At 51.5% G+C, this 70894-nt stretch overlaps 2 protein-coding genes across 4 annotated transcripts in view; one reads left to right on the top strand and one right to left on the bottom strand.

The window, feature by feature from the left end:
• Window positions 1-26624: 26624 nt before the first annotated feature.
• ACKR3 (atypical chemokine receptor 3) lies at window positions 26625-38212 on the bottom strand. 3 transcript variants are annotated; one of them, XM_059703639.1, is made up of 3 exons: window positions 38059-38175; window positions 37301-37566; window positions 26625-28510 (listed from the first exon to the last, which is right to left on the bottom strand). In XM_059703639.1, exon 3 carries the CDS (start codon window positions 28482-28484, stop codon window positions 27396-27398), a length of 1089 nt encoding a protein of 362 aa, XP_059559622.1. In that variant the 5' UTR covers window positions 28485-28510; window positions 37301-37566; window positions 38059-38175; the 3' UTR covers window positions 26625-27395. The 3 variants fall into 3 exon arrangements, with proteins under 3 accessions (XP_059559622.1, XP_059559621.1, XP_059559620.1); XM_059703638.1 differs by having other exon boundaries at window positions 37370-37566; XM_059703637.1 differs by lacking the exon at window positions 37301-37566 and having other exon boundaries at window positions 38059-38212.
• A 32652-nt stretch (window positions 38213-70864) lies between these two features.
• Window positions 70865-70894, top strand: part of IQCA1 (IQ motif containing with AAA domain 1) — a 117934-nt gene continuing 117904 nt past the window's right edge. The window contains exon 1 of the mRNA XM_059703636.1: window positions 70865-70894. This exon is cut by the window's right edge and continues 270 nt beyond it. The gene's annotated coding sequence lies outside the window, so the exon portion shown is untranslated.

The raw sequence follows: 70894 nt of genomic DNA, 5'->3' as shown, positions 1-70894 counted from the left end.
GAGCCAGGCACGGAGGACACTACAGAAGCCTGAGCTTCCTCCACCCTGGCCACCACCTTCTCCCTCCAACATCCCCGCCCTCCCAGGCTGCTGGCCACCAGGTGGTCATGATCCTCTGAACTTGATGACTTCTTTCTTCTCCCTCTTTCTCTACCTCCACTTTCCTCCCTTCCCCAAACATGTGCTGCCTTCAATATAATGTACCACCACCCCCAGTCCCTGTGACCTGAGAATTTTTTTTTTAGCAAAAGGGACTTTGCAAAGGATTAAGATAGAGAAATTGAAGGAGGGCGATCAGAGCACAGAAGAGAGAATTCGATGCCTGGGACGGAAGCAGAGGTTGGAGTGATGTGCTTTGAAGGTGGAGGAAGGGGCCACAAGCCAAGGAATGTGGGCACCTCTAGAGGCTGAAAAGGCTGGGAAACAGGTGATATAACGCTTCCAGAAAGAACCAGCTCTTCCCACCTGGACTTCAGCCAGTGAAACTGAGTTTGACCTCCGGAACTTTAAAAGAAAAATGTGTTTTAATCCATTAAATTTGTAGGAATTAAGGGATTAAAACACACTCGAGGGGAAGAGGCACGTACAGTTTGGCACTGTAGTATCCAGGCCTGGAGGGAACATCCCAGTCCATCTAATATTTCTCCAGATTTGCGATGTTCACCAATTCCCTAACTGGGCAAACATATGGAGCATGTCTGAGTCGGGCGTGGTGCCCCTGTTAGGAACGGAGAGGACACAAACAGCCGGGTGCCTCCCTGCCAGAGGCTGCTTGCACACACCCAGCGACAGGGAGCTCACTCTCTTCCGAGGATTCCCACTTTATCCTGGGACAGCTCTTGCTGTTAGACAGTTCTTTCTTTGAATAGCACAGGGTGCCTTGGAAATGATTTCTTCCCAATAGTTCTCAGAAAGTGAGCTGCCCGGAGATGAATGAGATAACCAGGTCTTTTTCTGCATCTTCGTCCCCCATTCTACACATTTGTGAGTGTAGCCTGCGGCTGAATAACTCACCTTTAAATCCATTATGTTACCTTCCAGGGTCCTGGTCTCTTATCTGCATCATTCAGACACATTTTCCTTGTACCTACGCAATGGGTATTTTTGACGCCAAGTCAATTTTGCTTATGAAATTCCGTTTTCTACATGTCACCTAGTATCCCCCGACTATGTCATCCAGCACACTCATAGACTTTCCAGCTTTATGTCAGCAGAAGAGTCTTTCTTCCATTATTTTGTGGAAGTAAAATCCTCAACCACATCTCTGTGCCGATCCCTCTGAGTGCACGTCTCCTGATGCCCATGCCTGCCCAGCTACGGGCCCCTGGACACATATTCGAACTTCTGGCAATCCAGCGCCTGCCACCACCCTCATCATCTGTGTTCTCGAGGCAGCACCAGCTCATTGCCAATCAAGAAGTGGTTAACACATCCCCTCACCCTGGTCTTCCTGCAGACCCAGACCTCAGGCCTCCGCTGTGTACATTCCATGAGCTTTACAGTACCAGGCAAAACCCTCCCAGAGGGATTCCACCGACGATGCAAGGAGGCAAAGAGCATGCTAATCGGGACGCCGGTCCGCAGCAAAGGTCGGAGAAGCCTCCCTTATCAGTCTGGGAACTGCAGCTGCCACCTAACACCCACGCTAATCCAGCGACAGAGAACAGATCTCAGTAATGAGGGCACGCCATGGCTTAGAGACAAAGAGCAGGGTAACTGGGAGCTAAGTTTGGGGGGATTGAAAGAGGACACTCAGAATGTAAGAGGGTGTGGCTTGTACTCACAAGCCCTCTGAGTATCCCTCCCAACCCCCGAGCGAGGCTCACTCTCGAGCTTTGGGCTGTGTAGCACTTTGCTCACATCCCGGCCCCGGCACAGGAATAAAGAGATGAATACAAACTTCGTGTGAAAAATAGGGGAGTTCTCCGTCATCCCCACCACAATCCTCCTGCTGCTCAGAAATAACCATCAATAATAATTTGTGGTTTATTTTTCCAGCCTTTTGCTGAGCTGGATGCACATACAGCTATTGACACATGCGAGTGCATTAGAAATCTATATTTGGGGTTTTTTTTCCTTTGCATGCGTGTATCTCTCAGATGAGGTGCTGTTTTGCAGTTTGGTTTATCCCATCAACAGCAGGGCTTGGGTTTCCTGTTGTCTCTGATGTAAACTAACTTCACTCTTTTTCATGGCAGCAGGGCACTTCGCTGTGGAGACACACCTGTTTGTGTCACTGTCCCTTTCATGGTGCATGTCGCAGTTGTTTCCACCTATTTATCATACAAATGGTTGGACCCTGAATCTTTGTTAACCAGCCACTTCTGTAATCGCTTGTGGAGGCTAGTCTCCACTCCTTTCCCTGATTCAAATCCCAACCTGCACCCATGAGCAGCTCAGGGGCCCGCGTGCCATTCCCTGAACAGAGCTGAGCCTTCCCCGCCTCGACGTGGCCCCGGTGGTCCCATGGGATACGCTCTGCACGGTCCTTCACTCACTCACCAGACCTTCCCTTCCCCCATTTTCCCAGGCAGAGTGTGCAGTTCACCATCTTGAGAGCCCTCCTCATGTTGTCACCCTCATTCTGCATCCCAGCCCCTGGCATGTGCCAGAATATAGTGCAAATCCAATAAACAGCTGTTGGCTGGGTGCAATAACAAAGGCATTCATGTAAAATGTGGCAAATGTGGGTGCCTCTTGCAGTTCACACCCACCCACAGGTAGCACCCAACTCACTGCAATAGACCTCGAGGCCGACGTGTTTGTGTTTCCTGAGTCATTATCGGCCGCCCCTGGATGCCAAGCATCCATCTGTCTATATGCCACTCAGGTGAAGCTCTCGGTGGTGGGGGAGGAAGAAAAGAGGCCGCCCTGTGCCAGGCGCCGGGCAGAGCCTTTGGGGCATTACCTCACTCACCCTCCATCAGGAATTACCTGAGGTCCTAAACTGCCATGTGCACCTGCACTGGGTTGAATAGCGCCCCTCAAAGTTTGAGGCCACCGAGAACCTGTGAATGTGGCCTTATCTGGAAACAGTCTTTGCCAATGTGATCAAGTTAAGTTTAGGTCATACTGGATCAGGGTGGGTCCTGAGTCCAATATGGTCAGTTTATGGATTGAATGATTGTGTCCCCCCAAATGCACATATTGAAACCGTAATACCAATGAGATAATGTTTGGAGGTAAACAGGTCATGAGGGTGGAGCCCTCGTGAATTTTATTAGTGCCCTTGTAAGAAGAGCTGGAGAGCCACGGAGCTCTCTTTCTGCCCCGTGAGGATAAAACGAGAAGTAGGCAGACTGCAACCTGACTTCAGAGGGACCCGATCTCAGACTCCCAGCCTCCAGACTGTGAGAAATAAATTCCTGCTGAATGTAAGCCACCCAACCTATGTGCTCTGTCACAGCAGCTCATACTAGGACAGCCGGTGACCTTACAAGAAGAGAAGAGACACACGCACGGGAGAGGCCACGTGTCCAGAGGCAGAGGTTGGAGTGCAGCCTCAGGCTAAGGACACCAGGGTTGCCAGATACCCCCTGAAGCTGGGAGAGGCCAGGAAGGATCCCTGACAGGTCTCAGAGGGCCTGTGACCTGTGACAATGTAGCAGACAGTTAGATGGGCATGAGCAGAGCAGGAAGGATGGACCAGGTACAGAAGGTCACCAGGGAGGGAAGCCCAGGTGCCTAGCAAGGGGCCAAACCATAGGCCCTTGCAGGACCACTCCCTTAAGTGTTAAGCCCTGCAGATAACATCCAGGCCTCAGCTGTGTTTCAGCTCCAGGCCCAGAAAAGCAGCAAAACCAGGTGGCTGACTGGGGGCCATCTGCGATGACTAATGACCCACCCCTGGGGCTGACCAATCAGTGGAGACCTTGACCCTGAGGAGACACAAGAAAGCTGCTGAATATTCTATTGAGACCCTCCCCTGAGGCCTCAGGTAAAAGACCTTACTTAGCCTGGAGAACCCAGCTCCGCTCTCTCTGTGGAGTTTGCCCCAGTGCTTTTCCCCACCCCCTTCTTTTCTGGGGCTCTCTTTCTCTCTCCTCCCCTCTTTCTTCTCTCAAGGCATATATACCCCTCTCTCCCTTTTCCCTCCCTCCTCCCTCCCTCCCCTAAGCTCCAAGGGCTCTTCTTTTGCTGTAACTTGTTTCCTGAGCCCATTTCTTCTACGGCTCACTTCTTCTACCTCTGTGACTTTCTAAATAAACTTTCTCTGAAAGTTTGAGTCTTGGCTCTGAATTCTCTCAGCCAGAACTCAGGGACTGGGTTGCTGCACCAAGGCTAACACCTGGCGCCTTGCTCCTCTGCTAACAGCACCTGGATTCCGGCCGTCCAGCCTCCAGAGCTGTGAGAACCTTCATTTTGTTCGAAGCCACCCAGTGTGGGGCACTTGGTCACAGCCGTCTTAGGACACGAGTCCGCCCTCCTTCCTTCCCTCCTTAGGAAGTGACGTGAGGGAGCCCAGTTACACACAATCCTCCTCTCCTGGGGCCGACATCGCACACCTCAGAGAGGCCATGGGACCAGAGCCAGCCCGAGCCGCAGGGCCCAGCGCACGGGGAGACCGGCTCCCTGGTTCAGAGGCTGTCTCTTCCCTTCCGCAGGCTCTCGCCCCACCGATCAGGCTGGCTTTTATTTGTTGTGCAGGTCACTCTCGCTTGGACACAGGGATGTTTGCAGGTGACTGCAGACCTTCCTGTGCCCAGCCCCACCCTGGGTCCACCCAGGCCTCCGCAGGGGGCGGAGGGCAGCAAAGACTGCTGAGCTGGGTGCATGGGGGAGGGGCCCACATCACAGTCCCAGCAGAGTTCACTTACAAACCCAAGTTCAGGGATAAAATGATTGAGGTTCAAGGTGGAGGCCCTTCTGAGCACAGGCCCTGTGATGACTGCCACACCCAGGAGGCCAGTCCTGGTCAGAACAACCCAAGGCCACTCAGAAAAAGAACATAAGCATCTGTTGAGTCTGCTGTGCGCCAGGCTCCGCAGCTTAAAAACCTCGCATCCCGTTTCCACAGGCCCTGGGATAGGCAAATGGTGTGATGATTTTTTTTTTAATTTAAATTCTTTATTGTTGATGATTTTTTTCCCAGGTGAGGAAACTGAAGCTCCCAGGGACGAAGGAAGGGGAGCCCACGTCTGACTCCAGGGTGCTCTTGCTGGGCAATCCGGGCCTAGTCTTTCTTCAATGTTGGACGCTCCCCCTACCCCCACCAGCCAGCCCACTCAGCTGACAGAAGAAAGTGGCCGATTTCCAGAGAAGGTTTGGGGCAATTTACACAAAGATGCAATAAATCCCAAAACTACTGAAGCATGAACAAAAACACAAGAGTCAAAAGAGTAAGGTGGGGAGGCAAATATTTTTACCAGAAACACTCCGCTGAGATAAACGGCCTCCACAAAACTCGCTCCAAGCGTTCTGGCAGCTGCCACAGAGAACGGGGTAATTGCACAGCCCTGGTTCTCAAATAAGAGGGAGAAAAAACCTTCTCCATAAGACAGAGCTGCGGAGAGGACGTGCTGTCTGCATCTTTGTGGGGTACACGCAGCACAGCATGACGGACTTTTAGAATTTGGGGATCACAGTTTTACAAACACAGATGCTCGGAATCTGGCCATTTCATGAAATGATGCTTTATATGAAAACCAGGGGTGTCCAGTGCAGGTGGCCGTTGGGTAGAGGAAGAGAAACTCAGCGGGGGTCAACTTCAACCAGCCCAGGTGCTCACACCCAAAGCCCTGGGAACCTAGGTGAGAGCTTTGGGAAGGGAGTCGCCACTGCCCCCACCCCTCATGTTCCGGGGTGTTCCCCAGGGTCAGTAGAAAGGACACCCAGACGCAGGAGCCTGCTAAAGGAGGCGGTGTGCTGGGTGACGCCACTCTGTTGACTGTAAGGGCCCCTCCTCCCCCTGCTCTGGAAGGCACTCCTGCGCACACTACCTCCCTACACAAAAACCTCTTTAAGTAAAACAAATGGTTTTAACAACATAATCAAAATAATCTTCTCTTCTGCAGAAGGATCGTGTTTTTGTTTTAGTGGAGATAAAAGTATGTTGCTAACAGCATTGCTTTTTTGCCATGCAAAACATGACCTTGGAAAGGCCTACCTTGGAGAGACTCCTGGAGAAAAACAACCCGGCAGATGGTGCACTGGTCTCAGCTCCAGGCTGGAGAGGTGGACCAGCAGCGCAGTCAGGCTGGGAGACCTGGTGAGTGTCAAGTGGCTGCTGCTGGGCTTGAAGGGCTCCCGAGGTGGGCGGGGCGGAGCTAGAGACACTGGGGCAGCACCTGCAGCCAGGCCAGCGGCTCCTCCCAGCCCACAGGGACCAGCTGCACCTGCAGGGCAGCCCACCCTCCTCATCTGCAGATGCTGATGATAACGGTGAGAAGGACTCAATGAACAAACCCTAGTTGCCAGCCCTGGGCTGGAAACAACTCCTCCAGGCATCACTCCCCTCCTCCACCCCCACATGGCCTGCCCACGCCCTGTAGGCCCACATGCCCACACCCCACAATACAGAGTCCTGGGGCCCTTGGGAGAAGACAATGTGACAATAAAGAGTTGTTTGGGGGACAGTCCAGGGTCACCAGACTCCTTTACAGGAATCTCTGTGCTCCCAGCAGGGAGGAGCCGCTGTCCTCCCGGGCCTTCATAACCTTCGCTCAAGCAGGGACCATGACTATGGGGCTTGCCGGTTTTCCTCAAGTCCCACTGTTCTGTGGGTGCTGGTAAAGACAGCACAGAGGGGCTCGCCCACTGGAGCCTCAAAGGGTGCCAGTGAGCAAGGGCTGGTGAGGCTTCCCAGGAGGGCGAGGCTGCCCTGGCCAGACCAGCATGGACAGGCAGCCCAGGTTCAATGTCCAGCATCCTTCCAGGGAGGACGGCAGCACCCAGAGGCCGCCCCTTCGGAAAGCAGAGTCCAGCTGGTGCCCTCTGCTCTGCAACACAGACTGGGGACAGCCTGGAGCTTCGGCACAGCTGTTCTGTGGCGCGGGGGTGGGAACAGCTGTGGTCACAAGGCCAGTCTCCTAAGCCAGGTGCTGGGAGCAGAGCAATCACAGAGCAGGGAGGGGGCAAGCAGAAGCCAGCCAGCCTTCTTATGTCACACTGAGGCAGTGCTGCCTGGAGGTCAGGTCGGAGATGCAGGGTGATTGACAGGGAGGCCTCAGGACACCCTAGCACCCTGGGTGTGAGCCACAGCGAGGCCCAGCACTAGCCCTCCCTCAGGGAGAAGTAGAGACAGCAATTCAGAATTCAGGTGTGTTTTCGATCTGTGTGACTGATCCCTGAGTCTGGGGACCTCAGGGGATGCCAACGAGATCAGGGTGTTCCCAGGAGTCACACAAAGCTTAGCTCCGACTTCCCTATGCTGCTCAGCCCCTGGCGGAAAGGCGGCTTCAGAAAGGTGGCAGGTGAGCAGTCCCTTAGTGTCTGTGCACTTGCCATTCATAGCAGAAACCAATCATTATTCCCAAACTATCCTTCTGGAGGCTACAAAGGGAGGCAAACTTTAGTAAATAAAGATCAATCACTTTTTTGCATGCCATGAGTAGACTGCTCACTGCATCTCCTCCGGGTGCTCAGCGTGCATGTCCTGGGAACCTGCGCCAGCGTAGTTGCTGCGGATGACGGAGGTAAGTGACGTACAGCCCTGCCCTCAGGAGCATGCGGTCTAATCCAGAAGGGGGACCACGGCAAGTGCTCACCATGGTCAGACACATGAAGGAGCAATGAGCTTCCAAGACCAGAATCTAAATGCTCAGCAGGCAATGTCTGCATTGTCTGGTCCCCAGCCCCCATCCCACATTTGACCCAACGGGAGAGCCCCAATTTTCAGCTTCTTTAGTGCTGGTCCCCTCGAGTCAAGGTGGTGAGTGAGTGTCCCCCTTGGGGCCAACCTCAGCTCACTGAGAGTGGCTTCTGTGAACACTGCGTTAAAAGGACTTTGAGCCACACCAGCCAGACTCAGTGTAGGAGAACCAGGAGGATGAGCTGTGCCTGCCCCTGACATCCAAGGGTGCCCCCAACACGCATCCCTGATATTTCTGTCCAACTGGTATTGTCCCCCCAGCCTGACCCAACTTCTTAAGAGCTCCTCTCACTCAATGTCACTGCCGGTCTGTCGTCACTTCCCAGTGCAGCCTCCACCCCTCCTGACACCCACGGGTCTGGGCGTGCAGTAGGAGGCATGCATGGCCCCGGGGCACAGCCCGCCTGAGATTGTTAGCAAAATAAATTTGGACCTAATTAGTTCACTCAAACCATCCACTAAGGAGCAAGCTCGGAGGTTGGGACTGATTAATAATTGTTACTGAAGCCAGAGGTAATTAGTTATATAATTTTGGGCACTTGACCTGTAATTCCACTGAGCTTACATCACAAGACCAGAGCACGAGCACGGATTGCTTTCAAAGGGCTAAAGGAATAACTAAACTTTCATGTTCTCTGCACTTGCATTGGAGCCAAGTCCAGGGCCAAAGGCTCATAATCAACTTGACATTGTTTTAATAAAACGTTTGTGGAGCCAAAACACATGAGGATTTCTTTATTGACACACCCCGATGCCCACTCCGGGATGGAAAACCTCCACTCTGGGTGGTACACCAGGCCCTGCTGGTCCCCTGACCTCCTCCCAGTGAGTCGTTGTTGGCAGCTGTCCCTGTCCCTCGCTGTGCAAAGCATGGCTTCCTCCTCGTCTCTACTGTCACGATGGACACGCCATGAGCTTTGTTTGCCGTGGGCTTTTGCAGCTGCTGGTAGCTTTTGTCATGGTGACCTGAGAAAGCCCCCTGACCCGTATTCCTAATTCTACCCCTTTAAGACCACAGGGGGTCAGGAGGTTCTACTTGTGTACCTTTGGGCATGTTTTGTTTGTAAGAATATGAAATCTGGGCCTGGGCACTAACTTCTAAACTAAGTGTACATATACAGTGTAAGGTTAACCCCAAAATTCCTGAACTGGCAGGCATCACTCTCCTCTCTCTTAAATGAAGCCTCATGGTGCTTGGGGTGCACTTGGAGCCATCATGGTGTGGGAGCAGCTCTCCCGTTCTTTTGTGATATCGTGCATGTTAGTATATGAAGTCAGTCTTTGTCTCCATCAGAAACACACAAACTCCCTCTTTTTAATCCATCCCAGATCACATCGAAAGGAAAGCCCATCCTGCCATGCCCTGAGGAATCAGGCCTCAGACCCAAGCAGATCCGCACTCCAGCCAGCAGCACCAGGGCATGTTACATGCGAGGTCACAGGAACACAGTCTGGAAGGTGGCCGAAAGCCTGAGAGGTGACAAGCTCTCCTCATATGTGGGAATCCGAAGAGTTAGGGCCATCATCATGGGGTCCGGGGCACAAAGGAGCCAAGAGCGCCTTCTCCCATAATTCCCAACTCCAGCCCATGGCCTGGGAGCATAGGTCTTTCCCACCTGCTTTCAGGGCTCATCTCTCATTTGGTGATGTCTCACCTGAAAACTTACAGGAGTTTTATTTTGAAAATCTAGGCCTACATGAGTAAACAGAGGCAACATTGATTTAGTTATTTATCTTTTTATTTATTTCCCCATGTCAAATCCTGTGCCGCGACAGCACGGCCAAGGGTGACCCTGAGTGGGGGCAGCTGAAAGGCTTAGAAAAGACAGACAAGAGAATGAAAGCTGGGTCTCAGTGGGATGCTACTTCTCTGAGAGACAGCGACAGCGCCCACAAGCCATGTCTTTATTTTATAGCAGATGCCACAAGGCAAAGTAGGAGCATGATCAAGGTGTTTAGAACATTCTCGTGGGTTTCAGTCCTACTCAACTACATGCACCTGAACTCTATCACTCAGGCACATGGGGCTACGTGTTCAGACCATAGGTTCAAGCTCCCAAATATAGCTGTTGGCTATAATTGTGCTGGGAGGGCTCTACCCTCCAAGCTGGGACTTGCACGTGGCAATGAGAGGACTGTGCCCTCTCATCAGTCCGAGGCTTGAACCTGTCCAAAACACTGTAGCCACTTTCCACAAAATCCAAAGTTGGTACAGGTGAACCGTGCCCACTCCCTCCACATGCGTGTGCAGAGGTCCTCACCCCCAGCACCTCAGGATGGAACCATATTTGGAGACAGTCTTTGAAGAGGTGATTCAGTTAAAATAAGGCCCATCTGAGTGGAATTCAACCTGACCAGTGTTCTTATGAGATGAGGACTGTGCACAGGCATAGGTTCACCAGGTGGGCATGGCACAGTGTGAGGACACAGAGGGAAGTCAAGGAGACTGGCCTCAGCAGAACCAGCCCTGCCAGCACCATGATTGGACTTCCAGCCTCCAGAGCTGTGAGGAGATGTCTATTGTTTAAGGCCCCAGCCTGTGGTACTGTTCTAGGGTGGCCTGAGCAGGGTAACCAAGGAGGAGAAACGAAGTGATAATCAAAGCAATGGAAAAGGACAGAGCAGAGCTACAGAGCAGAAGGCAGCCTGCAGGGATGCACTGTGTTGAGTAGACGTGCCCAGGGAGGCAGCATTCGGTGTGGCCGCTCACCAGCGAGAAGCCACAGGACAAAGCAGACTGTGTGGCTGGACAGAGCCGATGAGAGGCAGCTCACACGGCAAGAGGAAACAGCCTTTTGGGGGCTGGGGTAAGGGAAAAACAAGAGGGCCAGCCGTGTGAAGGAGACCGCGCCTCCAGGGGAGAGTTTTAGATGTCTTTCGTTTTGTTTTTGATAGAATGTGTATTGTATGAGAAGCCCAAGGCAGCGTCTGTGGACGAGGGGATGCAGTGCACAGCTGAGAGGTGGGGCCTCCTGCAAGGTCCAGCAGAAAACTCATGCTCAGTGGGGATGGTGGAAGCCACATGCAGGGAACTAACAGGGGTGCTGGGACTCTAAGGACAAAGTCATTAACATCCAGACCTGAACAGAAGAGAAAAAGAAACAGGGATGCCCACGACAGGCAACAATGGGAACCGTGGAAGGGAAGGTGCCCAACAGGCATTGTGCCTGAGGGGTCATGTGCTGCTGAGAATGTGCCATTGCAGGAGGGACGGAAAGACAGGCCTGATGTCTCTCTCCTCCCAGGGATCCAACAAGACGGCAGTGACAGGGACAGGCCTAGGGGTCATGCCCAGGGGCACAGAGCAGAGGGAATCATGAATTTGGAGGATGCTCTGGGTGAATTGTGTCTTCCCCAGAAAGGTATGTTGAGGCCCGGGTCCTGGAACCTCAGAATGTGACCTTTGAGCAGGATGGTTGCAGTAATGGGTGCAGGTGAGTCATGCTGGAGCAGAGTGAGCCCTGGTCCGGGTGACAGGAGTCCTTATAAGACAGCTGTGTGAAGCCAGGCACGGGGACAGCGCCCTGTAAGGAGGAGGACAGGGAGGCAGCTGCCGGCTGGAACGCCTGGGTTTGAGCCCAAGGATGGAAGCCAAGAGAAAGGCATGGGACCGAGTCTCCCCGGAGCTTCCAGGGAGAGTGTGGCCCTGCGGGCACCTTGATTTCAGACCTTTAGCCTCTAGAACTTTGAGGTGATAAACGTCTGTGGCTGTGCAGTACCAGTGTGTGCCGCTTTGTTGTGGCCACTAGGAAACCAACACGGGGTACACAGGCTAACCCCACATCTAGAAAGAAGAGTGACCAAGTCCCCAAGCGGCTGCAGGGCCAGGAGCAGAGGAGAGGAGTAAGGCTTCCAGGGTGTGTGGTGTGGATGCTGGAAGGAAATGGAGGTTGTGTCTTCCTTCCACCAGATTTCTCCAGGTGTGACAGGCAAAGACCCCTGCCTCGAGTCAGGGATAGGAGCTGGAGGAGGAGTTTCCAGAGCCAGACGAGAGCCGGGCACATCTGGCAGGAAAGGGAGAGGAAGGGTTTTGAAGCAGGACGTGGTTGCCAAGTGCCTGGAGGCTCGCCGAGATGGAAATCCATGTGCTTGGTGGCACCAGTCTACATGGTCCTATGTCTTCTCCAGCAGCAAGCAGCCTGGGATGGGACGGGGTGGGGCTCTCTGTCAGGTCCCGGGCTGGGGAGAGTCAGTGTGGATGCTGTGAGCAGTGCTGCCCAGTTGGACCCTCTGTGGTGAAAGACATGTTCTTTGAACCTACCCCGTCCTGTGGGAAAACCCCCAGCCCTATGTGGCTGCTGAACACTTCAAATGAGGTGCCACTGACAAACTGAATTTTTTTTCCTTTCATTTAAAGTCAAATAACCGCAGGTGCTCTTGGCTACCCTATTGATCTACCTTGCAGTACAGATGATGAGGGAGGGCGAGGCCAGAGGGAACCAAGGGTGCACCCGGAGAGCTGGCCATGAGGTCGGAAACCAAGCTGGAGGCTCACCCAGGCAAAGAAGCAGTCAGAAATCACTAGACTCTCTCTCCACTACACTACACTTCGCCGGGGACGAATTGGCCCCTGGCCAGAGGTGGATGGGCAGTGCCTGGACGTACTTATAGGTACAAGTTCTGCAAAGTTGTGACCCCTGACAGGTCCCTAACATTTGACAGAGGTTACTGTGCCCCTCGAGTACCTTGTGCTCCTGTCATGTGCATGCAGCCTGCTGGGATCTTTAAAGCTTCCCAGCGTGCTGAAGAGAAGCACAAGAGAGAAGTTGCAGGCGTGGCGTCTTCATGGCACGTTATCTCATCATCAGGCCCTGATCCCAACGTTTTAAAGAAATGCCTCCAGGGGCAGAAGATGCCTGTTGATTAATTAAACTCTGTAACCAGCCATTTGCTGTCTCCTGGGCCTTATTAAGCCACAGATATTCCATAAAGGAGCCCCTAAAGGAGTTGCTGTGTCTGGAGACAGATATTTAACCACCCTCGCTTCGTCTGCTAAATTTCTTGCTGGTTTTCTTGATGACAAATGCATTTTTGGAAACTTGGCAGTTTCCCTCCATGCCCGTGCTCACCCCCCTCTTCCCCCGCAATACATTCTTCAGATCTTTAGATGGGGTAGCTTGTTCCCTCCATGCTAATGACAGAAAATGAAGCCAGGAAGCGGTCTCCAGGCTAACAGAGGCCCAGCCCCGACCTCTGAACTCCCCATTCAACCCTCGGCCACTACGCAATGTTGTCCCCTGAACACCGCTGACCCAGAGCAAAGTAAAATCGTCCCCTTCTTCTCCAAGGTCTGGAAAATGCTCGCCATGGTGAATGTTTGGGTGCCAGAGGGAAAAGGTGCCTTGAAAAGAGGCACATGGAAATGTAAGTGTGGAAGGAACGCCGGGGTGGGAAAGGCACCCACCTGAGAGGACTGCTGGGTGGGTGGTGGTGTGACAGCAGGCAGCTCAGCCAGGGCCCGAGCATCAGGGCTCACACCCAAGGGCCTGTTTCCCAGACCATGGGGACCGGGCGTCGCCAAGCTCCAGTTATAAGGAGGAGACCGGCTGTGGGTCTTCGAATGCTCACGTCCACGGGATTAATGAAAACCTACCTGACCCAGCATGTCTCCTGGACTGAGAAGAGCGAGGTGCTCACCCGACATCCAGGCCGGCCGCGGTCTCTGCTGGTGGCAGCTCCGGCTGCCCATGTCGGGCCCATGTGGTTCCCTCTCTCCAGTCTCCATCCAGGCAGCTGTGGGCCAGGAGAGAAGGATCTTTGTGGTCTGTGCATTCTTCATACCTAGTCCCTAGTGTTCTCAGGTTTTTCCATCTATTCAAACCTAATTGGAGAAAGAGTCATTCAGGGAACCCTTATTACATACTGCCATCTCAGAAGGAGTGTTTATATTAATGGAATTGTTCGGCTGTGTCATTTGGGGACTTTGAAAAACAACGTTTTTGTTTTTCAAAATCTGTGAAGTTGGCCTTACCTCTTGAAGTTTGGGTGTTATGTTAGTAAAATGAGTGTCCCCAGGCAACATTTTCGGAGGGAACAGGCCTGTCAGGGAACACGGGTGACCGAAACAGCAATATTTCTCTCTAGCCAAACAGCCCGTGAGATTTCTCTTACTATAGCAACACCCAACGCCCACCTCTGGCTCCCGCTGGTAAAAATCAATTCTCACGCCCGCGTGGAGGGCAGGGCTGATTAATGGAGTCAGTGGAGATGGAGTGTTTGGTCGCACAGCCAAAGTCTTTCAAGAGTTGCAGAGCAAGACCAAAGTAAGTACCTCTGGGTTGTGCATTTTGTTCTCCGTAGGAAAAGGAAACCTTTCCAAATAACGCTTCATGTCGACCTCTTCTGCGAGTGAATGCCAGGTGCTGGGGCAGGGAGGTGGAGGCGGGGGCAGGGAGACCAGTCTGAGGTTGCTTGGAAGCCTCCCCATCATCTCCCTGGAGCCACGTCCCTGTCACGAGGCTGCCGGGACGTGGGAAGGCAAGGCATTGACAGCCAGCGTGTGCGTGCCGACCGGTGTTACTCCCAGGTCTGTCCAGTGCTTGGCCCCCAGCGGCTGCTGCTCCCCGCAGACACACTGCAGGTAATTACAGAGGAGTCTGCTCCCCGGGCTGTCGCTGGTGAGTCCCGGCTTGATTTCTGTTGTTTGGTTTTCATTAAGGAACCCACAGATAGTTGCTCTCCAAACCCAGCCTGCCCTGAGGGTCCATGTGGTGAGTCCTGGCCACATTGATGAGTTTCACGTAAGCACATAAATCCATCAGCTGGGGCTGAGTGAGTGAAGTCTCTGTGTTCCCTCGAGGGAGTGGATCTCGTTCATTCCCTCCCTCACTGAGCAAGTATTTATGGCTCCTCCTGTGTTCTGGGCACTGTGTGAGGACATGAATACCCTGGGATAGCAGGATGGTCTCCTGTTTAATGGTTCCACTGCCCTACTCCTTTCAGGTGAAATACAGTCATGGAGAACACAGAAGTGAAGCAAACCCAAACCCATTCTCATGGTAGGTGCTCCCAGGTGGACGTGGCTCCTATTCTTTGCTGTCCCTTCTCTGCCACACCTGAGATTACAACCCAAGCAGGGGAGTGTCGAGGGGCTGGGTGCTCAGGAACAGTGTGGACAGCTGCCCCAAAGGAGCTTATACAGTAAATTCTGATTAAGGTACCAAGAAGAATTCTGCTTCTTCCAGGAAGCCCTCCGGGCCCTTAAGACAAGCTGGAGTCCCAAACCTTTGCCACAGTGATGGTCCACAAATCCATTGACCTTAGGGAATGCTGCCTGGTCATTCCTTACTCAGGCCCTGGCTGAGACAGAGGGTTATGTGAATTGAGTCATCATAGGTGGGGCCAAATATTTGTTGTTTTTTTTGTTTTCCCCACCGTTACCAAGTTTTAGAAATATGTAAATTCCTCAAATATTATGCATGCAACCACAGGGTGGGGTTTTGGAAATTAACCACAGAGGGCTATAGACACGGAAAGGACGTTTGCATTTGCACTGTTAAGAATGAACCCCTGTAAATCTGTATAAGAAGAGTGATGACATGGAAGGAATTTTTTTAAGAGCACCAAGAAGACTGCAGAGCAATGGGTGGCAGCCAAGTGAGTTACATCTGCCAAGCTCGCCATCGGGGAAACTGAGCTAATCCGTCGATTCATCTGATAACCATCCTCAGAGCCCCTCCTGCGGGGTCTCTGTGAGCTCAGGGCTTTGCCGGCTTTGTCCAAGCCTGCTCTCGCTCGATTGTCCCTTCACTAACAGGTCAAACATTGGAGCAAGGTTGGAAAAGAAGGCAGACCAGTGACAGGGAGGGGAGCCAGCACGCACAGGCAGGTGTTCCCTGTCTGGCTGTGCGATTGGGATTGTCACAGAACTGTCGCGATGAACACTGACCACACACTTTGAGTAGGCAGTCCATGTTCTAGGGGAGAGAATCCAGGCTGAGAGGCCCAGTTGCTTGTCCAGAGGGAGAACTCGAATCTAGGTGTGCCTGATTCCTCAGCCCCGTGCCATCTCTGAACCCGAATGTGCTGGAGAAAGGAAGCGGTGAGCACGTGGCAGGCAGAGGAAGCCAGCGTTGGGGGACGGGCAGTTCCTGCTTCCTGAGCCAGACTGTGAGACACCCCAGGGAAATTCAGAATGAAGGTCTGACCCGCTGAGACCCTGCTTCACAGATCTGAGTTGGCAGGATCAGTGAGCCGGGTCCAGGCGTAGCATTTGGCACTCACTGCAGCAGGACATTCAGAGGGACAGGACCAAGGTGCTGTGGCACACACTTCATCGGGCCCGGCGCCAGACCCGACCCCAGCGGTCTTTATCTCCAGCCTCCGCCAGTTTCTTGGAGCTGAATTAAAATCGAGGTGGGTCCACCTGTCGGCATGTTCCCCATGGAAGTGTCACCAGAAAGAGCCGCCGTCCCCTGGACACCCCCAATCACTCACCACGCCGAGGAGCCTTCCAGGCCTGCTGTGGTGCCAAGCGCCGCCCGAGGCCCTAGAGCCACAGAGGTGTGGAGGCGGCTCTCTTGGAATAGGATTAAATAAGATGCCAACCACAGAGAGACATAAAAGCAAACACTCCATTTGCTGAGCACCCAAGTCTATGGGCGTTTTCCAGATCAAGTCACCAAAAGTAGGCCCCGCGCATAAGCGAATGGCCATTAGAGAGATGACCAAGGGTGAGAGCAAAACCGTGCTTTGTAATTAGACATGCTGCCGAAGCTTGGCCTCCTCTCCATAAAAGAGCCGCACGACGTAGCACGGCCTCCGATTGGCCTCCCCTAAAAGCCATATCCAATTTCAGGCCCTCACACCGAAAACAAGCCCCGTGGTGTGGGATTCCCAGCCTTCGAAGGGCACTGTCTCCTCACGGCAGCGGCCCAGCCCCTGAGAGCCCACTTTCTCTCTCTGCATGTGGCCATCAGTATTTGTACGTAGTGTCGGGAGAAAGAAAGAATTGTCCATTTCACCACCTGAAGTCAATCTTAGGAGAGCATCTGAAAGGAAGAAGGAGAAATGAACCTCGAAGTCAACATTGGTGTCCTTTGCTAGGTTTTGAAGCTACTTCTGCATCTGCTCTTCCCTTTGCATGGGACCCCACAGGCCTGATTTTCTGTTTTCAGATACTACTCCTCCCCTGCAATCTTGTTTGGCCTTTGCGTAACCTGTGAGTCTGGTAAATTCTGTAAAATAAACCTATATTCCATCAGGTGTATCTGTTCTTAAAACCAAAGACTTGAGGTCTTACGCTCAAATCCACAGCTCTAAACAGAGAGAAGAAAAGATAACATTCTTTTGTACATTGGGTTTGGATTTCTGGCAGGGCTAGGCTTGCTCTGGGCAGCTGAGTGCCTGTCTGAGCATGCCCACTGGCTCCCTGATATCGGCTGCCCAGACCGATTTCTTTCTGGAGGCATGTCCAGGGGGTGGCCTCAGGGCTAAGTGGTCTTAGATTCAAATTCAGGCCTCATCCCCTTACTTTCCATGTGCCAGTTCTTTTATGCATGAAACAGAAGTGATAAAAACACCACCCTCCAGAGCCCAGGGCAGGGACAAAGAGACGATGTTTCTGAGAGGTTCAGCCCAGCCCTGAGCACCTGGCTGGTGTTTCCCCCTCTCACTTGCTGCCAGGGTCTCAGACCTCAGGTCGCAGTTGGGCTCTGCCTGGGGACCTGGTGGCCACCCAAACCATGGTCTTCAGGGGCTGTGTGTGGCATTCACGGTTGGAGCTGCCAACACACCCACTGCAAGGACCTCCTGCTTGCGCACACCAAGAACACAGGAGCTTTCTCGCATTCTGTTTTTCATTGTGTGGCCAGCTACAGCGTTACAAGTCAAAGCACATGGAGGTCTTCCTTCTTCTTCCTTCACACACAGAAAAGAAAATCCTCAGACTATTTAGTATGCTTGTTTTCAGGTCTCTCAGCAGAAAAGCATTTGACATCATGGGAAGACCAGGTCCAAGGCCACCGCCTGCCAGATGAGCATCTGTGGACTCCAGGCGCCGATCTGTTATCATTTCTGAATGCACCTACATTCCTTCCAACTGCAGCATAATGTAGTGTGCTGAGCTTGGGCTTAGAGTTAAAAGCTCTGGCTCTTGCTCATTTATTTATTCGACAGCTGTGTACAGAGCCAGGCACCGTGCTGGGCACCGGGGTGCAGAGACATTTGGTCTCTGGCTCAGGGCTCACATCTATTTGGGGGACAGGAGGTGAAGGGAGTCAGGGCACAGCACCATGAAAACCCAGAGGGACAAATATCGTCTGCTGACTCCCCACCCTACCAGGAGTGCATCCACGTATCCAGCATTTTGCTGTACAGCTTGTACCCTTTCTGGGAGATAATTCTCAAAACAAGCCCACGAGGAAGATACCAGCAGTATTCCCACAGTGTAGTTGTGGGAACCAAAGCGTTGAGATCTTATATAACTTTCCCCAAATCACCCTGAAATCAATGGAGAGTGAAAGCCAGACTAGAACCCAAAGCATAAGGTTTTGGCACTTTGTTTGAGTGCTCTGTCTCACCTATGACCTCAGAGCTGCCAACCACACCCCGTTCTTGGTTGTCTGCTATTTAAAACCCCTGAAGCACAGTGAGGGTGGGAGGGGGCGCATAAAAATAATTTTTATTTGCGAAGTATTATTAGCAACCCCCTGAGTTTTCTCTACAAGGAAGTACTCGGTGAGCTGAGAAGGTTTGGATGCAGTTTAACAACCTGAAACTTAACTGGAAGATGAGATAAGGTCAGTCAGTTATGAAACATAATTTATTCCCCTGATTTTCGGATTCCTCTGTGCAGCCAAGCTTAACCCTGTGAGGTTCATGGCAGTCCCCGGGAGCCCTGCCTAGCCTGACTCCCACCCACAGGGCGGTCTGACGGATTTGTGCCACCTTTGGCCTCTCTCTTCCATTTGCCTTGGGGATGCTCAGACTTAAAAGGCCACTGAAAATGCCTCTGTGGGCACGTCAGTCCACCTTCAAACCCGAGGGCTAATCAGAATCACCTGAGAAGTTCTTTTTTTTTTCTTTTTTTTTTAGGTTGCTTGCCTCCATTTCATTTATTTTTATTTTTTTTAATTGCTTAAAGTATTACAAAGGGTATTACATATGTATCCATTTTATCCCCCCGCCCTAGACAGTCCCCTAGCCTCCCCTATCACCCAGTGTCTTATGTCCATTGGTTATGCTTATATGCATGCATACAAGTCCTTTAGTTGATCTCTTACCCCCCTACCTCCTGCCCCCCAACCCTCCCCGGCCTTCCCGCTGCAGTTTGACAATCTGTTTGAGGCAGCTCTGCCTCTGTATCTATTATTGTTCAAAAGTTTATAATGGTCTCTATTGTCCATGAATGAGTGAGATCATGTGGTACTTTTCCTTTATTGACTGGCTTATTTCACTTAGCATAATGCTCTCCAGTTCCATCCATGATGTTGCAAATGGTAAGAGTTCCTTCCTTTTTACAGCAGCATAGTATTCCATCGTGTAGATGTACCACAGTTTTCTAATCCATTCATCTACTGATGGGCACTTAGGCTGTTTCCAGATCTTAGCTATGGTGAATTGTGCTGCTATGAACATAGGGGTGCATATATCCTTTCTGATTGGTGTTTCTGGTTTCTTGGGATATATTCCTAGAAGTGGGATCACAGGGTCAAATGGGAGTTCCATTTTCAGTTTTTTAAGGAAACTCCATACTGTCTTCCATAGTGGCTGCACCAGTCTGCATTCCCACCAGCAGTGCACAAGTGTTCCTTTTTCTCCACATCCTCTCCAGCACTTGTCGTTTGTTGATTTGTTGATGATAGCCAGTCTGACAGGTGTGAGGTGGTACCTCATTGCTGTTTTGATTTGCATCTCTCGGATGAGAGAATCACCTGAGAAGTTCTTAAAAGTATGGGTCATGGGGTCCACCCTAGAGCTCCTAGACCAAGACATGCACAGGTGGACCCCAGGAATGTGTGTATCAACCTCCCTCCTCTCCCCCCATCCTCCCTACCCCCTGAATGCCTCCTCATGGCCAGGCTTGGAAACCCTGCCCTGTTCAGTGTCAGCCCTGCAGGCTGAGCCAGCTCAGCAGGCCAGAAATTCATGTTCCAGAAGAAAAGGGCTCCACAGACAGAAAAGCTAAAGGGCATCTGTGCCCAGCACCCTGGGGCCTCAGATACACTCCATGCCCATGAAGCTCCCAGGAGGTGAGGCAGCTGGTCTCACACCTGTGACACAGAGGCCCTTTCTCAGGAGCACACCCGGGCGATGGCGGGCGAGCCCAGAGAGATGGCCAGATGCCACCAGGATGCAGAGGGCGGGCTTCCCTCCATCCTCCATCCTCCATCCTCCATCCTCCACCCTCCATCCTCCATCCTCCATCCTCCATCCTCCAGCCTCCAGCCTCCATCCTCCATCCTCCATCCTAGTGCAGGTATTTGGGTGCCTGCAGCTCGGAGCTTAACTCGGCCCAGATCCATCCCCGGCACTCTCGGGCCAACCTCAGCCAAGACACTGCCCTGGTTGTGTCTGTTCTTCCCCAGAAAGCAAGTGCTGTGCCCGCAGCTCCAGAGTTGAACACCTCACAGCCCCGCAGAACTCTGTAACCTTTGAGCAGCCAGCGGGGGCTCCTAGGTTTGGTCATCCCCAGGGTGAGGATGAGGCAAGTCAGCTCATGGTTTTACCCAACACGGACTCGAACGATTGACAAATGTGCAGGGTCTGCACAGTGAGCTGAGCAGAAAGTCCAAAACGATGACTTAAGTCAGCCCCGAGGCAGGCGACCAGTGACCACGCCTAATTACTCACTGACCGCTGGGGCCTGCCCTGTGGATTCCTCCTCCCTGAGTCACCCACCCTCCCGGGTGTGCCTCCTTCCCCAGCGTGCTGCCAGCAGGCAGCTGGAAAGCAGGGGCCTTCTGTCTGTGCCGCTGCTTTCTGTCCCCTTTGAGCAGGACGTGAGCCCTGAGTGCTAATGAAGAGGCCTTGTGGGTCACAGGATTCTACATGGACCTTTACACACACTGGTGACAAGTACTGGAATTTATTAAAAAGAATGAAATACCGCCGAAACCGGTTTGGCTCAGTGGATAGAGCGTCGGCCTGCAGACTGAAAGGTCCCCGGTTCGATTCCGGTCAAGGGCATGTACCTGGGTTGCAGGCACATCCCCAGTGGGGGATGTGCAGGAGGCAGCTGATCGGTGTTTCTCTCTCATCGATGTTTCTGACTCTCTGTCTCTCTCCCTTCTTCTCTGTAAAAAATCAATAGAATATATTTTAAAAGGAAAAGGAAAAAAAAAAAAAGAATGAAATACCAAGCATAAAGCAGTGGAAGTGATGAGTGGGAGTCGAGAACGTCCCTATGAGATCAGGAGACTGTCAAGGTAAAGGAAAGGGCTGAGTCCAGCCAGGAACAAGGAGCCCACCAGTGGTGATGTAGAGAGAAAGCAGTGTGGGGCCTCGGTAAGAGGTGCTGAAACGCCATCGGGGACAATGAGGCGGCCGTGGGACCAGCATCAGGGAGGGAGCAGCCACCTCCATGGCCTGTGGGACTCGGAAGAGGTGGCTGACCTGAGGCCAGAGGCCAAGGCTACCTGGTGGGACAGGCTCTATGGCCAGGCACCACCAGTGGGAAGGAGGATCTTAGACCCCATAGCCCACCCCTACTTCACAGTCAGGGGCCACCCTCCCCCTCCAGATAGAAAACTAAGCGTGACTTGTGGGGAAATGGAAGCAGAGGCACACGAGTGCTGGGCTCCCTCTGCCACCCCTGGCAGGGTCTGGCTTGACTTTGCTTGTAGGAGACGATGGAAGACTCCTGCGTGTGGAGGGAGGAGAGAACATGATGGAAGCACTGGGCCATGGCCGGCCGGGTGAGACCGGAGAGCCCAGCATTTCACATGTGGTCTCTCTTGTTACCGAGCAGAACGAGCCAGTCCACCCAGCACTGCTGAGCCAAACACCTGACACTGAGAACCACCGCAGAGAAACCTAGGCCATTTTATCATGAAAGCCACCAATCAGGAGAGTGGAAGGTGATGCGCCAAAGCCCGAGCTCCGATGGCGGGTAGGGGATGGATTCTGTAGGCAAAGTCACCAGACACCAGGGTTAGGGGCCCAGGGGGTGCTGGGAGCTGACTGTGGGAGGTGAGGGGGTGATGAGTCATTTCTGCATGTCTGAGGACACTCTGAGGTCTGCTCCCAGATCCCTCTGTCTGGTTTTGTGGGAAAGTAGCCAGAGGGTCATTCCACCTGAGGGCTCAGGAGATGGAACAGAACTCAGGTGAAGATGTGGTCATTAGCCTGCGGACGGCCTGACCTGGGACATTAGTCAGGTCTGGTGCTATCTTCTGCTGCCTTAGTGGTTGCTGGTTATCCGGGGAAAGGCTAGGTCTCTGAGAGGTAGAGAGAGTTATGATTTCTAGAGCTAGAACTTAAAACTAAATCCGATCAAAGTCATAAGGTCCCTCAGTTTCTCTCTGCCGCCTCTGTGAACCGCTGCACACACCCACCAGGTAAGCCCGCAGCAGGCGTCACGGAGCAGAACAAGGAGAGGTGAGCAGAGCTGTCCAGTCCTTTTGAGAACATAGGTCCAGCAGAACCTTCTACAGCCTGTGAGAGCATAGTGCCAATGCCCCACTGTCTCCCTGTCCACCCTCACCTGCTTGTCCTCAAGCCTCATAGCTGTCCTCGGGGTAGAGGTCGCCATTATGACCTTGGATTCCCACCTAGAATTAAGCTCCCACCACACAATGATTAATGACCTCGTTATTCGTTAATGGACACCTCTCAGGTGCCTCCACGTTTCCTTAAAGCGTTTACTTATGAGAGATGGCAATCCAGAAGCTGTCCGGAGGTGTCACCCACACCCTGTCTCCTGGGCCTTCTTTGTAAGTCTCCCCTGACCCCTCCTGCCTCTCTGCTCTGGGCATTGGCAGTAAAACTCAGAGAGACGCTTCTCACCATGCTGCCCGGTAACGATTTCCCTACGTCTCACTGTCCATCTCCCCTCTAGGCTGGGAGCCATCTCTGATGTTTTAGAGCAGTGGTTCTCAACCTTCCTGATGCCGCGACCCTTTAATACAGTTCCTCATATTGTGGTGACCCCCAATTTCATTGTTACAAATTGAATATAATTAAAGCATAGTGATTAATCACAAAAACAATATGTAATTATGTATGTGTTTTCCGATGGTCTTAGGCAACCCCTGTGAAAGGGTCGTTTGATCCCCAAAGGGTCAGAACCGCTGTTTTAGAGAGACAAGTGCAGTGCCTGGCAAATAGTGGGTGCTCGACACAGCTTGTCCGCTCCATGATCGAATGAACAAAGGCCTGGATGGGTGAATAAAGGAGCGGGTACGCGTGCGGAAAAAAACGCAGAGAAAGACATTCATCAGCTGCACAGCTGGGCAACTGACGATTTTCCATTGACAGACATTTCAGGCTCCACACAAAATTCAAATGCTCTTTACTGCACCGCACAAATCACAGTCCCCACTCCTCACACCGCCCCTGAGAAATGCAGCGGTGGGGAGACCGGACGCGGCCCTCCTATTGACCGCAGCTCTGCAAAAGGAATGAAAAGCTCAGCCTCGAACTCTTGCCTGTGAAAGGCTAACAGGAAGCACATTCAGCGGGTGCAGTGCAGCCCCGGGCCCTTTCACACAGGCCCGGCCACCACCACCACCACACTCGCGGCTCACCCCGTGACATGTTGCCGTGCCAACATACATTCGGAGTCATCCAAGCAGATTTAATGCCATCGCCACCATGACGCACTCTGGCTGAAAGGGAAGATTCCGACCTACCTAGGGAATTATTTTAATCAGTTTAGTTCCAGAAATCACTATGGAAATTCAGATTTTCCCATTCTGCTGCTTCTGGGCATTACATTGTGACAAATGGCTGATGAAGCCACCGCTTCCCCCACCCCCAACCCCGAGAAATGACATGATTGGCAGCCGTTCTGAATCCCACATGGAAAGGTCTAAGGTTATAAGCATATGAAAAGCCAACAAAAAGGAAGCTTTTGAAAAATAAGAAAAACACCAAAATTACCCATCGCTCTCCACATACCATACCGATAACCAGGCCTCTTTCGTGAGAACAAGTGCTCCCTCCACGGCCAAGTATCTCAGTCCCTGGGAAGCAGGACCTGAGCATCTAGATGGAGATCATGTATGCGGTGACCCACAGCAACACACAGGTGAGCGTAACCCATTGGTGGACTTCAGACAAGCCTGAACGCACGAGGTGTGATGTATGCTGATGCTACGTCCTCCCACACGGCATGTCAGTTAAGCACTGGGCCGGATGGGCTGAAACATGCAAAAAGCTCGGGAAGTGCTCAGGGACCTCGGTGTGGCCCGCCCGCCACGGTTTCTAAGCACTCGCTCATCCTGTTTTTCGTTCACTCAGCAGTGTTTATTGGCATACACGCTCCCCTTGACCTCTGCAGCCACCTTTCCATGGAGGTGGGCAAGTCATTGTGAGGGTGAGCAAACTGAAGTTCACAGTGAAAACACTGCCCACGTCGTGGAGCTATTGAGAAGCAGAATTGAAGCGGTCACCCGGGCTTCGGGTGCCGCCCAGCCATGGACCATGATGCTCTTGCTGGGGACTTTTAAAGGGAAGATGGTAAACATTAAATCGAAAGTTCAAACCACACTTAAAGTTTGACTAACGTTTAATCTGCATGTACCTTTTTCATGAGCATGTCTTTTATGTAAACTGTTGATGAACCAAACAAATACTTGTCATTGAAATATTCAGGCACAACGAGAATATTGGTGTAGATCTCATCTATATACCCATGCAGAGGTTAGGGGCAAAAAAATGAGGCTCTAGGGACCCTGGGATGTACCCTCAGCCCTGAGATTGTCGAAGTTCCTGCTCAGAGCACATCGCAAATGTGATGAATACCACCCAGAATTCTGTCTAAATGGTTGGCTTTATCCTAGAACTGGGTCTCCCAACCTCAACTCTGGTGACCTTTGGGGTTAAGGAAGCCTTTGTCGTGGGCCTGTCCTGTGCGGCGTGTCCAGCAGCACCCCTGGCCTCTCCTCACTAGATGCCAACAGCACCCCATCCCGAGTGGAGACAATCACAAATGGCCCCAGACATTCCCAGGTGTCCCCTGGGGGACAGTCACCCCCGTTGAGAACCACTGTCTGAGGCAGATGTTTCTTACTCCTCTAGTCGCTTCCCACAGGCAGAGGGCTGTCACTTTATTTCTTTGAAATGCACTGTTTCTTGCAAAGCAAATGCATTCTGTGCTGAGAGACTGTGGACAGACTGGTGCAGCCTGAGCACGCAGTGGTGTGTCCCGGCACCCTGAGGGCGGCCTACAGGGACTGCAGGATTTGATCATCACCGTGACCCTAGGAAGCAGGTACTAGCACATCTGGCTTCATAAACAAGGAAACTGAGGTTTCACCAAGTTCCCCAGGACATTCATAGTGACGGCTCTTTGGACCACACACTCAGCTGCCCACACTCCGGCAGCGGCCCCGGATTCTAGGAGATGGACCTCAACATTGTGACCCAGTGCCTGGCTAGGACCATCCTGGATGTGACCATGGACATCATGTCCAGGACACGTGTGTTAGTCACATGGAGGGTAACGAATCCGCATGTGCGCATGTGAGAGTGCAGAAGTGTGTTAGGTAAGTAGACTCTGCTGGCACTGTGTGAAGTTGGGCCTTCATCAGCCACCCAGAAGGAGAAAGCAAAACAGCCCTGCAAATGCAAACTGCCTGCAATGAGTCCATTTTCTCTCACGCCTTCCCCAACCCGAATCACTGAGTATCAGGTTGCTGGAATGAAGATCTGGGATCCTAGCGTGCCCTGCGTGTGCGTGTGCCATCCAGGCTGTGGAGGAGCCTCCTCGGGAGTCCAGGGCTGGGGGCAGGGGGGGAAGTATTCCATAAAACTGGAGAGAGCCTTTCAATCTCTTAACCATCGCCCCAGAGAACTGAAATCTCAGCACCTGTGTCCACCCAGAGACATCGCTGAGCTAGGAGCAAAGCCCGTACCTCCAGGAGGGAGCTGTGGGGATCTCCCGCAGCCAGCAGCCATCCCCTCACCCCATTCGGTGCGCATTCACAGCTCCTGGTCCCAGGCCACCTCTGCGTGGGCAGATAGCTGCTCTCTGTGCCAATCGGTCCCGTCACCCTGGACATGATGAGGGAGCATGGGCGAGCCAGGCCTTCTCTGAGCTCCTGCCCAGACAAACCTGCGGCCGATGTCTCTGCCACTGCTGTGGCCTGTGTCCAGGGGTGAGGGCTCAGCCGAATCGGCGACTCTGTGCTCTTTCTAACTAGCAATGTAGGTTGATTTGGTAACTCAGTCATTGCATGGCCTCAAGAACAAGGTCATTGATGGGCTAGTCTTTAAATGAAGAGATTTTCCTGAACAGAGGAAGGAAATAAGGCTTTAAGTCACAGAACCCTAGCAAGGAAGATTCAAGGGCCATGATGTGTAGCCCTGGGGACCCGTGAGTGCTGCGCCCTGAACCCTTCGGGCCAAGAGCAGTCAGGAACTTTCTGGTACCAACTTTGTCTAGACAGCTGCGTCTCCCAGCCACCTCCCCTCCTTCAAACATGTTATGTGAAATTTAAATATTTTTTTAAAAAAACTCAATGCATTCAAATGTTTTTTCTATATACCATTTCACCCAAGTTGGCATCATTTGGTGTTTTGCCTTTATGGTAGAACTCTCTTTTAAAAACATATTCATTATATGTTGACCTGTATATGCTGTGTATTTGTAAGTTATTATCATACATGCCACCTAAATGCCAAACATGCTTTTAAAACAGACTCAAATGCCTTTTTTAGGAAAAACAAAATGATCTTTATTTTTAAAACAATAACTTACAGGTTGAGCGAATTCTCTTGACCTACGCCATTTGCTTTATGCACAGCGTTGAAGCCTGGAACAGTTTTGCTTTTTTTTGTTTGTTTGTTTTATTTCAATATAAGTTTACAGATACTATTAACGTCAGAAACTGCATTACAGAGCAGTTCTCGTCGCACACCTCATGCCAGTACAAAGCGCCACCCAGATAGAAAACTGTCGTAAATAAAACATTTCCGCCGAGGCTGGCATAGATGTATATATTTATATATTTATGTATAATTTCACAACAGCTAACAGTCAACGTCATCCATAGTCAAAACCGAAGTCAAGCTAATTAAAACTACAACACGATTACATGTCAGCGTTATACTTCCCATACAGCATTTAAAATATTTAAACTTTCTGATACATTTATAAGGTATGCCAAGAGTGAGAAAATAAAGTTTTAGCATTTAAATACAAATCACCATAGAAAACCTTCAGGAAACACAGAGACTCCTACTGTACAGAAGTTCAGGCAGGCCCCTCCGGCCACCGGCTTTGACAAGTGGCATCGGCTGGTGGCACAGCCCTGCGTGATGCACTGTCAGGGTCACAGTCACGTGACGGCCACGCAGGCATGAGGGAGGCGGGGAGGAAGCACAGTGGCACGCCTCCCCCTCGGCACGCTGCTCCTGTCTTAAGCCCCCAGGCAGCTGGGAGCCCTGCTGAAAGCAAGCACACGCACCCCGAGACGGGGCCTCACTTGGTGTTTTGCTCCAGAGCGGAGTACTCTGTTTCCGACACCCGGGAGGCGTCGATGAGTTTGGTGAGGCCTGTTTTGGCCGAGTACTTGAAGATGAAGGCCTTCATCAGCTCGTACCTGTAGTTGCGGTTGATGAAGCTGTAGAGCACAGGGTTGACACAGCAGTGCACCAGGGACAGGCACTGTGTGATGTGTAGAGCCGAGAAGAGGAAGTTCTCCAGCTGGCAGGTGAAGGGGATGTAGTGCAGGATGGAGCAGACGTCCAGGAGCACCACGACATGGTAGGGCAGCCAGCACACCAGGAAGACCACCACGTAGGAGAAGATGATCTTCCGGCTGCTGTGTGTCTCCTGATCGCCGGAGGCCGAGAGGGCTCGGGCCAGCAGGAAGTAGAAGATGGCGATGATGCAGAAAGGAATGACAAAGCCCAAGACCACAGACATCAGCTCCATGCTGATCAGCCACTCCTTGACGCTGTGCTCGGGGTAGAAGGACCGGCAGTAGGTCTCGTTGTTGGATGCGGACGTGACAGTCTTCAGGTAGTAGGTGTCAGGCAGGGACACGCAGAAAGCCAGCAGCCACACGAGGACACAGACGACACGACGAACCACCTTCTTCCTGTGGCTCGAGGTGTTGGTGAAGTAGGTGATGGACAGGTAGCGGTCCACACTCATGCAGGTGAGGAAGAAGATGCTGCCAAAGAGGTTGATGGAGAAGATGAGGTGAGAGATCTTACAAGTGAGCTCACCCATGGGCCACTGGTTATGCTGCACAAGGCTGACCACCCAGACCGGGATGGTGACCACCACCCACAGGTCGGCGATGGCCAGGTTTAAGATGTAGCAGTGCGTGTCATAGCCAGTGGTCTTGGCCTGGATGTTCACCCAGACCACCACGGAGTTGGCAATCATGCCGATCACGAAGATGAAGATGTAGATGAAGGACAGCGTGTAGAGCAGAACGCTCTTGTTGGCCATGTTGGGGCACGTCATGGTGTCGACCACGATGCAGTCGCTGCTGTTGCATGGCCAGCTGATGTCGGAGAAGTTCCCTGGTTCTGAATAGTCGAACAGATGCAAATCCATGGTGTCGAGGGCAGCGATCAAGTGGCCTGCACGAAAAAAATCAAACCAAAAAGATGGAAGAGAAAAATCGCTTCGTTAGGAAACATTCAAGTTTCAGTCAAAATGCTTTTTCAGCGCCAGTACACGCAACTGTTTCACTCCAGTTCTGTAGAATTTTTAAAGAAAACAACCATAGCAGAACCCTGCAAAACAAAATCAAACACACCCAGAATCTAAAGCCACATGGTGCTCAAAGACACAGTGCTTGCTTTCTCTATCTTTCCATGGCTGTGTTTGTAAGACATCGCCAGCCTGGCTGTGCCCAGGGTGTGAAATCAGCACAATCCAGGGGCCAGAGAAATGTCAGGCAGCTGATGCGGATGGCTGGCTGGCTCTCAGTGGACAGTGGAGGCGTTTCACCTACACCCAAAAAAATGGCAGAATTAATCTGTTCCTTACCAGTGCCCTGCTCTGGTATCTCATTGAAATTGATTCAGATTCTCTTCCAAATTTGCATTAAAAATGGGACTAGTGCTTTTCACCCACCTACAAAATCAGCACATAAACCCAGGTCTCCTGCCGCCCCCGTCTGCAGACGTGTAGACCCCTGGAAACGTGGTCAGCAGGCCGAGCACCCTGCAGCCTGACCGAGCTCCAGGCCCGCAGACTCTGGTGTTGCTGTGTGATTCCCAACCCAGGGCGCCCAAGCAGCTGCCTCAAGCACTGGGCCAGCGCCTGGCTTCCCATCTTCTATCTGCCCAGTTGCTTTGAGAGCAATGTGTGCCAAGACCCGAAGTACAAAAATCACCGCCGGCTGCCTTCCTGGAGGGGCCGACAAGTTTCTCAACTGTCTTTCCCACTGACCTGACATGAGGCCAACTCTGAATTGTCCCCATGTAGCACCCACGGAGGATCCAGCCCAAGATACCACTGTGCTTGGCAATGATTCCTCCACGAATTCATCAGCTATGGGAGCTGCCAGGGCCTGTCTTCTACCACTGCCCTATCCCCCCCCCCCCCCCCGAGGGCCCTGAAATCCTTCCATGGCACAGCCCTGGGTCCGCGTGACTATGAGAGGAGACGTAAAATGAAAATAAGCACGGGCCGTGGTGAGGGTTAGGTGCTGGTGCTTCCTTCTCACCTGTCCCAGGTAATAACTGACCAAGTCAAGTTTATTTGCCAAGTGGACTCCAGGTCACACATGAGAACTCCCCAGGGAGGGAAGTCAATGGTCCATCCGTGGGTCAGTGCCCTGGTGGCCACGCTAACGGTATGAAGAGATAGCTGGGAAAAGCTCCCCCTGAGAGGAGACCCCCCCTCCCTCCCCCCGCCCTACCCCCCCACTCCCCATCCGGGATGGGATTCTGGCTCCTCACTAGTTAATATTAACTTGAGACAAGTTAACCTGTTTTCCCACTACTTCTCAGGACACCAATGCCTTGGAGCTAAAGACCCTAAAGCAGAATCTAACACATAGCACATGCTCGCTAAAACTTCTCCCTGCCCTCCCCCTCCCTTTAGTGAAAAGCATACCCTTGCTTAGTTCTTGCTGCATATTTGAAGCTGACTCTTCCAGGCAGAGTAATCTGTGTCCCCGCCATGGAGACATGCAGGAGCTAACACAAAGACGTGCAGTCGGTTCACCTCCGGGATAAATGGACAGAGTCCCCGAGAAATGAGACTTTCTGCTGCCTCCCCGGACCAGCTGGCTCCTCAGCCTCAAAACCCGGGGCAGGCAACCTACCCTTGAATTCCAGTCACCAGAGGCTGCCTGCAGGCTTCTGGGAGTTCTCCCCTATTGGGCTGTGAGAGGCAGCTGGTTCCCCTCCAGGTGACCTACCCAGGTCTCAGTGTCCCACTGCTGATGGAGGAGCTCGGACAAGCCACAGCCAGGCAGCCAGACAGAGGTGGGTCTGGTCCTGGGACCGGAAAGCCACTCGGCTGGTGCCTGGCTGGAGCTCCTTCTCCGCCCGCATTGGCACAGCCTACAAGGCCTCAGCCACAGCCATAAATCCTGGGGTTTGGGCCGATCACAGGGGCCTTTGTTAACCTGAGCAGATGCCAAGTTCCCCCATGTCTTTCTTTACCTTAGGAGTCACCCAGCTCACTCAGGCATAGACAGACGGGCCTACTCACGGGCAGGGGTACAAAATCAGGGGACACCTGTCTCTTGTGTGCAGTCTCCAGGAAATCAGCAGGCAAATGCACCCTTCTGGGACCCTCCATTCCCCTGCACCTCTCGCTGCTGCCAGAGGGTTTCCTGCCTCTGCCGGCGGGCAGTGAAAGGCTGATGCAGTGACCACAGTCACTCATGACCAGGCACACTTCCCCGCAGCCGTCCTCTCCCGGGTGGCACAGTGGGGATCATCCAGCAGTGGGTGGACTGTGAAGTTCAGCTGCCCTGCTGATCGCTGATCATTGATCACTGATTACTGATCACCAATTAGCCCAGGAGGTGAAGCCAAAGGCCCATGTGCCTTCTTCTGGGAACCACAGTGCCCCCACCTCCGCCGCAGAAGGCTCTGGTGGTCAGAGCAGGAAGGGAAACACAGAGAAAGGAGGTGGGAAACAGCACAGCCATTGAATCCTCCGCAGAGTCAAATGGGAAACCGGGAGGGGAAATGCCACCCAATTGCTTAGCCTTGGCCATCTCGGTATTTTTCATGCATTAAGTGTGGGGAGTCAGGGGTGTGTCCAGAGAAAAGACTATGATTTGGCCCCGTTGTGTGGTGTGCACTCTCAGCAAGGCCCGGGTGCTGAGCCTGTGTCTGGGAGGCCTGGCGTGGGGGGGGGGGGGGGGGGGCAGGGCAGGCTCATTTCATTCCATTACACTGACAGCGTGGACCCCACCAGAGAACAGAATCTGCCTAAATCATCGGCTTAAGTTTTAACAAGGGAGGCTCTCAGAGCCTAATATGAACAAAGGCATGAAACGCAGGCGATGAACTGCCTACGCAGATGCCTATTCAAGGCCTGGCCACTAAGTGCCCAGCAAAGTCTGAGGGTGGAGGAAGGGAAGGAGCATCTACTGAACTCCTGTGGCCACGTGAGCTCCCTGACCACCTGCACGGCATCTCTGCTCCACTCCAGCCAAAGCAGGGGGCCCCTTGTCCAGGACACAGAGCTAAGAGCCCCGGTGTACACGTGTGAGCGCCTCTGCACTGGCCAGTGCAGCTGCTCTGCTTTGCTGGGAGGCAGAGGTGGGGCTGGTAACCACCAGGACCTGGAGGCGATGCCCTCACCAGCCATTCTTGGGGCTTGCCTGGGTCCAGCCCCAGGGGTCCAGGGGTTCCCAAAGGTGTGGACGGAGTCGGCGAAGAATGTTTTACACGGAGACAGTGTTCAGAACTCTCTAGCTCTCTTTAGCCTCCGTGGATCTTCCTGTGCCTGGCTGAGGCCACAGAGAAAGACCAGGAGGCAAGCTGAGCCTTTATTTTATAGTCAGAGGTAAACAAGGTAGTGGTTTCCATAGTTATACTGTTCTTGTGAGTTTCACTTGTTTTGACCATAGTTACACTGTTCTTGTGAGTTTCACTTTTTTTGTTCTTGCTGCACTTCCCTCAGCCCATTAGCTTCCCAGATAAGATCTAGGGAGCGTCATAAGGTCAAGCCTAATTATGCTTAAGAGGACTGTGCCCTCTAAGCTGGGACTTGTTTGTGACTTTGCCAGCAGGTCAGTCCCAGGCTTAATGCTGTATCGGCTCCCCACAGGGGCTGAAGTTTAGGAACAACTTCATGGTGTCAGTCAAACTACCCATTGCCTGCACCCTGTGACTCTGAGCCCACACCAAAGAGGGGCCAGGGCATGAGCCCCACTGCAGACACTTAGGCTGTCAGGTGTTCCTAAAAGGAGGGAAAAAATGGGCATAGAATAAAAGATGTTTCCAGTCCCATGACCTCATAGTGCACACATTCCTCCTCTCAAAAGATTCGCATGTTCCCAAGTGTACACGCAAGAATGTTTATTGACGTGCAGGTTACATGCTAGTAAAATCTGAAAACAAAAATGCCAATCAATAGAGAAATGGTTCAATAAATTTGGTGTATCCACTGTGGAATATAATTTAGCTGCGAAAACAAAGAGGAGACCGACTCTTATGAATGTGGAAAGTTACTATGCTGTTCAGATCTGCACACATACACAGAGCATGGTCTCTTTCGTGTAAAAAGGGGCAAACATTATGTGTATTTTTATATTTAAATGTCTGTGCTTAAAGGCACAAGAACAATCACATTATGTATAAAACTTAGGGCCAGGAGGGTGGGGCGAGAGGACGAAGCGGGGATTGCACTTTTGACACTATAAACCTCTGTATTATTTGAAACCTGACATTAAGAATTATGTAAATTTTAATTAAAAACTATGAATTGGCAGCTACAAAACAGTCATGAGGATATAAAGTACAGCACAGGGAATATAGTCAATAATATTGTAATAACTGTGGATGGTGCCAGGTGGTTGCTAGACTTATTGGGGGGATCACTTCATATGTTATATAAATGTCTAACCACCGTGCTGTACACCTGGAACTCATATAATATTGGATGTCAACGGTAATTGAAAAATAAAATAATTATGTAAATTTTAATAGAGGCAGGAATGTTTCAGAAAACAATAAAGTTCACATTCCACGTTTCTGGACCACAGACACCTAAGTGAGAACAGAAAGCAGTGAGGTTGCTGTCCCTTCCCTCTTTCCTGACACTTCCCGTGTTTTATCTCACGAGTCGCCTAGAGCCCACGAAGTCCCCATCCCACACCTGCACTTGGACACATGGCGCATCTGCCCCAAGGGACAGTGGCTCGTCCTGGGCCTGCAGAGGGCCAGTATCTGCCGCCCTCCCTGTCTGGGGTCTGCAAGGGCCTCGTCTACTACTGATGTCCCGCATGGTGGAACGGCTCCTCTCTGTCCCACAAGGACGTCCCTGGGGACGTGCCTCTCACTTCTCAGGCTCATTATTCTCCCACCAAGTATCCTTGGCAACCAGTGAGCAGCAGCCAGTGGCCTGAGGTATTCAGCTGCATCCAAATGCTTTGCCTAAGCTCACCCGGGGGGCTGGGGGCAAGCCAGAATCAGAGGCCTCCAAGCTTCGCGTCCCCACGGGGTGGCGATTTGTCCTGCAGCAAACTGTCCCTTCTCGGCCAACAGTCACTCCCTCCAGGATGGACTGCCAAGTGTTCAGGGTCTGGCTAGGGTTCACCTAAATCATCTTCAATATGTTTGCAATTTCCCATCACAGACCAAAAGACCCTTCCCGACTAACCCCTCAGCCCCTCCCATCCCAAATAACGCGTCCCCTGCTTCTCCGGCCTTCTCCCACCCAGGCCGGCATCTCCATGCTGCGTCCTGGCCTGGTGTACATTTCTCCTGCCACCACATCATTCACCCTCAGACACGCCTGCAAAGTCGCCTGGCCCAAAGCCAATGTTCAATGAATCAATAGTCAATGAATCAGAAGTTCATCAAGCCCCACTGAGACCAGAGATCTGAGGCCATCACTGGAGATGGGCATCCAGAAGCGATTGTTCTGAAATCCCCACTGAGCGGAGATACCATCCCCCCTTTTCATGCCCCCAAATGTTTGTGGAGCCTCCTCTGTGGGGGCTGTACTCTGGGGCACAGCGAGCCAGCATGGTCACTGCCCTGCCCCCAAGGGCTCACCAGCTCACCCAGAGGGTCAGGAAGCAGAGGTCGGGCCGCCCTGGGGCAGGAGGTGTGGGGCCTTCAAGGAGAAAGGAGAGGGTCAGCGAACCTGGCTGAATAGCTGGAGGCAAGAATCAGGACTTGGTGGGGGTGAGGGGTCAGGCTGGGCCCGTCCCCGCAGAAGACACAAGGATTTTGAGCAAGCGAGTGGCTTTGGTGCAGAGAAGGCTTCTGAGGATGGAGGTGACACAAACCAGGTAGGCTTGCGGTGGCAGGGTGCAGAGCAGGCTGGAGGCAGGACACCTCGGGGAGGAAGCGCTCCCAGTCTCCAGTGGGGCAGGTAAGATAAGGCAGGCGAGGCAGGGTCTCGGGCACCTCTCAGTCACAGGGGCCCCTGGCCCTCTGGCCCTTTCAGGACCTCTGCCTATGGGGACCTTCTTTAACAGCTTCCTGCGATTTGGGACGGTGTCCTCCCAGGACTGAAGTTTGGGGAGCAACTCAGTGCTGTCCCCAGAGGAGATCACCTGGAGACTGAGGCAGGGCAGGAGAAGGGGCCAGCTACCTCTCTCCCAACTCCTCCAGGGACTTTATCCGGGGGAACGGTGCTCGGGCCTGCTGTAAAAGCCCACCCCTCTAAACGGCACCTAGATGAGGAGGATCCAATGGCAGAGAGCCATAGGCAGCTGCACATGACAGGTTTGATTTTCATTTTGGAGGTTTTTGTTACCAATCCTGCAGTAAATCTATGGGGCAGTCCAGGAAGACTTCAGCCCCGGCAGCTCCTGTGGCCAGAGCTCACTGCAGCGGTCTGTCCCCCAGTCCCAAAACAGAGAACAGTGCCGACTGGAACACACACACACACACACACACACACACACACACACACACACAGAGTGACCCTGAGTGACCATAGTCTACACAAGTAAAGAACTGCTTTGAATGACTTGAGAACTGGAAAAATAATAGAGAGAAAGAAGGAAAGCAAAGGCCATACCCTAATTCAGGTATAGACCACCTATTCCGGGGGTCCTCAGTCATGCATCATGTTAACTCTGGGGGCACCCTCATCCACTTAAGTACTGGGGGATAAAATGAACCCCACATCCAGAAACCTGATCTGGCCTGCTATGCTCAGCTGCCCGACAGGGAAGTAGAGTTGCACCCAGCAAGGCAGACCCAGAGGCCCCGAGTCACAAAGGCTGCCGCCTGGGTTGGCCGAGTGTAACTAGAGCCCTAATTCCCACTCAGTTTAGGACTGGGTCCGGGCAGCAGGAGGTCGGCCAGGCTGAGCCACTCACGGCGCCCGGCACACACAATGGGGCTCCCAGGAGAATGCTCCACAATCTCAGACTCTTCTATTCAAACTGAGACAGATCCCCACAAAAGGTCCCCACGCTGCCCCTTAGCCAATAGCAGGTCAAGGCCACCTGGGACAGTCACAGCTCTCCACCCTTCGGGCACTTGGAAAACACAGGTCAGCTTACAAACCTACTCCTGGCTCAGCAAAATTTTGGCTACAAAATTATGCAATTCCCCCATCACTTTAATAACGAAGCAATAATGGGCTTCCCCCCCTCCTTCCAATTCTAAATTAGTAGATTCTTACATTAAAAAGCATGCAATACCCCTGCAGAGAGCATTCAGGTAGCCCAGATTAGAGAACCATCCCTGTTTCTTTTTTTTTTCTTTTCTTTCTTTTTTTTTTTTTTTTGCTTGTCATTATTTTAATAGCAAATATGTGTCCTGGAGCTATAATTTTCTGGACTTTAAGTACAGTTTCTAAATTGCACCTGCCCACTTGGAAGGCATTCTAGTACCATTTTTGTTCCCAAGAGTAAAATTAAATTTCTCAGTTGCCTAATTTAAAAGTGCAAATACTTTTCAGCTCCCAATTCCGCTCATGTTCTGCAAAATCACGGGGGAAAATCTCGCCCTGAAATCGTTAAGGTTGTTTTCCTTCCCGCGGTTACTCTCAGGGTTTAGAGTGACTCTCAGCCTCAGGTTTGAGAAAACTGCCACTAACTTCCCTGGTGTTGCCTGGAAAACAGGAACCTCCATAACTGGAATAATCACACAAAAAGCCACTGTTCCTGCGTAAATAGTTTTTTTTGTTTGGCTGCTTTTTTTTTTTTTTTCTTCAATTCAGAAAGTCTATACTTGGCCTGTTCTGGGCCTGACTAGAAACCACAATACCTTCTCCATTCTCTCAGGACTTGCTGTTAACAAGGCATGACCGCACCTCCAGAGTCCCAACTCCCTTTAAGCACAGGCATGCTGCCTCGGCTATCCTTTCCAGAACTTTCTTTAAACTGTGATTGTGATGTGCTGCCCTTTAAAAAAATCACACGGGCAGCAAAACAGGCACTTTCCAATTTTCTTTTGCCTTTCCACCTGCATTTTTTTCTCAATTTTTCTTTTGCTTTTCCACTCCCCACCCCTTCTATCCCCAGGAGGTTGTGGCCTCAAGCTTAGCAGTTGTGTGTACACTGGAGTGTTTATGGCAGAGACAGGGGGGGAAAGAGTAAATTGTTTCCAAGCTAGAGCTCCGTGTGCAGCTCTGCCTCAGAGAAGGCTGAGCATCGGGAAACTCATGCTGGTGGAAGGAAGGCAGCGCTTTATCCATTAAAAATCTACAGACGGTTCAGCACAGACACCAGCAGCCTCCACTTTCTTTTCTAAGCAAGCCTATTGGATCTGGCATTTTCCTGGCATAAATAAAGGCACACAAAGGCAGCGTCTGTGTTTAAAAAGAGAAGGAAAAGTTATCACATTGAGACTGCAGAGTGAAGTCTCAGGGGGTGTCCCTGCACCAAATACCTTCAAAAGGCTGTAAGCCATTTGGGGGGTGACTTCCACTTCTGGAAAATGTAATTATTCTGTTGTGACCAAATGAATTATGAGAAAGAGAGAAAGAAAAGTAAGGAAGAAAAGGAGAGGAGAGGAGAGGAGAGGAGAGGAGAGGAGAGGAGAGGAGAGGAGAGGAGAGGAGAGGAGAGGAGAGGAGAGGAGAGGAGGGGAGAGGGAAAAGAACAAGGGAGACAGTCAGTTTGACTTTTACAACTTCTCAATCCGTCTGGAAATTACAAGTCATAGTTAACCACCCATCTTTGCCCTCACTCCAAGGTTGTTACTCTCAGATGCCCCCTCAATATTTGAGCATACTAACAAAACCGAGCAAAATTTACGTTTTACCTGAAGAGTATATTTACATGACAAAATCCTAGACTTGTGACTCTTTTCCCCAACTGAAGTTGGACTAACCTTCTCAGAGAACAAGACATGCTCAGGTTAGATGAGCAAGGATGCCGTTAGGAGACCAGAAGGCAGAGCCATGTGTCACATTCAGCCGCAGAGCTCCCTGGCTCCCGGGACCCGGTGATCCCCCACGGCACTGAATGCAGATGCACTCGGGACCACCCGAAATTCTCAGCAGTTTTCTGCGCCACTTCAGGGTGCCTCTGAACAAAGTGTACATCTTTCTGGGATTGCACGTGGACTGCCGATTCTGTTTAGCAGTTGATGTACCAGAAGGGAAGCGGGGTGCCAAGCTGACCCTTGTGCCAACTTTGAGAAGCAGAATGAACAGTCTGCAGTCTCCCCAAGTCCCCAGCGTACTGGAGCTTAAGTCCCCACAACAGCAAATAAACACCAGATTCCCACACCCAACCAACACACGGAAGTTCCTTCCACAAGTGACCTAAGAAAACTGCCTTTTTTACTCTCTGCAGGGAGAGGTGCCCCCCCCCCCCCCCCAGCAGTGGTAGGCACACTGAGCCACGCAGCCATGCGACAAGCAGCCGGGCTCTCAGAAGGCAGACCTACGTGATCGCAAACACCCATCACAGCCCTGAGAAAGAAGCCTCTGACAAACCACTCAGCTTAAGAGCAGAAACCCTGCCCGCCGCCTCCCCTCCTTCCCACCACGGCTGAAGAGGGAGCAGTTTCCTTACCTCCGCTGTCTCTCACTTAGGGCTCGCTCTCCTGGCTCCTACCCTGGCTCCTACGCTCCCTGCCTGCCTTCGGGGCTGAGCAGTTTGGAGGAACTGTGAGCTCCAGGGCTGCAGGCTCACATTATATACACTGCAGGAAGGCGCCTCTAGATGGCAGCTTTGTAACCCACATCTTCCTCCCTCCCTCCCCCCCCCCCGCCACCCCCCCCCCGCCACCCCCACCCCCACCCCCATCACAAATGCAGACACACATGCATGCATGCACGCACACACACCCCTCTTTGTGAAGCCCGGTCTGCTGCTTCCAGCAAAGCTCCTCCACACCAGCGCACTCTTGGAAAACCCCCGCCTTCCTTCATTTGCAAAGTGTAATGAAGCCACAAGGTCCAGGCCCCATGGGGGGGAAATGTGTCAGCAGAAGAAAAACTGCAAAGAAACCTTAGTGCTTGGTGAAATCGTCAAATATTTATCTGGTCTCAGGTATATCTTTAACATTCCCATTAACACCAAGAGCTGCCTCTGAATGCCTCTCAGCTCTGGGAAGACTTTGTTCCCAGACAAATGCTCTGAACTTCTGAACCTGGGTGTTGATTTATTCAGCCGGGGTTTTCTTTGTTAATTCCTTCAAAACAGAAGTCACAGTTTTCGTAGGAGCAATCAATGGGTATCCTATAAACCCCCAAAAGTGGGGGGAAAGAACCTGTAGAATAGATTTCAATTGATTTTATTTGAATTCTTTTTTCTTTTTTTATTCTTTTTTTTTTTTTAAATAAATTACTTTAGGCCCAAATGCCTTGAAAACCTAAGCAAAATGGTATTCTGACGCTCCTACACAGTACCAGGCACACATTAAGGGTAGAAAAAAAAATGTCTTTTTGATGATGTCTTTTCCTGAGATAAGTTTAACCAACACTTTATTACTATTACTATTATTATTATTATTATTAAAATCTACTTATCTAGAAGTGTGTGGCTAAAGTTCTGTCCTGGGGTAATTAAACCTAAAAATGTGTTCCACAGAGCACTCGCCTCTCATGCCCTGTTTTGAAAAATAACCACAAAGCAACGATCTCAGCTTTCACTTTTAAACCATGCGTGTGCAGCCTTCGCTTTCTTTGGGTTTCTGCTTTGGAGTGGGGTTCTCTGAGAGCAGCCAGAGTCGCGTGTGTCACTTGCCGTGTTTCCACTTTTCCCCTCCAGAGCTAACACTTTAGATTCTTTTTATACTTTTACTAAAAACAAGAGCAGGCAGCCAGATTGGGGGGGGGGGGGGGGAGTCAAAATGCCCTGCGGCTGGAGGCAGGCCTCCGCGTGGAGAAAGCCCTTAGCAAAAGCAACATTTTGTTTAGAGAAATCTTCAGGGAGCTGGGGGCACACCTGCTCTCCGGCGGCTCTCGGAGGGGGTCTGCTCCCAGGAGCCCTCCCCGTCCCTGCCGAATCCAGGGGCACCAGAGGGTCCACCTCCAGCTCCCAAAAAAGGCTGCTGTCCAGGAAAACTGCAGGCGGCTCCCTCCGCGCCACCACCCCCACTACCCCCCCCCCCCCCCCCCCGCGCATGCAGGGGAGGCGGTACGAATGCTCATTCATCACTTTTTTGGTCCTGTTTTCCTCGCGGCGACCCTGCCTCGGAGGCTGCTGGCACGTACCCACACCCCGACGCCGGCAAGCAGAGGGCTCCTCTGTGACACTGACCACAGGCTTGCCTGTCTACGTCTGTGAACTTGGCGATCTGTTCCTGGACTGAAATACAGGATGGGTTTCAATCCGCTCGAATCGAGGGTGCTCTCTTGAGAAGGAAACAGCATTGAGAGAAACCTGCGACAGGATGCGGTTGCTAACCGAGGAGGAAGGAAAATGCAAAGTCGTTGTAAAAAGAAGAACCCAGTTCAATCCCTACTCTGCGGGGCGGCCGGGCTGTGGGTGGGGCCCGGGCAGCCGCTGGACTCGGACCTGGGACTCGAAACAGGGGGAGGAGCCACTGCGCGCCAGGCGCCCTGGGAGGGGGCCTGCACCCTCCCGCGTCTGCGTCGCCTGAGTGTCCCTACCCTCTCTGGGGCAAGTGAGAGGGTAAGTAAGCAGTGCTTCCTAAGGGAGCAAGACGGCATCGCCCCAGAACCTGAAATGCCTCTTGGACCGCCGGGAAGACTCCCCCAGCTTTTGGAAGGCTCTCATTTGTAAGGGAGGGTCGCACGTGGTTAGCTTAGGAGGAGTGAGTTTGGTTATAGGAAGTTCTAAGGAGGCAGGAGGAAGGCTGACCCGGCTGACTCAGAACTCGGTTTCCTTGCGCGTTGCTAGCGCCGCTCTTAGTGTGAGAGGTGTGAGAGAGAGCCGGGAGGGGTTCCAGCCTGGCTCCCAGGCCATCCTGGCTCTGTAATCTGCACCTGGGATTTGAGGCTCCAGGAGCAGGCGCGCCCACCCCACCCCCATCAGATCTGTGTGCAGGTGCGGCAGCCTGACTCAGCCTCCTGCCCCAAACTGGCCTCACTGGAACCCTGGAGGGCCAGGCGGGTCTGGGCGGCTAGTGAGCAGTTAGGAGTCAGCATGGATACTGGTGACCGCAGCTGTGACCCCAGACACTCAGCTGCAGCCTGGCTTGGGGACTGAAGATGGACTTTGCCCAGGAACAACCTCAGAACGTCACCCAAGGCTGGTGGACCCCTGGAGCCCCGCCCCTGGCAAGAGGCCTCCGCCTTAGAGGCTGGGCCTAGTGGGAGTCCTCTCAGCTAGGACCGGACCTCCCTCTGAATGACAGCCACCACGCCGCTGCTTCCCAGGAGGGACCTAGGAGTAGACACAGACTCCCAAGAGCCTGGGCTCTGTCCAGACAGCGATGCCTCAGAACCCCACCTTCCACACCATGTCTCCCAAAGCAGTTTAGCCTTTTTTAATATTAGGTCCTTTTTTCAAAAAAAATTATAATACAACCTTCTATTCTTGCCAGGTGCTTCTCAGAATTAAATGAAAGGGTTTCGCTTAGAGGCACCTGGCAGGTCCCAGCAAAGCCCCGCCTCTGGCCCCAGCCAAATCCCAGGGACACGGGGCTCTTTTTCAGGATGAGAAAAGGTACATAACTCAGGGCTTGTGACCTTTGATGGACACTGATAAAGCTTGAAAGGTTTCATCATCAAAGCTGAATGTGAGCGTTAACTCGGCCGGTCTCTCGGTCTCTCCGCTAAGTGTTTTGCCTACATTCTTTCATGGAATCTTCACAGCAATGGTAGAAGGCGCAGTAGGTTGGGTTCCCTAAAAGCACACCCTTGAATGAGAATTCAGGGGCAACAGATTCATGAAGGCATTGCTCCCAGAAGAAACGTATGACGAATGGAGGAAAGACAGTGGTACAGTTCTGGCTAAACCTCCGCTGCAGCCTGGCCCTTCCTGACTTTCTGAAGCCTAAACACACCCTGAATCTACCCCAACTCCAGGCACGGGAGCTGGATCCTTCAACCACTGCACCAGGGCTGCTGGACGGGTGGGGAAGGGGAACGTAACCCCCAGACACTTCCTGTTGCCAACCAGAGTGGGTGGAGGTGCTCCTAATCCCAGGTCAGTCTCTCAAAGACTCATTCCTGTCACAAGTCTGGGCAGTAAACCCACATTAAATGTTGGGGAGGGACACAGAAATATGTGGGGGTCGGGGGATCTGGAAACAGCAAGACACTGAATTAGGCATCCATGGCATCTATTATAATAGCTTTAGTCCCAATAAGATAAGGCATACTCTCTTAGTAATATTCAGACCAACTTGTTTCTACCTCAGGACCTTTGCACCCGACACTTCCTCTTCCTGGAATAACTCTTCCCAATGATTGTTATATGGCTCTTTTTTCTCTTGTTCCGATGTAAGATTTAATATAATTTCTTTAGAAAAACCTTATTTCACCGCGCTAGCCAAAGTATCCCCCATCCCAGTTACACCCTTGTTATCCGATATTCATAGCACTGATGACCATCCAAAGTCAACAGTTTATTGTGCGTCTTCTCCCCACTAGAGTATAAGTCCTCGAGGGCAAGAATGTTGTTAATTTGTTCAATGCCGTGTCCCCATCGTGACACACGATGTTTAGCACATAGTGGATTCTCATCAATATCAACTGAATGAATAAACTCAGACGAACATCATGTTTGAATCAGGTGTTTGCCCTCTTCACATTTCTCTCGCCTTCTGCCTCATAGAATTGGGGGGTGGAAGGGAGTTAGGAAAGGGCCCACGTTAAATGTTTTAGGAAAATGGAAAACCATACACCTTAAAAGTGGGCCAAGGACTTGAATAGGTATTTCACACAGAGGGATATCTAGATGGTCAATAAACATGAAAAGTGGGCGACTTCCTTAGTCATTGGAAAAATAAAATTAGAATCACAATGCCCTACCGCTGGGCACCCAACAGGAAGGCTAACGTGAAAATCCCTGCCTATGGAGATGTGAGAAAGGCCATCCACCAACTTGAAGACAATGGTTACTAGTACCTCTGAGGAGAGAGAGAGAAATGGGATCCAGTGGGATACACGGGGGCATCTACACCATCTCTGTACTATTTTTATTTCTTCAGGCAAAAAGAATGTCCACATTTGTTAGATCTTATTGGTGGCACCCAGGTAGACTTTACATGACTTGCTCTTCTCTATGTTTGAAATTTTTCATTTTAGCCTTTACATTTAAGAAGAAGAAAATAAACTTGAATAGAGAGTTCTGGGTGAAGCGTTGCTTTCTCTACTTTCACTCCATTGTCAAGTTTGACACAGAAAAGGATGTTTTCTGATCTCTGAGCGAGTCCAGGAAACTTCTCCCACCAGAGCGTATCAAAGCATGGAAGCCTAATGGGATACCAAGGACATTGGGTCAAACCGCAGCCTCATTTTTCTGAAACCTTGACAACGTTCTACAGTATTGTCGTTTCACACTCCTCCAGTTTCAATATATAGACTTTAGCTTCAAAACCTAACACCGATTTTGTTGAAAAAGATCTGAACCTGAAGACAAAGAAGAAATATTTGAGTATATCTTATACAATTATTTCAGTGGATATGGATTTCAAGATTACAAATTTTATATATGCTAATAGTTAGACATTTTAATTTCCACCTATGTTCATAAAGACCTCTAAAAAGCCTCAAAGTGCCATGTGAGTTCAAATTAGACACCCTTTCTTCCTTCTTTACTTCCTTCCTTCCTTCTTTCTTTTTTTCCTTTTCAGAAAGAAAAAGGAAGAAATGGGGCAGACCAAGATCTCACTTTCAAAATCATACACTTTTCTTAAAAACCATTAACAACGGATTTCCAGAGTTTCTACTTAAAGTTATATTCGCTTTACAGAAAGCCTGTCCAGTGATGCTCTTGCCTCATTTTTCCTTTCAGGTTAAGATGTTCCTTATTAGTAATTGCCAGAAATCCAACTTGAACTAGTTCAAGCAAAAAGGAGGGATTTGTTGGCTCAACTAGCCCAACCGAGGCAACGAGGGCATGGAGCTGGCCTCAGGTTGCCAGGAACCAGGGACTCTGATGGCGTCAGGATTTTCTCTTGGTTTCCATCCCCACCTCTCTTCCTGGATGTGTTCTCTCTGGCTGGAATCAGGACGGAAGACAGCTTCTTGGGCTCATCACCAAGATTGATGAATAGAGACTTCTCTTTCCCAGCGCCAGTTTGAAAAGTCCCATTTCTGACATAGGTCAGGAGTGACTCCTTAGGTCAGCCACTGTGGCCAACAAGACAGGGGCGGTTAGGCGTGGCCAGCTCCTGCTCCACTGTGAGCGCTTGGGACAGGTTTGGAGAGAGGCCGGGGCTTACGGCGGTGCACTCATGCCCGTGGTGGTAGAGTGGAAGGCTTCTGAATTGCCAGGGAGGTCGTAAGGATGTGTCGTTTACAAGAGCAGAAGAGGCGGGGAAGAAGCAAAGCAGAAGGACCCAGTTCATGTATTTGAAGAGCTGTCAGGTGAGAGACATAGGTAAGTGCCCAGGAAAAGAACCAGCGGTAGAAGCTGCCTCCATGTGCGGAGGGACCGTCTCAGACTGTTCTTAGCTCCCTTGCCACAGATGTCTCATAGCTTGGCAACCACTCGATGGGATATGAGGATTTGGGATTCAATAGGAGCTTTAGGTCCCTTCCAAACTTGACATTAGTGAAACCCTGCTGTGATCCTCATGTCTGTATTGCCTCGCAGCTACTAATTCACTCTTTTTGCCCGTTCCGTAAACATGGACATGCGCCCTTTAAATACGTTTACTTTGCCAGTTGGCATGATGTTCAGCTTTGTCAGTAGAGGGGACCAGAGAGACATGGCAGGAGGAACTTCCCAGTTCCCTCAGCTCATGGTACCCAGCAGCAGCCAACCGCTTCCCCCAGCACCTCTGGGTGGGATTTTTGTACAAAACCTCATGCCCTCTGATGAGACATTTCCCCATGAACAGCCTTCCCTGGTACCCTAAGGACCGAGTTCTGGTAAGATCTGAGTGTGTCACCATGGCAACATCTCTGCCACGGAAAGCCCTGGCTGTATCCTCAGTGAAGTCTGGGTCTCAGCCCCGGGGTCCTGGCTGCGCCTTGTGTCTGCCAATCCTGTCTTCTTTAGAGTTCTCATTCCTTGTTTCTCACCATCTTTAACCCTCTGTTATAGTTAATAATCCTTTACATTAAGCCTTCCCTGTTCAAGTTATTGTGCGGTTTCTCTCTCTGGTCTGGACCCTGACCAATACCCCGACCTTGTTCCTCATGAAACCTCTGCTCCCTCCCGTTCAGAACCCACCACTCCCTCATTTGGCCTTGTGCAATCTTAAAACAGTGGAGAATTATAACCCATCCCACATTCTTGGACACTGTTTCTGTAAATGTTGACTCTGATTAATATGTACCTTATAGATAAACAGCATCCTATATAATATCCTATATAATAAAAGCCTAATATGCTAAGTGTCCGGTCAGTCAGATGGCCGTTCAACCGATCAAAGCATAATATGCTAATGATATGCTAAGGCTGCTCAACCTCTGACCACCAGGGGGCAGACACTACAATTGGTAGGTTAGCTTGCTGCTGGGGTCTGGCCAATTGGGACTGAGCAAGAAGGGCTGGACACACCCTGGAGCCCTCCTGTGGTCTCTCCCGGGCTGGCCAACCTCCCACGTCCCTCCCCAGCCCTGATCGTGTACCGGTGGGGTCCCTCAGCCTGGCCTGAACCTTCTCACAGTCCGGGACCCCTCAGGGGATGTCAGAGGGCCAGTTTTGGCCCAATCCTGCAGTTCAGGCCGAGGGACCCCACTGGTGCACGAATTTGTGCACTGGGCCTCTAGTGTTTGTATAAGAATCTTGGGAATGAACCTCCCCTGTGCTGGCCACAGAAGGACTCTCAACCACGTCCGAAGGAAAAGAACTTGCCTTCCCATCTCAGCTTGCCGCTGGATGCTTCTCTATCTGAGCTTTAATTGAACCTGGGATTCTGTTAAACTGCAGCTCATTTTCCAGCCCAGCCAGTCTCCTTGACCACGGCCCTCAGGGATCTGTTTTCTCGATGTTCTGGCTTTCATTATTGGCTACTCTATGCCTGAGTTTTTCTGCCTCCTTTAAAGGACTGCAAACATACAGATGCCCAGCGTCACCAGCGCTATCTTTAGGTAGGAGACATATGGGTGCGGAGACCTATGGTTCTCTACTTCAGACCCACACTCTGCCCTCCTCCACCTGTCCTCTGCCCCGAGGTGGACCCGGTGGACGGGTCCATGGGCTCCTGGACACTCTGGCTCCTGTGGGATTCGGCAGCAGAGGGGAAGAGGGAAATATTACCCTGCTGTTCACCCTCATCCAGGCAACTGGTGACACCAGAGCCACTGACACCGGGCAACTCTGTCTCCTTCTCCATGAGTTGGGGCTGACTCAGTTCGGCTGGTCCCCTTTAAGAAAAAAACACAACATTATAAAGAGAAAACCCCTGTGCCACTCGAAACCCCCAAGCACGTGCCAAAGGGGAAGTTGAAATCAGAACGGGGAGAGAAAGGTATTTACCTGGTGTGTCACTTCCTCGATGTTTCAAACAATTTCATGCCTGCTCCAGGGCCCCTGGGCGCTGCAGACCTGCCTTCGCCCACTGTCAGGTTCCCCACACGCATGCCTTGTACATGCGCCCTTTGTGGACAAGCACCCCTCTACTCTGATAGGGCCACGCGGTTTATCTTTCTAATTCTTCAACAATAGCAGACATTTACTGTTTTTCCAAATAAAATTACCCCCTCGCTTCCACCCCCCAAAAGGAGCTGTTTAGGGTCACTGCAGCCTTTCACAGTTGGCAGGAGGCACACAATGGAACGGGGAGGACAGGACCTCCCAGTGGTTTTCAAAGGGGCTATGTTCCCTTGCTCTGATTTTACTAGTTTTCCTCCTCTGTTCGCCATGCAAGTTAGAAACAAGTTGAATGAACTACATACAGATCAAGGACAGACCCACCCTCTCTCCCCAGCATTTGTCCCCTCCTGTCGCCCTCGCCCACCTTCAGGACACAAAGCCGCCCACTAGGAAGGTCTCCCTCATTCTCCCACCGCTTTTCACGTGTTTCCATTGTAAAATATCATCACCATTTTTGCTTTGGAAAGTCCCCTGGGCTGCCGAGTGGAGATGTAAGTCCTGTGAGTCAGGGTATGGGACCGGAAACAGCAGAAAGTTCCACCAGGGGAAGAAACCGAGGTTAGGGGATAGAAGGGAAAGTCTGATAATGAGGACAAGGTCAGAGTCCAGATGCTGGCCCCCAAGTCCCAAGGCAGGTGGGACAGAAGCTGGGCCTCGGAGCGCCGGCCTGGGCTCTGCTGGGACAGGTCCAGGCTGGCAGTCCTGGTGGCAAGAACCGGAGCACCAAGGCACGGGATCCAGGCAGACCGAGGGCTGGGTGTGATGGGAGAGCTGGGCTAAAATATAAATCAAGGCAGTCAACACGAACAGTGAGAGAAACATTATTCAAACAGCCCAAGACGCTTCTGTTGTTTGCAAATCCTCCATTTGCCGCTTCGAAGCCGTCCTTCTGTGGATTACCTGGCGGGGGCGGAGAACAGGAGACAGTCCCCACACGGCCTGTTTGACGGTGAGGTCAGTTAGCAGGTGGGTCCCCAGGCCCCTGGATCCGGTTCTCCCACAGCGAGTGGCCTCTGGGAGATGGCTGGCAGGACGGTCCCCGCACAGCCTGTTTGACGGTGAGGTCAGTTAGCAGGTGGGTCCCCAGGCCCCTGGATCCCGTTCTCCCACAGCAAGTGGCCTCTGGGAGATGGCTGGCAGGACGGTCCCCGCACGGCAGGGGCTGCTGTGCCTCAGGGGCCCACAGGAGGTGCTTCCTGCGTCCCCCTATTCCCCCCGGGGGCCAGGCGCCCACTTTCCTTCTCGGGCCACACGGCTGGTCTTGGCGACAGACACTTTCAGCTCAGAGTCGCCGCTGGGGCTCCGGAGCCTGAGGGCTCAGCCTCCTGGGGCCTGGGAAGGAGCCTGAGTGCTGGGAGGGAGGAGAAGCGGAGCGGGTCACACAGCCCCTCCTCGTGTTACCGGGGCCCTGCGGGACTGGCCCTCAGGCGGATGTGAGACGCTGAGGCGGGCAGTGCCCTGTGGATGGAGGCCGGAGGACAGGTGCTTCTACGGTGCAGGGGTGGGCAGCGAACCAAGGTGGAGACCCCCAGGGAAAAAGACACCGTCTCTGAGATGAGGACCTGACACACGGTGGAGGCTTAGCCATGGGACACCGGAGCAGGGCCCGGGCTTGCAGCCACGGTGGTGAGCAGGTGCGGGTCAGTGCAGCGGCCCAGGGACAGCCAGGTGTGGGTGGACGTGACAAGTCGGGTGGTTTTATTGACAATAAAGGAAATGATGGCAGCAACAAGTAAATACCTACTGAGTGCCCTTTACCGACCCTGCGTTTATCTCATTGAACCCTAGTGACAGCCCTGCAGAGAGGATCATGGACATTACTTACCTGTCACAGAGGAGGGAGCCGAGGCTCCCAGAGGACCCTGCCTGCCACAGCCTTGCCCAGCTGTTGGGAGTCCCTCAGTCTCTCGCCTGGTTAGGCATTGGTCACTTGTTTTAGGAGCAGCCGCCTTGCCTGGAACCAGTCTGGGCACATTTCGCCTGAAACAAAGCAAAGCCCAAACAGCAGGACTTTTCTCAAGAGGCGATGCCATCGGTCAGCACGCGCTGACTGCCCGGTGACAGGAGGAATGTTGACACGCCCGTCCTGACTGCACGGCTAGAAGCCAAGACCTTGTCTTTAACCCGAGGCTGTGGGTCAGCACGCTGGCCTGGCAGACGTGTGGGCAGGGGGTGCCTGCCTGACCCCAGCATCTCCTGCCGGGACCTCATCTGGCAAAGCAGCGCTCGATGTTCCCGGCCCACGGGACCCTGGTGTGGGCACGGGGAAGGCTTCACTCCACCATTAGTTACAAATGACCTCTCCCCTGCAGCCCCCAGAGTGCACACACCGGCCAGGACAGCCACCCCTCTCGTGAGCACAGGCACGGGACAGGACAGGCACGAAGTAGGAACCACACCGCTGAGCTTCGGCTGCCTGCTGGAGAGCTGGCACCTTGATTGTCCACTTTCAAGGAACACTTGTCAGAAGGCCAGTGGGCGTCCCTGATGGCCAGTCCTTGCCAGCCGTCACACCACGGTCATGTCGGGAACATGGAGAGGCGGCAACTTCCTCGGCTGCATGAAAGAAAGTGATGATGTGCAATCACTATGAACCCACCCGTGTTCTGGAAATGAGTGGGATGATTCGTGGATCACCACCACTTGTCTTCTACCAAACACAAGACATGACGTCCACGTTCAAAGGCTCTCTCTGGGATGCACTGGCCACTGTACCTGCCCCAGCCGGGAGGGCGTGTCAGCAGTGGCTCGCTCCCTTCCAGCTGCGGCACGATCTGGGGACCAACCTCTGGCACCAGCAATGACCGCCCTGCTTCTTATTCTCACACCCAGAAATCAGCCACGGGAGGAGGATGCCCCCATGATGGGCATCTTCACTCCACCATTACTTACAAATGAAATCACTCAAACCTCCTGCAACATGCCTCCCGAGTCATCCAGACCCACCTGTTGGTCAAGACACCTGGTGGGGAGGAGCCTGTGGGAGGAATGGGCCTGTGGCTGTGTGTGGGGACCCATGGAGGAAAGCCTGCTGTCATTGAGGAAGCACACAGGGTCCCTGCAGACACCCCCTGGCAGAGGCCACGCGGACAGATGGCATGCTCAAAGGGTGACTGAGCAGGGACTCCTAAGGGGTATGGGCCGGCGTGCAGATACCCCCAAGGACTGTGAAGCATGCTGGGACCAGCAGAGGCGGAAGCACCCCTTTCTGCACCCCTCGGGCCTGAAAGGTGGGACCGGGGCAGGGAGAGTGGAGCTGGAGCCCACAAAGCTGGAATTGGAGGAGAAGGCTGCTCTGTGGCAGGTGTGGACTCAGACAAACCTCTCTCTGACAGGGAGAGAGCAGGGGCAGAAATACCACAACCCGAGAAAACATTGCAGCTCATTTTTATTTGAAAAGAGAAGAGCTTATCTGGCATTAGATGATGTGTATCAGAGCTGCCAGGGGTTCTCAGTAACTCACCATAGCAGCCTCAGATTCCCCCCAAAGTTGAAGTGAAGAAATTAAGGTCCTTTATTTTCTTAAACAGCTCTAATTTTTTACCAAAAGATGCTACAGTTAAAGTTTTAAGAATAGCATGAGTGTGTGGGTCCTTGTTGTTCATTGCCTTTAGGAAATACACTCCAAGAAAGTAGCCATCAATCCAGAATTGCAAACCCAGGATAGTCCTCTGTTAAGAATGAATGCAAAAGAAAAGCCTTTTATGACCTAAAACCACAGAGTTCACCTGCTCATGTGGATAGTTCAGGTCTCTGGTAAATTTGCAGAGTTCTGCCATCATCACAAAAATCTAATTTCAGAGCATTTTCATCACCCCAAGGATGCATTTCATTTTTAAAATGATTTTCAATGACATTTCCCAAAGAGCATTTTGACAATAAAGTATTATGCATTCATACAGTAAAAAATAAATCTTTTGGACTATCAGAAATTGAATTTTTAAAGCAACAAACCTTCCTTAAAGGCACTTCTTTAAAGGTTCTATTTCTGGAAGAAATTTTAAAAATTTTTTTTAAAAAGGATTTGATATGCAAGGAAAAGGATGAGCAATTAAATAATGAAATTGTGGCCAAATCTAAACCAGTTCTGATCATATATTTGTGGGGCTTGGTCTTTATGTTTTGTTTTGCAGATACTAGTAATTGGGGACAAATTGTGCCTCCTTGGAGCATCTCTTAGGACTTAAACTTTAGTAACTGTGCCTACATTTTTATAGATTTGAATTATGTTAAAAAGAAAAAAATAAGTATAATATTTTTACAGTCATTATCTGTGTGGGGATGCTCTGGACAATTTTTATTTTCTTTGTACTGTGCTATGCTCTCTGCATTTCTAGACTCATCATTGCCGAAGTCTGAAATAATGAGAAAACACATCGCTGTCACTCAGGAGGGTGGCCAAGCTGGCAGCCTGAGTGCCCTCCCCAAGGTCAAGGGACAGCTTGTCCTTGCGCTTCATAGCAGACCTCGAAGGACACTCCTGCTCCCTTAAATCTAACTCTCACTGTAACCCCGAAGAACTGACAACACGTTTTATTAAATCTGTAGAGGAACAGTAGCTGTGTACTAGTATTACCATAACATGGCCTAGCCCCTCCCTTGCACAGACAGAGACCGGGAAGACTACTGGCCGATGGAGCCCAGTGGCCTCAGTGGGTGACCAGAGAGGCCAGCCTGCCAGAATGAGCCAGAAAGAGGCCTGTTTCTCTTGTGGGCATGCCATTCATCAATGTCACCATTTTACCTCCAACTCGGTAAGAAGCCATCTTCAGCCCGGCCGCGGTGGCTCAGTGGTTGAGCATCGCCCCATGAATCAGGAGGTCACAGCTCGATTCCCGGTTGATTCCCAGTCAGGGCACATGACCGGGTTTCAGGCTTGATCCCCGTAGGAGGCATGCAGGTGGCAGCCAATCAATGATTCTCTCTCATCATTGATGTTTCTATCTCTCTCTCCCTTTTCCTTCCTCTCTGAAATCAATAAAAAAAATTTTTTTTTTTAAGAAAAAGAAGCAATCTTCATATCAGAAAGCCAGCAAACTTAGCCAGGTATCTAGTTTCTCATGAGACAAAGAAAAATCCACACGTGGCACTAAAACATTTGGTGCTTCACAATCCACAAGGCACCGTGGCGTGCTTTCCCCGATCACACATGGAATGAATCTCTGAAAAGGAGGCAAAACTCCTGTGGTCGAAATGCGGCTCCCTGCTTTGTAGTGAGGCTGGAAAAGACCTGAGAGCAGCTGTCTCATAATAACTTCATTTCCTTTCTCACATGCAGGAACTTGGGGTTTTTCAGCTCTCATCTCACCGTGTGTCTGCAAAGTTCAACAAGGATAGACTAAACCATGCAAATAATTTAATAAACAAACACGACTCCTCTTTCTAGTAATATAAGAGTATTTGGCTTGGAAAACCCGATGAACTCCCCCCATTATAGCTATAAAGGCTTCCCAGGGGTCTTACCTTACTACACCCCCGAGAGAAGGAACCCGTATTACATGCCATGAAATCCTCCTGTTTTATAACCAAGTTGTAAAGCAGAGCATTAAAAAGCTGTTGTACTGAGACTGAGGTCCAACCAGAATTCCCCATGCCCTGCTGGCTGCTGAAGCCAAAGCCTCGATGGAGGATGGAGGGGGCCACCAGGCCCAGCTGAACTTCCTGACCTTGACTGGTTTGAACTGCACTCAAGAGAAAGTGATTGTGTCGGCTTGCCAGCTTCTCTTTCTGACGATTTGCCTGCACTCCTTCCTTCCTGGAATCCTGATATTTTGTCCATCCTCGCAGCCATATCATGAACATCTCCCCGAAGGATTTATTAGATGCCTGTGGCCCCCTGGCTCCGTGATCACAGGTGTGAGATGTGTAAATAGCCACTGTCCCTCTTTAAGCACAGCACTGAGGGAGGGATCCGGAGACCTGCAGGCGGGTGCACAAATGCTAAAGAAATATCAGATGGGAGCGCTGAGTGTTGGTGTGACCTGAGGCGGTGACTAGAGCAGGGAGCCTGGACGTATTCTTAGGCAGGGTGACGAGGAGGGGCCGTGGGTACCCAGCAGTGTGGGCATGTCAGAGCTGTGAGTGATACCATCAGCCACAGAGTCCCAATTCTTGGGGTGACAGAGCCCCTGGAGGTCAGTGTGTCTATCTTCTACCCTTCAGAAGCCTTAAAGTGGAAGCCCGCTCAACCTTAAGCTTCCATAAACGAAGAATGAATAGAAAGAACAGGGCGCCCCATGAAACCCAGAGGAAGCAAAGACTGGCATCCTGAGGAATTGCGGTGAACAAGGAACGCCAGCCCCCTGAGATGCCAGGCTTCTTGGGGGTCACGTCTCCTCCCACCCTTTGCTGCACCCTCCTCTGCTTTTCCACCACTCTCTGTAGGCCGCCTTTCTCATCTTCGGGGTGAAAATCAGTGGCCCGCTCCCGTCACTATTCTGATCACTTTCAACCAATAAACATGCCCAGGCCAGTCAGTAGTTAAAATGTTACTGTAAGCGTAATGACTTAATCAGTATCTGCGATTTCACTTAAAATCACTCCTCCTTGCCAGCCCATGCCTGCTACAGGCTGGGCACCCACTTGGAGGGCGGGGTTTCATCTCTGGTCCTGCACCGTGTAGACTCAGCCATCCACGCCCTGGGGAGGGGTTGGAATGCACAGCATATCCCTAACTCTTCTCTTCCTCTGCCGCTTCTCTTCTGTGGCCCCGATGCGGGGGCTGAGGCAGGAGTAACGAAACAGCTTTGTCTTCACCACCTTCGGCACAGCGGCCTCAATCTCCACTTTGGACCGTGACATCCATTTCTTGGGGTCTCAGTTGAAACTGAAACAGCGTGGTTCTGCTTTCACACCCCGTTGCATACCATTCCTGAGGGTCCACGACACAGGAGCCCGGTCCTTGGCGCCTGCCACTGCTCCAGCTCTGCCCCCTGGGAGCCCCACGGGCATGGACTCTTCCTCCCACCTCGGAGCAGCCTCCCTCTCCTATCCGCTAAGGCGGCTCCCACTCAGAGTTTTACACTCCAAATAGCACCTCCTCCAGGAAGACTCCCTGGTTTCTTTCTAGGTTGAGTAAAGCATTTATCACACGGTTCTGTAATCGTTTATTCTCTGTCTTCCACAATCGATGTGTACCCCTAGAGAGAAAGAACTATATTCTCTGTAACGTCAGTGTTTCAGACATGCATGTTGTAGGCATTGAACAAATAGTCCCCAGTGGATAACTAAATGTCCCCCACAGGGAACAGAAACCATGACAGGGAGTACTAGAATCGTAGCATGCTCCAAGCATATACAAGACACCCCCACTCGCAGGGGGAAACTCCCCACTGGATTCTCATACAGGAGGGGTGTCCCAGATCAATACTGCTTTCCTGTAAGGTTTACATTGTGGATAAGAAATGTCACAGACCTTTTCACTTACATGCAAACTTAATTCCAACTGAAATGCAACTCTTCTGGCAATACCACAATGCTGCTCCGAACAAAATCTGTACCACTCCTCCCTAACCCGAAACACATGTCAATGGGATTATAAACTTCTTGCTGCCAATTTGCTCTGATGGCATAAAAGACCCAAGAGATAGTCCAAAGGCTCTGGGGCAATTATGAAACTACAGCTAGTGAGGAACTGTTCCAACACTTAGAGGCAGTGTGCCTCTGTGTGATCAGTGCAGGGATTTTGAAACAGGGACCCTTGTCTTTGGCAAGGGCTGGAGCCAACGAGTGGCATGCAGGCCGACACCAGTGAGGATGCGCAGCCCCAGGGTGGCTCTAAGGCTGTTCTGGGGCCTAGATCCATCATGGCCTGTCTGGGCTTCCTTCGCCCCAGGCTAGGGTTGTCAGGTTCACGGGACAAAAATACAGGACATTCAGTTAAGTTTCTGATAAACCACAGGTGAATTTTTCATATCCCATACGATATTTGAGACATGCATGGCACATACATGCACGGAGCATACTTATATACCAGGAGGTATTCATTGTTCATTTGGCATTCAAACTTCACTCAGCACCCTGCACTTCACCTGGCAGCCCCACACCCTGGTTCCTGTCACCTCTGAGAGAAGCATGTCTATGGACTAAGAGGTGCACTAGGCGTGGTCTTAGCCCACAGCCATTCCCAGAGAAGAGACAGTGAGGACTGCCCCTCCCAACACAACCCCTCCCCGCCCCCACCACCCCCGCCCCCGCCCTCTTCAATGCTCGGTTCCAGTGTTCCCCTTGATTTCGCAAAGGGGGGAGGGTGAAGGTCTTGCTGTCCTTCTAAGTTGGGGAAAAGTACCCCCATGGAAGGCCCTTGGCTTCCCCTAGGACCCTGGAAAGAGCCAGTCCCTGGCTTGATTGGATCCTTTGGACCACATGGTCATTATTTCCAATTGGGAAAATATGTCATTACTATGTTGCCGTTTCATTACGGTCACTTGTGTCTGCTTTTCTGTCAGGGGGACATCTAAAGCTCTATGACCGTGCAGACACGCTCAGTCACAGTTCATCAAATTGAGGATTACAGCCACATCGGCTATTAGCAGGCTCCCGAAAGCCGAGCCCGGGTGTCCAACCCCAGAGTGAGCCCCGTGCAAGGAAAGGGGAGTGGGGTCTGCTTGTGTTGCTTTTCACACTAGTAACAAAAAGGGCCTTTTAATCAAAACCTGTTAAGAGTTGTTTGGGGAATTATTTTTAAAAGAAGCATTTTTTTTAGAATACCTGCTTTGAACATAAATATTTTCTTAATAGGTTTTTTCCTCTTTCCAACGGAAAGAGGTATAATTTGCAAGTGCTGATTTCCTAAAAGAGGCACATAGAGGCACATTCACTTGCTTGAAAGAGCATGAATGTGTGTCAGTGAAAGAAAGTAAATTTGATAAGGAAATTATACCTTTTGCGGAAAGTGCAGGGAACAGTGGAGGAGGAGGAGGAAACAGTGTGATCATTAAATTACTCTGCATTTCCCTCCCTGTAGCTCTCCATGGAAAATAACTGCTGCTGGCTCATAAATACTAGTAGCAAAAAGACAAAAACGTAAAAATTAAAAGCAGACCACATTTAAAAAAAAAAAAAAAAAGAACAAAACTCGAGGATTCCAGCCATTCTGAAGGACTGGCTAGCTGGGTCTTGCTGCTTCCAGAGCAGTCATAGGGGTGTTTACCTGGGATGGCCCAGCTGAAGTGGTTGGGAAATGTTTGGGTCATGGATCATTAAGACTCCAATACAAGTGATGAGCCTGTTCCCAGAAATGAGCCTGTTCCCAGAAAAGACTCACAACTTTACAGACCATCTCAGGAGGCTCAGACACTGCCCCTCCCCCCAGGTCTAGTCCTGCAGCCCAGGCTAAGAATCCTTGCTCGGAGCAAAACCAAAGCTGTTAAGGTGCCTGCTTCCTCGTGGCTGGTTCACTTAGAGCTGAGGCCCGCTGAGCGGGTGGACCTTCCATTCTCCATTCCCCCAATCGCAGCGGTAGTGTGGGTATCCCGCTTATAGCGTTTCTAGAATCTGGACATGAGCCCTAGAATGCTCGCCAGCTGACACCACGCTTTACCCCAGGGCCATGGGGAGTGTTAGGGGCAGGACCGCTAAGATCCTCTGATGTAGAGAGACAGGCGGGGAGGAGTCCCGCTGCACCACTTCCCGCTGACCCGGGGTAGGGCCCTTGGTGTCCGAGTTTCTGTCTCCCCATCTGTATGAGGGGATAGTGAAAGGTACCACCGTGGGCTACAGTGGGACTCTGATGTTATGTGTATAAAAGTTCCTGACACGCAGCAGGCGTGCAGTGCAGAGCGCTATCTCTTTTCCGTCTCACTTCCCAGCCTCGTCACTGCTTTCTGGGATCGCCTGTCAAGCAACCTACCGGCACGAATTCCTTGTCTCTGGATCTACCGCGGGAACCCAGTCTGGGACAGAGCACAATGAGAACATTCACTGAAATGGACGCTGGGCCACAATTCTTGAGTGGAAAAGGTAGAGGTGCTAAAACAAGGCAGTCCGGCTCAGGTGCCACCCCAGGTGCTGGCAGCGGAAGGATAAATGTTCAAAAAGGACATCAGACATGGGCTTGCGGACCAGCAGGCCAAATATATGGACCGCGTTACCTGGTGTGAGACCCCTTCACTGGAGGTGCCTCATGGCACCGTCCACCTTTGTGGAGCCCTACCTGTTGACACAGGTGTGGCCATCTGCTTAGCTTTGATGCAGCGCCTGGGGCCCTTGGCCTGGGAAGGTGCTGATTGGTGACAGTGAGAAAGAAACTCGTCAACAGACCCTCGGAAGATGACTTTTCATGAGATCAAGGTAGTGTTTACCTTGACATTTCCTTTCCATTTATATTTAGGACTTAAGCTCCTTCGGTGGGAAGAATGGGGTCGTAGCTGGCGCAGTCCTTGTCCATAGATGGTATCTGGGCGTCTGGACAGAGCTTTGAAGGATTTAGGAAGGGGAAGGGGGAGGAGGGAAGAACAGCTCTCAACTTCAAAGAAGGGAGACAGTGACTGTGAGGAGGCTCAGCAAGAGGCTGGGATGTGATTTGGGAGTGCTGACAGGTGACTTCTGACCTCAGCCTGGGGCAGCAGCTGGCCCTGCCCACGGTTAACCCCCCTCATGCAGCCAGGGCTGGGACACAGGTTCCTGCCCGGAGCGGATACATCAAATGGTGTAAGGAAGGCTTTTCTCCTGGTCCTATTATCTTTAAAAGTGGACCTACATGGGGAAAGAATGCACATGAGTGACTACAAAGGTTTCAGGTGCCACTATTTATGCCTAAGGGTGTTCGATTTATTCTCATGCAAAGTCGACAAGCTGGTCATTAACTCCCGTCTCCCCTTCCACAGGGCATCCCACGCCCTTTACCGTTCTCCCTGGATCGCCGGATAGTTGTCCTGTCTTCTAACTGGAGTTCCCATGGCCCCTTTCAGCTGATGTGCCCAGACCCACATCACCCTCAGGCCTGTGCCAGGGCTGGTTCCAGGAAGACTGGCCAGATATCACTCGCTGTCCTCACTTCTATGTGGGAGGCTTGGGGACTGGGTAGTATCAGGCACCTGCTCCGCTCTGAGCTTCTCATTGACTTTTGTACTTTCCCTTGAACTCCTGATAGAAATATCTTCATGTTGCCAATAATCTTCAAAACTGACTGTGTGGTGGCTGCGTTAGGGCCGACGGGGCAGTGTTTCTGGCTGTTTCCTGACCCTGGATGTTGCTTCATTACAGAAAATAATTGGCAGATGGAATCCGTCCTCTTAGGAAATTCCCAAAAGTAAGGAAACACATCATAATGGCCTAAATCACTTCCTGTAGGAGATGGAGCATCTAATTATGTCCTTCGATTACTTGTGGGAGCAAACATTTTTCCACCTTATTTATTAATTGCAGATATTCTTGTGGAAATGTTTACTCATCATTCTGCCCAGTTATTCACCAACTATGCGATGTGTTTCTTATCCATGTGTGTGGATATCGATGTAATATGGATATGTTCTGTCATTTTTCATGTAATCCTTCCTGTGAGCTGGGATTACTAGGCCTGCCAGACTCTCACTTGTCATCTCCTTAGGGATTCATCATCCTGCTGTGCATTGTTTAAGAGCAGCCTACGAAGGCCTGAGGCAAGTCAAACCCATCATTTCTCAATTGAGTTCAAATGTCCTTGTCCACAGAATAGAGAAATTTGGGAGATGAAGGCTCCTGGAACTGTTTGTATCACCATCTTCTCAGATGCCCATTTGGGAACTTTCTAAATAATATCAATACTCTTTTATAGCCTTGTTTATATTTACTAATTATATTTCCTTTTAGCAAAAACAACAACACACACCCATAATGCACCCATTTTTCATGTGTGGGTTCAATTTAATATTCAGCATTGAGGATCAGTAATTATTCTATACTGAGAAGATTCTATTAGAAAAACAAATGAGCTGAGACTTTTGAGTAAAACTCGTGGCAATCTCTATATGAAATTTGGTGTGAAAAATAATGTCACCTTGTTGGAAAATGATTAGGAATTGGAACTTCACACATAATAATCTCCCTTTTGTCCAGCCTGGTGTTTTTCTTCAGTGAATAATATACTCCCATGTGAGCTGTGTTTTATCTAGGATGTGTTTAGTACTTGTGAAAAGCAGTGGATTGAGAGGCCAAGGTTAAGACTTGAAGTCTAATCAAAGAGGAGTGAGTGGAGGACAGAGCAGACCTGCGGAGGGAATGGCCCCACACACAGTGAGCTGGGGCCAGAGGGCAGCTTTGTTCCCAAGGTTTTTCTGGAACTCTGGCCCTTCTGAGGTCTAGGTAACCTGGGATTCTGGGTACGTCCTGGAATCTTCTTAAGAAATCCCTCTTTTGGAGTAAATTAGTTTGCGGGCAATTCTTTTCCTCCTACCTTGTGGTTCCAGTGGGAACGTGCTATATGACTTTCTTTCTTGTCATGAGGCGCTAGAGTATGAAAGTCTCGGGGTAGGTCCTAGCCCTCTGACCTTGAGAACATTATATGACCTTCACTTACACAATGATAATTTTTTAAAAAAGCTTCCCTCATTGGTGTGAGGACTACATGGGCTATATACAAAACGTGCTTATAAAAGTGCTTTAAAGTATAAAATGCTATGTAAAACCATTTGATATTATTTTGTCCTGAAAACAGCCTTGAGTGTTGTGTAAGGGAAATGCTCCCCACCAGCTATTTTCTGGATGAGGACTCAGGCACAGAGGCGAGGCCCAGCCCTGGTGGGGTCCAGAGGGCAGTGTAGGCAGTGAGTATGGCTGAAGGAATCCGGGGCTTTCTTTCTGGAGGAAACACAAAGCTAAAGAGTAATTTACAGGTGGGGTGCCTGAGGCCCCCATCAGACCCCTATAAGCTGAGGCTGAGACCCAGGGCGTTTCCAAGACGCTCCAGTGGACAGCCTGGCCAGGGGTTCCCACTGTGTGCATTTAGTGCATTTACTGACAAGGTTTGAGTGTGCCATCTTGTTCTTTGATTCCTATTTCCTCTCTTTCCTCTCTGTTGCTCTTTCCTGTCTTCTTGGAGGTGTCTGAAGGCCAAGAGCAGACACAATGCATAGAGCTGCCGCCTGCAGGAGGCCGGTCCGAACATGGGTCAGTGTGAAGGGTGGACGCACCCTCAGATTTTTATGTTTCAAAGTGAAGACAGGATGCCAACCTTTCCTCCCTTTCCCACCCAGCTGAGTTCACTGGCTAATGTGAAAGGGGTCGTCTTCACTGCGGTAAAAGAATGGTTTTCGTTGAATCGGTGCTGTCAGTTCTAGTTTTCTGCTTGTGTGGAAAAATGTTATTTGGGCAAATGCTTTGAACTCATTTCTCCAAACTAAATATCCCTAGAAAATCCACAAAATAAATGATTTCCTCTTTGTAAACTGGAAAGCAGCCGGCCGGCCTCACCGCAGACCAGAGGCTGTACTGAAAACACCGTGCCTCTCAGGCTTGGAACGGAGCCCACACCGAGGGTTTTAAAGCAGAAGCCCAGGTTTTGCTTGTGTGTTTCAGGTTGGTGGTGCCCTTCCGCCCAGTTTGTTGCTGTGCGGTCACCACACTAACCCACGTCAGGGACACGAGGCACGTGTGCACCGGCGGTGTGGGGGCGTCACAGGGAGAAGGTGGGGCTTTCTCCTTCCTGCCAGTGAGGCAGCTCAGTAAGAGACCACTAGAACCTTCTCCAACGTGCAGCAATAACGTTACATAACAAGTGCTCATTTGCTGTCTGAGTTACCCACCAGTTAGCATTGCTTTCAGTCATCGATAACATAAGTGGCCAGTGCACCTCCCGGGCCAGGAAAAACACTCGAGGGGTCAGACCTGCTGATCTCATGGGGCAAGAGCTGTTCGTTTATGGGCCAACTAACTACATAAAGTAATCCAGAGGAAAACGCTCTAGGTCTAGCCCTCTTTAGTACTAGTATCTGGCGTTGGCGGCTCGTGGCCTACTTGAGCTGGGCCAGAAGAGCCCTCTGCGCCCCGCCACCAGGCAGGGACTGGGACTGGCCGTGGAGAAGGAGATGCTGGTGAGCCATAGAGAACAGCATCTGACTGAGTTTGTGGAGACAGTGTTAACCCCCAGGCTTCCAGGTTAGAAGCCAATAAACATCCCTTTTCCCTAAGCCAATTTGAGGTGGTTTCTCAGCCATTTACAACCTAATAAAATAAACAACAGCCCGCAGGAGGTAAGAGGAGGGAGAGATTGCCCTGGGGAGCTGCTAGGAGAGATGGTGGCGAAGGTGGGCTCTTTTGGTCTTTGAAGGTTACAGAAGAAGGAGGGATGTGGGCAGAGAGGCGAGCAGGGGGAGATGGGAGCAGGGGGAGAGGGAGCTCTCTTGGCTGCAAAACCAGAGGGACCATGTGTCCGTTATAAAAGGTCTCCGCTTGGTGATGAAGAAACTGAATTACAGTTTGGCTCTCTAAGAAGAAGACTCCGAGACTGAGCAAGAAAACGTGGCCTGTGCTGGTGCCTGTTTTGGTTAAGCTTTCACGGAGGAGATAAGAAACAGCCCTGGGCTGATAACAGCTGAGATTCCGTACTCAGCGTGCTGAGAACTCATGGTATACATTTACTCCTAAGCAGGGCATCAAAACCCAACCAAGAGGGAACGTCTCGTCTGAGCTGAGAGATGGTTGAAGGCTGTTATTGGAAGAATGCCTGCAGTGTTTACATTTCAGTGTAAGGTAGCCCTCTCTGAGCCTGGAGACTGAGAAGGCGATCAATAATGCCCCTTAACTTGCTACAGGTTCACACCAGGTCACCGTGTCACTAATAATTCCCTCATCTGGAGGATTTATGGTGCCCACCACTGCCATTTGTTTTATGCCAAGAGCAATAAGCCTCCTTGCAGCCTTTGCTCTGCTGATGGTATCTTCACCCCATGCCCCGTGATGAGGTCGGAAGACACCGCACCGCTAGGTCTACCTGCAAACCAGCTTCCCCTCCACCTGTGAGGTCTGAAACTCCGGGTGGTGCAGGCCGCCCTGGAGGCCACTGTGAACTGTTATTCTGTGTTCAATTGCTTTTTCATACAGCAAAGCAAACGTAGTTCAAAACGGTCTCTGTGCCATTATGAAAGCCTCGTATGAATGGCTATTCGGAGGGTATTGCTTTGTTTTAACACAGAAGCATCTCTAAGAGGCAGAGACCTCGGGGAGGAGCCCACTCGGATGCTGTTTTTCCGGGTTGACCGCAGACACGCAATCAACACCTGATAAAGGGACCCGCCAAATCTGCTCTCAGGACCCTGCAGGACAGCGGCGGCCCCTGCGCCTAGTGGAGACTGCACTCGGCCTGTCATGTGTTGCGTTGATGCCGGAATTATTGTCTCTTTTGGATGACACTGAAGTGGACGCAGACATAATTGAGGTGCTCGTTCTGAACTGGTGGGGAAGGGATGTAAAGAACAAGAGAAGCTGCAAGGCGAGTGGAATGCGTCTCATTCCTTTAGGAAGCAATGGTGCCTCAGGAGTAGAAAAGGTGAGGGGCTCACTTGTGGGTGGGGAAGCAGAAGCACGTGATGTGGGGTATTTTACAGCCCTTGCAGACACACACACAGACACACAGACACACAGACACACAATCACACAGACACACACAGATTCACAGACACAAAATCACACAGACACACACAGAGGCACACACAGAGAGAGACACACAGATACACACAGGCACACAATCATACACAGACACACACAGATACACAGATACACAGGCACACAATCACACACACACACACACACACACACACACACACAGATACACAGGCACACTCACAGGTGCATTCTCTAATTTTCTTCCATTGCAGAGCAGGCTCATTCTGCAGGAGCTTTCCGCATGCATGACGCAGTCAGTCTTGCAACAACCCACACAGGACATAGGTTGGGTACAGTTCTCCACTTTATAGAACCTGGACTTTGTGACCTTTCTCCCCAATAATGTCCATCCATTATTTTCTTTATTAGCCAAAGTGGTTTCTTTTAACCACCTGATTTTATAGCCTGTGGCAGGAAGACTTCTAAGAAGGCCCCCAAGACTCCAACGCCTTGATGGGTGGGCCCGTATAAACCCCTCTCCTTGAGTGTGGACAGACGGATGGTTCCTGGGATGCATCAGTGGCTCCTTTGATCAGGTTACACTCTGTAAGACTCCGTCGTCATGCCCATAGAGAGAGGCACTTCAGCTGGAGTGACAGGACCATGGGGCTGAGACCTCAGGGCAGCTTCCAGGAGCTGCAGGGAACTGAATTCTGTCACCAACCTGGATTGTGCAAAGGACCCCGAGCCCAGCAAGGGAACCCAGAGCCCAGCAAGGAGACCCAGAGCCCAGCAAGGGACCCAGAGCCCAGCAAGGGAACCCAGAGCCCAGCAAGGGAACCCAGAGCCCATGAAGGGAACCCAGATCTCATCAAGGGAACCCAGAGCCCAGCAAGAGACCCAGAGCCCATCAAGGGAACCCAGAGCCCAGCAAGGGAACCCAGAGCCCATCAAGGGAACCCAGAGCCCATCAAGGGAACCCAGAGCCCAGCAAGAGACCCAGAGCCCATCAAGGGAACCCAGAGCCCAGCAAGGAGACCCAGAGCCCATCAAGGGAACCCAGAGCCCAGCAAGAGACCCAGAGCCCAGCAAGGAGACCCAGAACCCAGCAAGAGGATCCAGAGCCCAGCAAGGGGACCCAGAGTCCAGCAAGGGACCCAGAGCCCAGCAAGGAGACCCAGAGCCCAGCAAGGGACCCAGAGCCCAGCAAGGAGACCCAGAGCCCAGCAAAGGACCCAGAACCCAGCAAGGAGACCCAGAACCCAGCAAGGAGACCCAGAGCCCAGCAAGAGACCCAGAGCCCATCAAGGGAACCCAGAGCCCAGCAAGGAGACCCAGAGCCTATCAAGGGAACCCAGAGCCCATCAAGGGAACCCAGAGCGCAGCAAGGGACCCAGAGCCCAGCAAGGGGACCCAGAGCCCAGCAAGGGGACCCAGAGCCCAGCAAGGGACCCAGAGCCCAGCAAGGAGACCCAGAGCCCAGCAAGGGAGCCAGAGCCCAGCAAAGGGACCCAGAGCCCAGCAAGGGACCCAGAGCCCAGCAAGGAGACCCAGAGCCCAGCAAGGGAGCCAGAGCCCAGCAAAGGGACCCAGAGCCCAGCAAGGAGACCCAGAGCCCAGCAAGGGGACCCAGAGCCCAGCAAGGGACCCAGAGCCCAGCAAGGAGACCCAGAGCCCAGCAAGGGACCCAGAGCCCAGCAAGGAGACCCAGAGCCCAGCAAGGGACCCAGAGCCCAGCAAAGGCCCCAGAGCCCAGCAAGGAGACCCAGAGCCCAGCAAGGGACCCAGAGTCCAGCAAAGGGACCCAGAGCCCAGCAAGGAGACCCAGAGCCCAGCAAGGGGACCCAGAGCCCAGCAAGGGACCCAGAGCCCAGCAAGGAGACCCAGAACCCAGCAAGAGGACCCAGAGCCCAGCAAGGGGACCCAGAGCCCAGCAAGGGACCCAGAGCCCAGCAAGAGGACCCAGAGCCCATCATGGGAACCCAGAGCCCAGCAAGGAGACCCAGAGCCCATCAAGGGAACCCAGAGCCCATCAAGGGAACCCAGAGCCCAGCAAGAGACCCAGAGCCCAGCAAGGAGACCCAGAGCCCAGCAAGGGACCCAGAGCCCAGCAAGGGAACCCCGATCCCAGCAAGGAGACCCAGAGCCCAGCAAGAGGATCCGGAGCCCAGCAAGAGGATCCGGAGCCCAGCAAGGAGACCCAGAGCGCAGCAAGGGACCCAGAGTCCAGCAAGGGGACCCAGAGCCCAGCAAGGGGACCCAGAGCCCAGCAAGGGACCCAGAGCCCAGCAAGGAGACCCAGAGCCCAGCAAGGGAGCCAGAGCCCAGCAAAGGGACCCAGAGCCCAGCAAGGGACCCAGAGCCCAGCAAGGAGACCCAGAGCCCAGCAAAGGGAGCCAGAGCCCAGCAAAGGGACCAAGAGCCCAGCAAGGAGACCCAGAGCCCAGCAAGGGAACCCAGAGCCCAGCAAAGGGACCCAGAGCCCAGCAAGGAGACCCAGAGCCCAGCAAGGGACCCAGAGCCCAGCAAAGGGCCCCAGAGCGCAGCAAGGAGACCCAGAGCCCAGCAAGGGACCCAGAGTCCAGCAAAGGGACCCAGAGCCCAGCAAGGAGACCCAGAGCCCAGCAAAGGGACCCAGAGCCCAGCAAGGAGACCCAGAGCCCAGCAAGGCACCCAGAGCCCAGCAAGGGGACCCAGAGCCGAGCAAGGGACCCAGAGCCCAGCAAGGGACCCAGAGCCCAGCAAGAGGATCCGGAGCCCAGCAAGGAGACCCAGAGCCCAGCAAGAGACCCAGAGCCCAGCAAGGAGACTCAGAGCCCAGCAAGGGACCCAGAGCCCAGCAAGGGGACCCAGAGCCCATCAAGGGACCCAGAGCCCATCAAGGAGACCCAGAGCCCAGCAAGAGGACCCAGAGCCCAGCAAGGGGACCCAGAGCCCAGCAAGGGACCCAGAGCCCAGCAAGAGGACCCAGAGCCCAGCAAAGGGACCCAGAGCCCAGCAAGAGAACCAGAGCCCAGCAAGAGGACCCAGAACCCAGCAAGAGGATCCGGAGCCCAGCAAGAGGATCCAGAGCCCAGCAAGGGACCCAGAGCCCAGCAAGGGGACCTCGAGCCCAGCAAGGGACCCAGAGCCCAGCAAGAGGACCCAGAGCCCAGCAAGGAGACCCAGAGCCCAGCAAGGGGACCCAGAGCCCAGCAAGGGGACCCAGAGCCCAGCAAGGGGACCTCGAGCCCATCAAGGGGACCCAGAGCCCCGCAAGGGGACTTCGAGCCCATCAAGGGGACCCAGAGCCCAGCAAGGGACCCTGATCCCAGCAAGGGGACCCTGATCCCAGCAAGGTGACCCAGAGCCCAGCAAGAGACCCAGCCCAGCCCACCTCAGCTACAGCCTTGCAAGACCCTGAGCAGAGAGCCCAGGTAAGCCAACCTCTGACCCTCTGAATGAAATGCTAACTGGTGTTCAAAGGCACTGAGTTTGTGATAATTGGTTGCACACAATAGAAAATGAATACAGAGGACATCGTCTATGATTTCGATCCATTTCTCTTTTTTCTTCATATCTAATCATTTGTTTTCAATTCTCCAGGTCAAATCTATGCATTTCTTGAGATGTGTGCTCATGTCTAGTTTCCTTGTGCAGCAGTTTGGGGGGCAGAATAGCTAAACTTCCATCCTTCGGCTCTCTACAGAAGGGCTGCCCTTCCTGCGACTCCGGGGGTGGAGCCACCATCCATATTCCTCTAAAAAGGCATCAGGATGAATGAGAGGAAATGCAAGAGCCTCAGAGACCTGAACCTGGCTGGGAGGACAGAAGGCTGGGGCAGGCCAGGTGGGGCCCTGTCTACTGCTGTTATCGCCATGTTCCAATACAAATCAAGAGGCCCACGTTCCCCCTGCGGCCGGCAGGGCGTTGAATGTCTTCAGACTCTGAGAGAAGCCTGGTTTCCTCACAGTCAGGCCCGGCACACCAGCCCCGGCCCCATGAGTCAGTCACAGGGGTAGGCAAACTTTTTGACTCGAGGGCCACAATGGGTTCTTAAACTGGACCAGAGGGCCGGAACAAAAGCATGGATGGAGTCTTTGTGTGAACTAATACATGTTAACACTGCTGCTGGTGAAGGAGCGGAGGGGAGAGCAAGAGAACCCTCCGCTCTTTCGGCTCCGCGGACCGGATAGAACAGCCGAACGGGCCGGATCCGGCCCACAGGCCGTAGTTTGCCCACGGCTGGCTAGGACAAGCATTGGCCAAATTAAATCCTTGACGTTCATCTGTGGGAAAATGATTTGATGAGGATACAATTCTGTTTTCCACAGACACAGAAGTCGGAGTGGGCTTGCCTCTATTTCTGCTTGTGTCAAGGCCTGGATGAATTGCCCAGGGTCACCTTCCTGTGTGTGTGTGATTTGGCAACTGTGTTACTATTCAGTAGTAAAATGAGTACAGAATTTGGGCAAAGGCAAATGGGGGAGACAATGATAGAGCTTAAAAAAGAAATAATTGCAAGTGTCTGATCTGGCTGTGGAGCACGGCATGGCGAAATCAATGATGAGAACAATTGTAAAGCATGAAGAGTCATCAAGAGTGCTGATGTTACTAAGGGTGTTGCTAAGGGTACATTTCATTTCCTTTTTGTTAAATTTTCATTACATACATGACCTTTTTGTTTTTAAAGTACTTATTTATAGCTTAAACAGTATATTAGACATGTACTGTATATAAGAAAAGTCAAAATGGGGAATTATTTGGGGGTCTGTAACAGATTAATTCAATTTACATTGTTTCTAATGGGGATAAATGATTTGGTTTCCAAACACATCGCTTCTCGAACAGCCTTCGGGACACATTAAGTTCCAGAACCGAAGTTCCACTTATCTGCTGAAGTTGAACATATACACACCCTCTGACCCAGCAAGGGGCATGCACACACACAAAAGTGCGTACGAGATTGATCACAGTGCATTGCTCATGACAGCCCCAAACCTGGGAGCAGCTGCCCCTCCGCTGTAGAAAGGACAAGTGAACTGTGGTCTCTTCAGACCAGGAAGACTGCCCAGCAATGAGAACAATGTCATCTACAAGCAACAGCACCGATGCGTCTCACGCCCGTGAGCTGGCCACAGCTATACCGAAAAGAATACACACTGTGTACTTCCTTTCCCATAGAGTCTGCACAGACGCTCTTCCTTTATGGGGGAAAAATAATCTTTGGTGTCGGGCAGGCGTGATTGCCTTGGGGAAGGAGACCCAGGATGAGACTTGGAAGGCGCAGGGGAGCTTCTGGAATTCGGCTGCTCTTTTGCGTCTTAATCCATGTACCTATCCTACGGGTGTTTGCAAATGGGGAACATTCATTGAGCTGGATGCTTGAGAGTTGCACACTTTTCTGCACTTATATGTTAATTAAAAGTATTTTAAAAGTTGACGCTCTCATTTTTATCTGCATTTTATTTACTAGGGCAACTAAAACATCTGAAACAATTTTTAATGCATAAAAATTATAAGTAAACAACTCCATGGGGATGCATGAGGCAGGCACATGCCCTCCATGACCCAATACTAAGGCTCTCCCAGCACCCACAGGCCGCACTGGCCATCTGAGCAGTAAGAAGCCGTGGGAAAGTCTGCCAACGACCACTGTCCGGTCATCTGCTGTGAGGGCCTCGGGTATCCTAGTCCTGCTACAGGGCAGCACCACTTCTCAGAGTCACTGCACTGCTAGGGAGAGAGGAAGTGGAGGACACGCAGAGGGAAAACTGACAGACAGACAGAGGAGGCAGCGTGCGCGTGAAAATTCTTACTGACCTTCTACCTGCTTTTTTAAAATCAAGATTATATTTCTGTTATACCTGGCAGCGACCTATGGTAAATCAATAGATTCAGTCAATATTTTCTCTGCTGTTAAACTGCATTTTACTGATATACTCAGGGCCATAAGCAATTCAAGTCTCTAAGTAAGTCTCATGAATGTATCACTTTTGTTTCATGAACAATGCAGCTGTTATCAGCATTCTGCCCCTTGAATCAGGAACTATTGTTTTATTATAAGCATTGTGAAAACAGCAAAAGGGGAGGGAAGTGGTACGACAAAACAACACAAAACAGAAATTGGACGGACACGTTCGTTATTCAGAAGTATTATCAAAATATAGGAGACAGTCATTCTCGGTGGGTTGAAGACTGAATTGATCAATGGCTGGTGGAAGCCGTGTTCATTCTGAAAGACAGCAGGTGTTAAAACAATGAGAAGTGACCTCCTTTGCACCTGGCTTACAAAAGCTGCCTCTGTGTTTGTGGGAAAAGGCAGGATAATAATAATAATCGAAAACATCCTGCCTCCGGCTAGTTCCTTTTTATTTTTTTCTCACACGGGGCAGTTTTATTTATAGATAATAAGGCCGCTTCTAAGAAACACACACACACACACACACACACACACACACACACTCACGCTCATTTCCCAGTGGAAATGATGCTTATTTGACGTAAAATAGCTTTGGTGTTTGTATAATCTGTTTTCTTTGGAATTCCATCCAGAAGGTGATGTACAGATTGCTCATATCCCTTTTAATTCAGTTGACTAGCATTTTCTCAATGACATCTGTCCAATAAGACTCATTTCCCGGCCCAAGTCCCCTTTGCTGCTATTGTGACGGACTGGAGGGAAGCCAAGCTGTACAGCCACACTCCATCAGGCAGGCAGCTATCAGCTGTTGGAGTCGTCGTTGTTAAGCCGGTGTCTGTGTTTTGAGTGCCCAACTGCACATCCTGCGAGGAGCAGATCTTGGACACCTGGGGTATCTCCCAAGATTTCTCTGAACCCCAAACTAGGAATCCTGCTAATTGAGATGTGAATTTTGAGCAGACCCCTAGGCAACCTAAGCAGCTTAGGGGACCAGCTGCCACACAATAGCGTGTGGGCTCTAATTTGTGCCAAGAGCTCTGCATGCATTATTATTCATCTAATCCTTATGTCAAGCCTTCGAGGTGAGTGGAACTGTCCCCATTACAAATTGTAACCTGTCCTGGACATTGGGGGGTTGGTTAGAAAGACTGTGAATGTCATGTCTTTGAACACCAAAGATCTACCAATGTGCACTTTAATAACGCTGAGTTAACAAAACCCAGGCTTTATTTATTTCCAGTTAATTGTGAAAATGTCAGCAGCAGTATCTCATCCACTTGCTTTTGTACATTCTCCAGACCTAAAAGGCGGATGTTGCAGCAGAGAGCTTCATACATGGCATTTTAACGCACACCTCTTATGTAGAGTGATATTTTTATCCTTAGAAGCCCGGGAAATGCTTCTCACGTGTGAGTTCAGAGGAGAGGGTCTTCACATTCTATTTGAACTGTATACCTTTTCCCTTTGATCTAGCCTGCCTTCGCTATCCACGGTGCCCCAGGCCTGCCGGAGGATGGAGGAGGAACTGGATCAAAGTCCGGGCCACGTCCTTTGCGGCGTGCCTTGAAGTCCCACGAAACCTCAATGGACTCACGGCAGTCACTTCTCAGAGTCCGGTACTCAGGCTCATCATTGACCTTACCACAACCTCGTTACAGGCTAGGTAAACTCATCTTTGCAAGACTCCACTCCTCACTGCATTCAGGAAGGAATACGAGAAAACTATCAACAGTGCTCAAGCACTGAGTTTCCAGTAAAACTTTTCAGAAACTCAATCTCCCGAATAGTACACACACAGGACCATGCCCTCCGGGGTTCTAGCACATGGCAGTTGAAAAACCAGCCAAGGAGTCTCCCCACATGTTGAGTAACAAGCAGGTGTTCCCATTCCGTAGAGATGGACTTAGGTGCAGAAATGTCACTGGAGCTGCTTCTAGTCACACTGTTAGGAAACGAAGGGTTGGCACTGGTTGTCTGACAGTTCTCATCGTCTGAAAGTCCATCCCTCCTAATAAAGCACGCAGTTGTTTTCCAGTGAGCGATGGGCTTATAACTTGCCTGATTATGCTGTAAACTAGTGTGAGGGTGGCATCCAGCATCCTGAGACAGCTCCAAAAGATGGAAAGACCATCAAGATTGATGATGTCACTAAGCCACTGGAACAATCAGTTGTGAAACAGCCTCACCTCTATTCTTGCTGTGAAGGGAGATTATAAAACTTCCTTTTGTCTAAGCCATTTGGACTCTGGGTTTTCTGTTACTTGCATTTGAAAGCATGTTGATGTACACATGAGTATCATATTTCCTGGGGGGTTTTCGTACTCTACCCTTTCATCTCACTTCTTAGACTCCTGTCTTCTTTTCATCAGAATTATGGGTGAGAATTCTCCGTATTTTGTCTCCTTGGTTTCTTTCCCCAGGAGGGATATTCCGGAAGGGGGTGGGGTGGGGGTGAGATGGATGTCATTCTGTAATGCAGTGCCATTTCTGAAAGCTTTGGCATGAAGTTGTACTTAATTTTTTTGTTAGGTCGCTCCTTTATTTTTCGCTGGTTTTTACTTTTCTAGTCATTGCATTATTCGCTGTGGGGGAGGGGCTCTGTCACCCAGATTCCGTCATTTCTACATGGATTTTCTCACCATGCTCTTTTGGCTGCATGAGTTCTGAATGTATTCCTCTACGAACTGCACAGTGTAAAATTTGCAAATAAATCTGAAGTTACAAAAAAAAAAAGAAGAAGAGCAAAGAAAGCAATCGGAGCGACTTGCTAATAACGGACACCCACGTAGCTGTTCCCGTTTACCACGCACCTGCGGCTCGTTTTCATTAAGCCCCAGGAGGGGAGCGTCTGTGTTTGTCCAGTATCCCCAACCAGGTCTGCTCTTAGCTCAGGGCAGATGCCCAATACCGTTCTGAACGAAGGAATGACTGTTACTCTACTTTACAGGTGGAAAGGCTGAGGCAACAATCATTCGAGGCCTTGTCCAGGGCTACATATCTGAAGGGAGATGAAAACGGGATGACGCGCAAGTGGATGGGACCTGCAGCTGACCCGGATGAATCTCGCTGGGCGGGTCCTCCCGCGGGTCGGCTCCTCCCTGGGGCTCCTGAGAGGCCTGGGCTTCAACAGCTGATCCGCTGGCTCCTGCCGGGACTGCCCCAGCGTCCTTCCGCGCGGTTGCCATGGAAACAGCAGAGGGCGGCGCAGGCGCATAGCGCGCAGCTGGGGCGGAAGCGCGCCAGGCTGCAGAGGAATGGCACTGCGCAGGCGTAGCTTCTCCGTTGCTAGGTTCTGCCTCGCGT

Source organism: Myotis daubentonii, chromosome 7, assembly GCF_963259705.1.
Source record: "Myotis daubentonii chromosome 7, mMyoDau2.1, whole genome shotgun sequence".
NCBI classification, from domain to species: Eukaryota; Metazoa; Chordata; class Mammalia; order Chiroptera; family Vespertilionidae; genus Myotis; species Myotis daubentonii.
This window is presented reverse-complemented; position numbering and strand designations above follow the sequence as displayed.

Coding starts and splice junctions, on each gene's coding strand:
- ACKR3 (XM_059703637.1), bottom strand. CDS start 28,484: ATGGATTTGCATCTGTTCGACTATTCAGAACCAGGGAACTTCTCCGAC.